Source organism: Periplaneta americana, chromosome 2, assembly GCF_040183065.1.
Source record: "Periplaneta americana isolate PAMFEO1 chromosome 2, P.americana_PAMFEO1_priV1, whole genome shotgun sequence".
NCBI lineage: Eukaryota > Metazoa > Arthropoda > Insecta > Blattodea > Blattidae > Periplaneta > Periplaneta americana.
In genome coordinates, this window is record NC_091118.1 from 23,845,607 (window position 1) to 23,910,196 (window position 64,590).

Genomic DNA, 64,590 nt, shown 5'->3' on the forward strand with positions numbered 1-64,590 from the left:
TCAATATTTGATTTACCACATATATAACATGATAGCGTGGGCAGGTTCTATATCAGTTTCATAAGCAATACCAGTGGTGGCATATTGGCATTGTCAACACAGTGTGTACGCATTAGAAAACGATTATTTCATGAGAAATGGGAGGAAGAGTTTTTTTTGCTGTTTAGAAGGGGAGAAAAAACGATGTATGTTATGCTCGAAAATCCTATTAGGTATTAATAAATTTAATATACAACGACATTACGCCATATGTCATAAAGAACATGCTTAATTAGAAGGTAAGACAAATTAAATGTTATTTTTTCGTACTATTCCGAAGGAAATTTATGATCTTAACATTTGCATAGTATACTAAATACGACATTATACCTTAAACACGCTGCATTAAAAGGTATGAGGAATTAAATGTTGTTTGTACGTATTATTTCCAAAATAAATTTATAAAAACATATCAAATGTGCGTAGAAAACGAAATATGATTTTCTGAAATTATTTTAGGTCCAAAACGTGTCTAATAAGTAATCTTGAGAAACTCCAGAATATTCAAGAAAATAAACGTAGATAATGTGATGGAATATTATTGGCTAGTTACGCAATTTCTCGCCTGTGATTTAAATCAATTCAATGATGGAGAAACAGTAAAGAGGTTTATGATTAAAGCTGCCAAATTAATTTGCCAAATTCAATAAAAGTTTTCGAGTCTCTCACGTTGACCAAGCGCTTTCCTAATAATTCGCCACTGACCGCCTTAGCGATTACGATAAGGTGACGCAGGTCACAGCAATTTATATTTCCCATCCTACTCTGCAGTCTCCTCTCCTAGTAAACAAACTATTTCAAATCGAGTGCCTCACGTAACTCAAAATTGTGCCCATATATGCCCTAAAGTATGCCATTTTGTTTTCCCTCCTAGATGATATCAGTACGTCTGGTGCTGCTCCTTGCCATCACAGGCAGGTTCTTGTATTGTGACGCGGTGTCTGAGGATGATCACTGGGTACGCTGCATCAGCAATATCAGCGTGCGCCACTTCACGCCTGCGAAGCCACTAGTAATGCTGACAGTGTCGCCTACAACTGCACACAGCAAACACGACTTGGAAACAAATCTTGCAGCATCAATCCATCAGTTGAACATGTGGCCCGTCATTTCATATCCTGGTGGGAAAGTAACGAAGAAAATTATTACTGAAAGATTCCTGAGTTATATTATATTGCTGATGGGAGACTGTGAAGAGTCTCTAACACATCTTTACAAACGATTGGTGCAATTTCCTTCTTGGACGGCGGAATCCCGTTTTATAGTAGCTATCTCAACTCAGTGCGACAGACCCAAATCAATAAAGAGAGTATTAATTGGTATCTTTTGGACGTTCAGATTGCTCAATGTAGTATTTCTAATGCAGGAATTCCATCTTTCGGAAACAGCAGTGGATTACATACAACATGAAAACCCTAGAAGTGTTAAAATTGCAGCCTGTACTTTTTTCCCGTATTCCTCTCCGGTAACATGTTTTCGAACAATGTTAGTGCATGAGATGGACAGTTGGGTTATGGAAGACAACGGGTATTTCATCAGAAATAGTAATATGTTTCCAAGAAAAATTGGTAATGATCTACATGGTTGTCCTCTATTAGTTTATTCAAATGTCTTTCCACGAGGACTTTTGGAAACGAACCTTGTAAATCTCATACTGAAGAAAATGAATATGACTGTGATAGAACTTAATCACAAGGAGGAAATCCCCTTAGTAATTAAATTACTCGACTTAATTCGTGGCCAAGCCGATGTGCTTATGAGTGGGGTGAACATAGATTCTGGTCTCTACTACGGCCTGCAACCTTCGAATGTTTTGTCCTCACAAGAGCATTTTATTTACGTTCCTTGCTCGTTCAAATATCCGAAATGGCAGGGTATCTTCAGGATATTCACCTATGACATGTGGTTGTGTCTGTTCTCTGCATTGGTTATTGCGACCATTTTGTTGAATATGATTGCTCGATTCCTCCGCCACGACTCGGAGTGGAAAGTCTACCAGAGTCTGAAAAGCTGTGCAACAGATGTTTGGTCCGTAATCCTGGGTGTTTCTGTATCTATCATGCCTCGCTCATCTGCACTCCGATTGTTCTTCTTGATATGGGTGTGTTTCAGCCTGGCTGTGAACACTGTGTTTCAGTGTTTCCTCACTACCTTTCTTGTTGAACCATTATATGAGCGTCCGGTTGAGAGTTTAGAAGAGATGCTTGACAAGGGGTTTAAGATGTGCATGGCGCCTGAGACAAAAATAGAGGTGAATAGCACTGACAAGGAATTATGGTCTAAAATTGAAAACTCAATAGTAGACATGATCTCTGATGAAGATTGTTTGAATTTTGGTCTGAAATATCGAAATGTATCTTTCGTTACTCTTGATACAGTGATTAAGCTTGGGTTAGAAACGGGGTTCTTGAGGGATGACAATAAGTATCCTTTGTTTTGTAAACTGAAGGGTTGTATTGCATTTGTGATTCAAGAGGTGCTTTTAATGTCACAGGGCAATCCACTGCTCACTAAGATAAATGCTCTTATCCGCAGAATTATTGAAGCTGGATTTGTTACTCATTGGGAAAATGTACATTTAAAGGAAGGGCTTCCCTCTCAAGAAGAAGAGTTTTACGAGTACGGCATGAGGCATATGTATCCCGCTTTCTATATTTTCTTATACGGAATGCTATTCGCTTCAATCATATTCCTCTGTCAATTAGTTCTCAGTCACAATTGTTCTCGTAAAAGACATTCATGAATGTTTTGATATGGATATTCTCTCATATTTCAGGATTGCAGATTGCAGTGATTTTCCTTGACTTGATGTTGGCACTGATTGTAATATTATTTCTACAGAGTGTTCCAAACCAACTGTGGTAACTTTCGAGGAATATCACTTTTGTTGACGTCGTACAAAATTTTGTCCAATATTCTTTTGAGAAGATTAACTCCGTACGTAGATGAAATTACTGGGGATCATCAGTGCAGTTTTCGGCGTAATAGATCGACTATTGATCAGATTTTTGTATTCGACAGATATTGGAGAAAAAATGGGAGTATAAGGGTACAGTACATCAGTTATTCATAGATTTCAAAAAGGTATATGATTCGATTAAGAGGGAAGTATTATATGATATTCTTAGTGAATTTGGTATTCCCAAGAAACTAGTTCGATTAAATAAAATGTGTCTCAGTGAAATGTACAGGAGAGTTCGTATAGGTCAGTTTCTATCTGATGCTTTTCCAATTCACTGCGGGCTAAAGCAGGGAGATGCACTGTCACCTTTACTTTTTAACTTCGCTCTAGAATATGCCATTAGGAAAGTTCAGGATAACAGGCAGGGTTTGGAATTGAACGGGTTACATCAGCTTCTTGTCTATGCAGATGACGTGAATATGTTAGGAGAAAATCCACAAACGATTAGGGAAAACACGGAAATTTTACTGGAAGCAAGTAAAGCGATAGGTTTGGAAGTAAATCCCGAAAAGATAAAGTATATGATTATGTCTCGTGACCAGAATATTGTACGAAATGGAACTATAAAAATTGGAGATTTATCCTTCGAAGAGGTGGAAAAATTCAAATATCTTGGAGCAACAGTAACAAATATAAATGACACTCGGGAGGAAATTAAACGCAGAATAAATATGGGAAATGCGTGTTATTATTCGGTTGAGAAGCTCTTATCATCCAGTCTGCTGTCCAAAAATCTGAAAGTTAGAATTTATAAAACAGTTATATTACCGGTTCTTCTGTATGGTTGTGAAACTTGGACTCTCACTCTGAGAGAGGAACATAGGTTAAGGGTGTGTGAGAATAAGGTGCTTAGGAAAATATTTGGGGCTAAGCGGGATGAAGTTACAGGATAATGGAGAAAGTTACACAACACAGAACTGCACGCATTATATTCTTCACCTGACATAATAAGGAACATTAAATCCAGACGTTTGAGATGGGCAGGGCATGTAGCACGTATGGGCGAATCCAGAAATGCACATAGAGTGTTAGTTGGGAGACCGGAGGGAAAAAGACCTTTAGGGAGACCGAGACGTAGATGGGAGGATAATATTAAAATGGATTTGAGGGAGGTGGGATATGATGATAGAGACTGGATTAATCTTGCACAGGATAGGGACCGATGGCGGGCTTATGTGAGGGCGGCAATGAACCTTCGGGTTCCTTAAAAGCCATTTGTAAGTAAGTAAGTAAGTAAGTAAACAGAGTGTTCCAAAATTCGCTCACGCCAGCTACTTTGTGTGAATTATTTATGAAATTGGAGCCGGATATTTTAATAAATTTTTTTCCTAAATTTTTTGAATTGCACTACGTGCCAAAACTGTCTTACAATAGTATACAAGGTTGGGATTTTTTTTTTACAAAATCGAGAAAAGGTTTGATAAATGAGCAGAGTGAATTTTTCAATTTCGTAATTTTGTAATGCACTTCACAAACGTCTATTCTACAGTATTTTTCGACGTTGTATACTTTTAGAATAACATGTTTAAAAATATTAATATCCAGTATGTACATTACACTACGAGCAGCTGACTCAAATTAGCAGTCTGACCAACGTACAAATTTTACCACCATCTTCAATGTGAAAGAGTAAAAATAATTCAGGTACTTATAATATTTCTTGTTAAATTGAAATAGTATTTGGTATTTCTTTTTGTTAAGTGAAGTTTGAACGATTGCAGATTGCAGTGATTTTTCTTGAGTTGATGTTAGCACTGATTGTAATATTATTTCTACAGAGTGTTCCAAAATTCGCTCACGCCAGCTACTTTGTGTGAAACATTTATGAAAATGGAGTCGGATATTTTAATAAATGTTTTTTTCCTAAATATTTTGAATTGCTCTACGTGCCAAGACTGTCTTAAAATAGTATACAAGATTGGGAAATTATTTTTACAAAATCGAGAAAAAGTTTGATAAATGAGCAAGTGAATTTTTCAATTTCGTGATTTTGTAATGCACTTCACAAACGTCTATTCTACAGTATTTTTCGACGTTGTATATTTTTAAAAATAACATGTTTAAAAATATTAATATACAGCATGTACAGTCCACACCTGTGGAGTAACGGTCAGCGCGTCTGGCTGTGAAACCAGGTGGCCCGGGTTCGAATCTCGGTCGGGGATAGTTACCTGGTTGAGAATTTTTCCGGGGTTTTCCCTCAACCCTTTACGAGCAAATGCTGGGTAACTTTCGGTGCTGGACCCCGGACTCATTTCACCGGCATTATCACCATCATATCATTCAGACGCTAAATAACCTAGATGTTGATACAGCGTCGTAAAATAACCCAATAAAATAAAAATAAAACAGCATGTACATTACACTATGAACAGCTGACTCAAATTAGCAGTCTGACCAACGTACAAATTTTACCACCATCTTCAATGTGAAAGAGTAAAATTAATTCAGGTACTTATAATATTTCTTGTTAAATTGAAATAGTAATTGGTATTTCTTTTTGTTAAGTGAAGTTTGAACGATTGCAGTGATTTTTCTTGACTTGATCTTAGCACTGATTGTAATATTATTTCTACAGAGTGTTCCAAAATTCGCTCACGCCAGCTACTTTCAGTGAATTATGGATGAAAATGGAGCCAGACATTTTAATAACAATTTTTTTTTTCGAAGTATTTTTAATTGCACAGCGTGCCAACACTGTCTTGCAATAGTAGCGTATGTAATAATAATAATAATAATAATAATAATAATAATAATAATAATAATAATAATAATAATAATAATTTATTTAATCTGACAGGATTAAGGCCATAAGGCCTTCTCTTCCATCCTTCTAGATAGCACATATAAATACAGAAAATAAATACAAACACTGATGAAAATGATACAAATTAAGTTAAAGCCCTATAGAGGGTCAACAGAGTCAAAAGTACATTATAGAGCTCTCATCGAGCTAATACAACAAAAAGAAAGAAAACAGAGATAGCAATGATGATATTGATAACTGACAATAATAATAATAATAATAATAATAATAATAATAATAATAGTAGTAGTAGTAGTAGTAGTAGTAGTAGTAGTAGTAGTAATAGTAGTAGTAATTATAATAATAAAAATACATTACATATTAATTTTCAATTTTACAACAGCATAGTTACAATATTTACTATATGTCATAGGTTAAGGTGAAGTTGCGCAACCTGACATGTGTTCAACAAGCAATTCCACGAACTAGAATGTGATTTTTTAAATTTAAATTTGAATTTTGATATTGTCCGACAGTCTCTGACATGGTCAGGGAGAGAATTCCAGAGGCGTGGAATAGATATGCTGAAAGATGATGAGTAGAAGGATGTTCTGTGCAGAGGAATACAGAGAAGGTACATGTTCCGGGTTCGAGGTAGTGAAAGGTAAACAAAACGAGGTGCTAGGTAAGAGGGTGTGGAGGTGTGGATGATTTTAAATAGTAATAAGAGAGAGTTGAAGAATCTTCTTTCTTTAAGTGGACTCCAAGACAACAATTCTAGTGACGGTGTTACATGATCGAATTTTCTAATGTTACAAACGAACGCAGATATTGTGAACACGCTGTAGTCTACGGGCAAGATATTAAGATACAAGGTTGTTAAGTGATTTTTACAAAATCGAGGAAAAGTTTGAAAAATGAGCAGTGTGAGTTTTTCAATTTCGTGACTTTGTAATGCATTTTCACAAGCGTGTACCTATTCTACAGTATTTTTTCTACTTTGTATATTTTTAAAATAATATGTTTAATAATATTAATCTGCAGTACGTACATTACACTACGAACAGCTGACTGAAATGAGCAGTCTGACCAACATGCAAATTTTAAATCACCAATGGAAGGGGGCAGCACCACTTTCTAACAATAAGGATGTATTAATAATCATTGACGTTAAATAATTATTAGAACATGTGTGTAATTCTTCAATTATTGATTTGCTAGTAATTAGGAATAGTAGAGTCGATGATGCAGAGCTTGTACTATAGAGTTTTACCACCAACTTCAATGTGAAAGAGAAAAAATGATTCAGGTAGTTGTAATATTTCTTGTTAAATTGGAATAATTGGTATTTCTTTTTGTTAAGTGAAGTTTGACTTGTTTAAATAAAGATCAGTACACTTCAAATGCAGTGAATTATTTCGTATAATGTATATTAATTAACATTGCCCTTTGCGTATAAATTTCACATTCATCGTAGGATTGTAACATAGCTACACAGAGGGCAGTGTTTTTCATTACAACTGTAGAGCAGTTATTTGTAATATTTCAATATACTTACCTAGGTTGGCAACTCTGAATTCAGTAAAATAAAGTTTCAATCGTTGCGCCGTTTGCTTAACGACGAGAAAACGCACTATTCGTCCAAAAATAAATATTACAGCCGTGATAGTAGCTTAACAGGAGATAGTTATGGTGTGTGGAAAATTTGAAAAAAAAAAATGCCTGAAATCAGATTGCCGTAAATTTATTATGACTATTACACTTTTACTAAGTCATACTACTTTCGACCATTAAAACGGTACGAAAGGACGTATTTCAACCAATCATGGCTGCTTATCGCAGAATTTTATCGCGTCCCTAGCATTTTTTAATTTTATCGCGTCCCTAGCATTTTTTAATTTTATCGCGTCCCTAGCATTTGTTTCTTTGTTTGCCAACATTTCAAACTGCGCTGGTCTGGACGTCAAAAAAAAAATTACAAACCACTCCAGTCGATGCACAGCAGTTTCAAATATGACTTGCATTGGCATTCAAGAACAAGAATTAATAAAGATCACTGGTCATACTTATGCATCTTCCCTGAAATCCTATTTTCAAATAAATGAAGACCACCATTCGGAAATCCTGAATAAGTTGAGGAATAAACCATGTACATCAACGAGTTCCACTTCTTTTAAGCACACGTCTACTATAAAACACTAACACCAACCACTAAAACATTCAAATTTAAAAATTGTATTTTCAATAATTGTTTCTTTTAAAATTATTCATGTTTATTTTTTACGTCATCATCGTTAATTAAATTTTTCTTGTTTATTTCATCATCCCTAATTAAAACTTATCTAACACTTGTTTATAGGCCTATTATTTAGGTTATGTTATAGCTTCTGCTATATGATATTATGAGTAGTCACGTATCATAGATTGTTTAATACTAAGATTTATTGAAAATGATCTGTTAAGTGACGTTGATTACTGGGATCCGGATAATTGAAGTGGAATGCAACTGTTTTAATAAAAATTAAATTGAATCAACAAAGCCTTCTTGACTAGTAACCGTCTACAGAGTTCAATGAAGATTCCATAATTGGCACACCTGATAATCATAACACATCACTGCCATCTAGCATGCATCCAGCGTAATATTTGTAATGTTGGGATGGTACAATAATACATTTGAAGACAGTTGTATTTTCGTAAGTCAATTAATATTTTATTGTATTGGAGTACTTCGTTATTTCTAATCTTTATATACTTTCTTCTAATCGTATAATAGTCAATTAAATCCCACTCGAATTTTGATTTTATCTAGATAAATCAAAACCTCTAGTGAGATTACTGTTGATAAAATAGCCGTATATGGATTCAATGGAAAAACATGCTCGTATAGACATCTGCTATCACTAGCCAAACTATGTAAGAAACTCAACAAAATACTGGGCTCCTAGAAAAGACCTTTCCGGTTTCGATCATATGTACTGTAATTTATGTTCAATGAATCTGAGGTGCATGAAAATAGTACCAATGAAAAGGAAACTCAAAACGTTTAGTTCCTTACCTTAAAGATATTCAATGTAACACGGCACATATCAAGCCTATAGACAAGTTCGGCGTAGGTACGCGGATTTTCCGACTCCCAGAGTCTGAGGTTATGTCTGTTCACCTTACCAAAAAGATGAAAAGTGGCTTCGTCAGAAAATACCGCGCAACGAATAAATTCATTGTCGTTTTCAATTGAAGTGTGCATACTCATGCAGAAATTTCTTCGTAGCACTTTCTCCTCTGGTTTTAGGGCTTGCAGCAACTGTAGTCGGTACGGATGAAATCACAACCGCTTGCGAAGTACCGTTTACGGATTGTAGGCCCACTTGGTGGATCTGCACCAAACTTTGTTCTGTAAAGTTCAATCCATAGAACCGGGTGGAATAACAGTTGTTACCATAACAGATCAATTCTGTAGGACCAAAAATTAATCTTTACGTAAATTATTCGCCCAATAGTGCATATACTGTGGAATCCCGGCCACCAAGTCACTCAGCTGAGTGCGCTTCTTGTATAATATAAAATTTACATATACAGGGTTAGTTAAAAGTCCTGCATCACCTAAATAACTTTTGAAGCATGTGGTTCAGTGACATGAAACTTGGTATGTTGGGATAACCAACGACGACAGTGAAATTGTTATCATCGTAATTAAGGGATCCTCACACATATTAAAAAAATATTTGTACAACAATTTATAGAGGAAAATTGAATTTTATTTGAATTGAAATTTATTATTAGGCCTACTTTTGGTGCAGCTTATTTTCTGAAATATCAATTTATATTCATTTTTAAATTGTTAGTCATTTATTACCATTCATAATTTATACTGTCATATCTTGTCTTTTTGGGAACCTGTAAATTCAGGAGATTGCTTTGCAATAAACTATTATTAACGCTAGTTAGGTACAAGATAACGAAATAATTCGCAATGCACATAATACAAATGACATTAATTATTTTAAATACAATAATATAAGTTATATCATCACAATTAGACATTTGGGTATTCAACCAAGTTTCAGAACACTGTGGAATACTCAAAAAAACTAATTCTGATCAAAGTCATCGTCAAAACCTAAAAACTGAAATAAGTTACATCATCTTAGAACGTCATAAACACAATACATTAGTGGTATGTGGATAAGCTTCAGGGCTTCTACCGCGTTGTCTTGGTGTTACTGGCTGACGTTTCGACCGCTGTGTTGTGGCCATCTTCAGAGCAGTACGGACCATACGAAAAATCAGCAATAGCCTTACACTCAGTAGATTCAGGCCACGCCATCGAATTCGACAATATCAAGATAATAGATAAAGAAGAAAACTTATACAGAAGACTGGTTAAAGAATCCTTCCACATCAAACAACATCCCAACCAACAAGGACGAGGGGTTACAACTCAGCAACTCATGGGGAAGTCTATTCCAAGATCATACTTAGGAACGAGAAGCCAGGTCTCCACATGTACTCGGCGACCCCCCTTCATCCGGACATCGGGCAAGGTATCAAGGTCACTCTTTCGGACCTTATGAGGGCCAGTATTTAATATGAATACTCCGCTTCATACAGACCTCAACCGGATTGGACAACGTAGGACCAATCAGATGCCAGAAGGAGAGCCTACGACCCATCACAGCAAGTACTCCCCCCCATCGAGACTACTATATATATATATATATATATATATATATATATATATATATATATATATATAATAGCTGGCAGACTATTTCCTTCTCCAACAACTGCTCTGAAGATGGCACAACACAGCTGTCGAAACGTCAGCCAATAACCAAGACAACGCGGTAGAAGCCCTGAAGCTTATCCACACACCGTGTTCACCAGCCGCGGAAGCCTACGCGAACACAATACATTAGTACCAGATGCATATGAAGATAGCCACGAAATGATTAGCAGTGCATGGATACAAATTAAATGGTAATACAAATATAATTAATTACAGATATATGGTAACATCTCTGATATTGCCTGTTATTTGTGCTGAAACAAGATTGATGATAATGAAATAGGCCTAGATATTAATACATAAACAATTATTACAACGATGAAAGAGTAGTGGAACGGAGAAAAATTCTCTCCGGCACAAGGATTTGAACCCGGGTTTTAAGCTCTACTTGCTGATGCTTTATCCACTAAGCCACACCGGATTCCCATCCCGGTGTCGGATCGAATCGTCTCAGTTTAAGTCCCACTTCTTCATGGAAACATATGTATTTAGATACATTACATTATATATATATATATATATATATATATATATATATATATATATATATATAATTATTACAACATTTATAACACACAATAAAACCGCAGATTATACAAAATAATTATACAATCCAAATACATTTACTTATAGATACCGTATACTGTAACCTATCAGATATTATCTGTTATTTGTGCTGAAACAAGTTTGATGATAATAAAACAGGCCTAGATAGGACTAGATATTAATAGATAAACAATTACTACAACATTTATAACACAATAAAACCGCAAGTTATACAAAATAATGATACAATCCAAATACATTTACTTATAGATACCGCATATTGTAACCTCTCTGATACTATCTGTTATTTGTGCTGAAACAAGATTGATGGTAATGAAATAGGCCTAGATATGCCTAGATATTAATATATGAACAATTATTACAACATTTATAACACAATAAAACCGCAAGTTATACAAAATAATGATACTATCCAAATACATTTACCTACAGATACCGCATATTGTAACCTCTCTGATGCTGTCTGTTATTTGTGATGAAACAAGATTGATGATGATGAAATAGGCCTAGATATTGATAGATAAACAATTATTACAACATTTATAACACAATAAAACCGCAAGTTATACAAAATAATGATACAATCCAAATACATTTACTTATAGATACTGTATATTGTAACCTCTCAGATACCATCTGTTATTTGTGCTGAAACAAGATTGATGATAATGAAATAGACCTAGATAGGCCTAGATATTATTACAACATTTATAACACATTAAAACCGCAAGTTGTACAAAATAATGATACAATCCAAATACATTTACTTATAGATACCGCATATTGTAACCTCTCAGATATTGTCTGTTATTTGTGCTGAAACAAGATTGATGATAATAAAATAGGCCTAGATAGGACTAGATATTAATACATAAACAATTATTACAACATTTATAACACAATAAAACCGCAAGTTATACAAAATAATGATACAATCCAAATACATTTACTTATAAATACCGTATATTGTAACCTCTCAGATACTATCTGTTATTTTTGCTGAAACAAGATTGATGATAATGAAATAGGCCTAGATTGGCCTAGATATTAAAAGATATACAATTATTACAACATTTATAACACAATAAAACCGCAAGTTATACAAAATAATGATACAATCCAAATATATTTACTTATAGATACCGCATATTGTAACCTCTCTGATACTATCTGTTATTTGTGCTGAAACAAGATCGATGATAATGAAATAGGCCTAGATAGGACTAAATATTAATAGATAAACAATTATTACAACATTTATAACACAATAAAACCGCAAGTTATACAAAATAATGATACAATCCATATACAAGCTCTTGTATTTTAATTAGCATTCCGAGCGATGTTGTACATGAATTATTAACTTTGGTCGTAGTTCTATCCATAGTTTTTTGCGAGGTTTATGTGCTAGTCGCTTGCTGGTATTAGAACTGCAGTGTTATTGAATAATTTTAATAGTAAGATTGTAAGGTAGGCCTACCTTTGGGGAATAACGCCATGTTAACGTTTGGGAATTTTTTAAGGAGAGGACATGCTGTTTTGTTCAGGTATAAACTGTCAGTTCTAAAGTCAAATATGTTTATCAAACGTATAAAATGGTGATTTGTCAGAAATTCAAAGATAAAAGGAATTAAGGAATATATTGTCTTAAACTGCAACTTGGCATTATTGTCCATGCTTGTGGGTATTAACGCCAGCACTGTATGGATAATAACGCCATATACATAAATACAGAGTGATCCGTTTGGGAATGGATAAAATAAAAACACCGTAAAACATTTACTACTGATATTTTCATTTTGATAGGTGATGTTGACCGATAAGCAGAAGTACAATGAGTATAGGATAAGTGGGACCGTCTATTTGCTTATCATATACAGTCTTACTAATAAAAACTCTATATACAGACGTTTAACTGTCTTATACTTATACAATGAGTAGCTCGTTTATACGTTTATTAGTAAATTCCTTACTAATAATCACTACATATGTCGTGTATATCAGTACAACTGTTACACAGCTACGTCATAGTTTCGTCATAACTTCGTTACGAAAGATAATAGAATATCTGAGGTTCCTTATTGCACCCGGTAGAGCGCTCTAATGTGGCGTGTTAAGTATCGATAGTACAACTGGCTCTTATCGATTACCGTACTATATTTTGGTAAAAGAGCAAAGAGCTACAGCAATATTATTCTAATTATTCTGTGCTCTTTGGTTTGTTCTTCTTTGGTTACTAGGCAACCATCATCATAAAATGACAGTTGATACGAACAGCTGTTAGAGGGGCGGCCATTTTTTCTCTATATACAACGCTTAAACAAGGAGTTTCGTGTATATAACTACTGCAAAGCAATTCCCATTGTATAGTTACAGGCTGTTTATACGTCCATCGCTTCTGCATGGTTTATTAGTAAAGTTTTCTGTCTCAACTCTGCATAAGTCTAGTATAAAAACTATACACGGTTTATTAGTAAGACTGATAATATACAGGGCATATCAAAAGTCCGGTAACACTTTCAATATTTTATTACACAAAAACTACTAATGATAGCACATTAATCAATAAAATGTAATATAGTTAATAACACTATATACAGGGCATATCAAAAGTCCGGTAACACTTTCAATATTTTATTACACAAAAACTACTAATGATAGCACTTTCAAACACACGTCAGTTTAAAGTCAAACTCTCAAAGTTATTCAGCCGCTTAATTTTCAGCGACGAAGCGACATTCCATACGAGTGGGAAAATTAACAAGCACAACTGTCGTGTTTGGGGTACACAGAAACCTCACAGAATCATTGAACATGAGCGTGATCCACCAGAGGTGAATGTTTTCTGCGCGTTGTCACAACGAAAACTGTACGGACCTTTCTCCTTCATTGAGGCTACTGTGACTGGACATGTTGGAGCAATGGTTGGTGCCTCAACTTAGACAAGATCTCGATGACGATTTCATCTTTCAGCAAAATAGGGCTCCGCCACATTTCCACAATGCAGTTCGTGCTTACATGAATACGGAGATGTCTGATCGTTGGATAGGACGTGCTGGAGTAAGGGAGAGATGTTTCATGACATGGCCACCAAGGTCACCCGATATGACTGCATTGTAACTAAGTGTCAATGTTTTTATAGTTTCATTTAATTACTAGCCGTACCCGTGCGCTCCGCTGCACCCTTTAGAAATAAATGTAAAATAATTACATAATTAAAATAGGGCATTTGATCCAGGGAACATTCGTCTTTGATAGAAGGATAAACCGTTTAATATGTTACTTAATTTAAATTGCATCCAAATAATTAAAATGCGATCATTTTGGTCCAGAGACCACTCATTGGTGCAATGACAATTCCTTTAACATGTTTCTTAATTTTTATTACATGCAACCATAGTTTAATGAACATTGACATCATTTAGATTTAATGTGTATACTTTATTTTAATCGTTATAGGTTTCCATTAAATTATGGTAATAACTTAATTTTAACCCTTGTTTTCTACGTATTCAGTAAATGGCGTTTGGCCCACTATGGTTGTGAACCCTTCAAATAACTTAAATTAGGCTATATTATGTAATATTACATTACATATATTATATTATATTATATTATATTATATTATATTATATTATATTATATTATATCAGAAGTTACTGTAATAACATTATAGCATTATGTCCAGCTAGAGAAAATACACTTTCCAATGGTGAAATAATAATTAATTATACAAATTGGTTAATTTTGCTTCCGATATTACTTCATACAAATACAGAAACATTCTCTGTAGGCTATCTTTCATAGCTTTCGATTGTTGCTGTCCAAGGCCCCTTATAGACGAAGTTATTTGTTTTTTATTTCATTATACGGCCTTGGACTGCAGTTATTTTAATTTTAAAACTCATTTATCTCATTAAATATCAGTCCTATCAAAATCTTTCAAGGAATAAAACTTATCGCAAATTATTTTTAAAGAAACTTGTGTCATGTAACATGTTTCACAAAAATCAATAATAAGCGAGATATTTCGATTTATTTAATTCAGGCCCCCTTATAACCCCCCTTTTAAATAATCTATTTTGAATGCCATATAGCCTAAAATCTAAGTTACAACGAACATAATTTATATTCCAATTTTCATCGAAATCCGTTCAGCCATTATCGCGTGAAAAGGTAACAAACATACATACAGACAGACAGACATACAAACAAAAATTTCAAAAAAGCGATTTTCGGTTTCAGGGTGGTTAATTATATATGTTAGGACCAATTATTTTTGGAAAATCGAAAATTACCAGAAAAATTTCGCCTCCAGATTTATTATTAGTATAGATTATTCTTGTACTCAATTTTAACATAATATGGTATATTGTTTCAATCTAACAGCTGAACTAGGACATATCTAACCAAAGAGTATTGCCCATATAGCTAGTATAACCATGATTATTGTATCTTGAATATATTGCATTGAACCTATGTTATACCAATATTAAGCATGTATAAAGTAATAGCTTCTTATGATGTGATGATGGCATATCATGCCGAAAACATTAACATCAATAAAAATGTAATATATTGTATGATAAGCACATAGTCGATCCCACTTACCCTATACTCATTTACTACTGAACTTTATTTGTTGAAACTTTGTGCATACATCACTGAAAGATGGGAGATGTATAAAAGTATAAATAAAGCTCATGAAGATCCAACACCCTGTATAATACATTGCTCATTTGTTATTTGCTCAATTTGATCAAGGTTCAGATTACATATTTATTATATCTGATGATGCCCAATAAGGCGAAAACGTTAATATATTCCATATCCATATAGCAAATAAACATTTGCAAAACAGATGTGTCTTATGATTGAAATTTATATATACTTATTTTATTATACAACTCATAATGGTGATGCAATTCAGCCCATGTCCGTTGTAACATAAGAGGAGTGATTTGTTGAAAAGCCAGAGTAATTTTTACACTCAAATCATCAATGTTCTGTGAATGGACAATGTCTTTAACAAAATCCTACGCGAAGAAGTCAGGAGGGGTTAGATCTAGGGAGTTTGAGGACCAAGCCAAGAGATAGCTGCTTCTCGTACTGGGTTTCCCCTGCAACCTCCTGCATGTTTCTTTTTGACACAGAACCACAAAACCTGTTTCTACAAATGTTCGATATCACAACATTATGGAATCGTATCCTACTATAATAATATCTTTATAATAATAAATTAATATTATCCATACCCAAACGGATCAGACTGTATAACAAAATATAAAATAAATCAGCTTTACATAATACGTTTCATGAATTTATAGTGACTTTTTGAAAGCTTGAAACGAATTGTTAATGGAAATTGAAATAGTACCGGTTAAAAATTAGGAACACTTCAGAACTGAAAGAAATATAACATTTTGTTTTAAATGACTGACTTTTAAATTAAAATTTCTGTTTGTTTAGTAACACTTTGTATACAGAAATTTTCCCTTTTACTGTAGCTGCAAACACCTCTTCGGGCCACCCTGTACGTAGAGTCTTCTTCTCATAAACTCTTTGCATTTATAGTGAAAATATATAAGGCCTACTTTTTTCAGCACTCAGTAACATACTGTAAAGGAGCAGAAAATTAGGCTACATAAATAGTACCAGATACATTTTCAGGATAGCCACAAAATCAATAGCAAAGGATATAAATGGAATCGGTTGTTTAAAATGTAATAAAATAATTTATATACAATTCTTGGAACGTTATAATAGTGCATTATGCAACGAGCCTATAATGATAGTAATTAAGAAGTGAGTATGGAAGTTTATGAAACGAGCGCAAGCGAGTTTCATAATTTTCATACGAGCTTCTTAATTACCATTATAGGCGAGTTTCATACGACTTTTTATGCTCGACCATATTTCTAACTTGAAATTATTCAGATGTATACATTTTATTTGTATCTGACAAGATCGGAAGTGACCTTGTTTTAGGTCGTGAATTGTGAGATGTGCGCAGACGCGAAAGTATTGATTTTTTCCGAGGAACAGTAATGTCATTGACCTTGATGTAATCCCGTTAAACTTGATATAACCTTGATTATTGAATTCGACATTGAAAAACGAGATGACAAATTGAATTTATTCGAATATTATTTACAATTAATGCTAATTATTATAGTAACAGAACATAACCTTCTGCGACAATATTGGATTTCCAGCCTCCGTGACTTTTCGCTAATTCTCTTTCGATTGCATATCCGAGAATAATCGATACTTGCGGTTTTATAACGGTACAAAGCTGACTTGTCATTGGCTGAACACCTGTAAGCTGAATTGTCATTGGCTGAACACCTGTACTTTAATGAGTAGGTGCACTTTAATGACATGCATTAAAGGACTGCTACCAGGTGCATAATTACTACATTTCGGCATGGTCGAGCATAAACATAATATATTAATACTACATAGACATACATGAAGATAACGAAATAATTAGCAATACACACATATACAAAGAGATTAATTGTTTTAAATTCAATAATATAGTTCCATCATCAGATTCAGGCTTTTGGGTATTGAACAAAGTTCCAGAACACCGTAGAATACCCAAAAGCCTAATTCTGATCAAAGTCACCGTGAAAAGCGTAAAAATCATGTAAGTTACGTCATCTTAGAACGTATAGACACAATACATTAGTACCAGATACATATGGAGATAACCATGAAATGGTTAACAATTCAAGGATACAAATTAAATGGTGATCCAAACATATTTAATTTAGGATATATCTCAGATATTGAATAATTTCAAAGGAAAAATTGTTCCGGGGCCGGTTATCGAATCCGGAACCTTTGGCTAAACGCGCCAAGGCTCTACCAACTGAGTTACCCAGGAACTATACCAGATCCCGACTCAATTTCTCCCTTTATGTCCACAGACCTCAAAGTGGGCTGACAATCGTCAAGCAGCCAACACTGAGTACACACTAAATCAGCTTGACGGGGAGTTAGACCTGAAAGCTAGATTTGCGTCTTAGATTTATTATCTATTATTTGTGCTGAAAAAAATTGAAAACTACACACTGAAATAGATATTAATAAATAAACAATTATTACAATATTTACAATGCACAACTTCTTGGTTATACAATATAATTATAAAATCGAAATATATGTAGTTATATTTATGTTGTGAAATTATATTGATTATTACACTTTTACTACGTCATACTATTTTTGACCAATAAAACGGTACGAAAGAACGTCTTTCAACAAATCATGGCTGCTTATCGCACAATTTTATCGCATCCCTACCATTTGTTTAATTTTATCGCTTCCCTAGCTTTTGTTTGTTTTTATCACTACCCTAGTATTTGTTTCTTTGTTTGCCAACATTTCAAACTGCACTGGTCTGGAGTCAAAAAAACAGAAAAATTACAAATCACTCCAGTCGATGCACAGCAGTTTCAAATATGACTCGCAGTGGCATTCAAGAACAAGAATTAATAAAGAACACTGGTCATAGCTATGCATCTTCCCTGAAACCCTATTTACAAATAAATTAAGAGCACCATTCGATAATCCAGAATAAGTTGAGGAATACACCATGTACATGAACGAGTTCCACTTCTTTTACGCACACGCCCAATATAACATCAACTGAACCACCAACCACTAAAACATTCAAATTTGAAAATTGTACTTTCAATAATTGTTCCTTTTAAAATTATTCTTGTTTATTTCATCATCCCTAATTAAAACTTTTCTAACACTCGTTTATATTATTTAGGTTATGTTATAGCTTCTGTTATATGATATTATGGATAATCACGTATCAGAGATTGTTTAATACTAAGATTTATTGAAAATCATCTGTCAAGTGACGTTGATTACTGGGATCCGGATAATTGAAGTGGAATGCAACTGTTTTAATAATAATTAAACTGAATCAACAAAGCCTTCTTGACCAGTAGCCGCCCACAGAGTTCAATGAAGATTCCATAGTTAGCACAACTGATAACAAGAAAAGAGCTAATCATAACACACTACTGCCATCTAGCGTAATATTTGTAATGTTGAAATGGTACAATAATACATTTGAAGATAGTTGTATTTTCATAAGTCAATTAATATTTTATCGTATTGGAGTATTTCGTTACTTCTAATCTTCATATACTTTCTTCTAATTGTGTAATAGTCAGTTAAATCCCACTCGAGATTTGATTTTCTGTAGATAAATCAAAACCTCTAGTGAGATTACTGTTCCTAATTCTTTCATTTTCTCTGGTAGTTATGGAAAGCAAGCTCTCCCAAAAATACAATAAAACTTATAATATACCCTGATATTATGAGATAAAATGCAAAGCTCAAGTGAGATACTGAAAATTGCACGTAATCACTCCCGACACCCTCATAATCATCGCCGTCTCCAGGAGCGATGGTCTGATTACTGGAAACGTCGAACCATTTATTCAAACTTTTTTCCAATTTGTGAGAAAACTTAGTATCAGCCCACATTTTTGTTAGGATTCCTCCTTCTATAATTTGTGTGACGACTCTGTTGAAGTAGTCTGTGAGAACATTGCCTTTCCTGACGAAAATAGATACAGCGAGTGCTATTTGTCCATCGTGAAGAGGACACATTCTGGCATCAGGATGTTTTACTAAGTACGACTGAAATATTGTCTCAGATTCAAAAATGGCAAGATCTCCAGAAGTATCAACGCGCGCGAAGCAGTAATTTCTGTCAATACAGTCTATACGGTGTTTGGACGCCTCCTTGAATCTCCAGTCAGAAGATTCTTTCAGATGCATATCGAATACAAAATCGTATCCATATTCTATTCCCGATTGAAGGATTTCTTCAAAAGTGGAGATATGAGTTTCAAAGCCTGTGTCGATGAGAAAGCTGGTGAAGTATGTCTGGAAAACTGTACTGATTGCAAAACAGTACCATACAAATAACAAGAAGATAAGCCTCAAGCTAGCTGTTCTTGGCATCTCAGGAACACATACTCCCATGAGTATAGCCCAGAGTGTTGAAGAAATGCTAGAGGAAGATGAATAAATCTGAGACTCTGGTACACTAACGCGGCGAAGAAGAAATGTAATCAATCTCATGGTTAAGACAACGGCGAAGAATGAAGCAGTCAAACATAACCAGATGCCGAAGTCAAATAACCTGGACATAGTCTTCATTCGAGAGATGTGTCGTCTACACGGAACATACCATTTGAGTACGTAAAAGTGGTGAGGGTTCGTGTAGTCTGCCACACGACTGGAAAGCTGTATTAACGTCAAGGCCCCGATAGCTACATCCGCTTCACCACGCAGAAGTCGAGCCATCGTCTCGAACACTGCTGTTGTTGTATCTCCTTTGTGAATTGGGTCCAAATATTCTCTACTTAAGTTCAACTTCTTCAGAATTATATCAAGCATATCTGTTTCTGGTTCTCTAAAATAAAGAACACTCTCGTTCTTTTCATTTACTTCCCAGTAATAACTTTTGGCAGCAGCAGCCACTTTCAAACGACAGCGTTGGAAACCTGTTGAAAATTTTGCATCCGATATTAGTGGTTTTCCATCAAATACGCATCTATCTGCAAAATCGCACCGATCAATAAGATAGACTTCTGTTGGTGTGAAACAAGAATTTTGCGACAACTCTGGAATCCAGCCGTACGTCTCCATTGGGAATGTATGATTTTTATTTTCTGCAGTATATGATTCATTTAATTGTATGATGAAGAGAGAGTTGAAAATTCCTTGAGCTTCGAATAATTCCATGACCATATGCATTACTTCAGAATGAGGATTGATTGTTTGTTTACTTACATCTACGATGAGGAATTTCGCTTTTGGATTCCATGCATCAAGTCCGTTTACACTTTGGATATATTCGACAGAATTTTCAAGTAACTCGTCAAATTCCAAGTGTTGAGACGTGAATATGATGCAGTTGTTATGCTTCTGTATATTCTTCGATAGCATAAAAGAATCAATAGCTCTATTCTTAACGACAGTGAAGGAATATCTTCCATCTTCGCTGAGCATATTGATTACAGAGTCAGCTATGTCATGATTGTTGATTTGATATTGACTTCGAAGGCGTTTTTGATGTCGTGTAATGTCTGGACGTTCTGGAATCGAAAACACAATTTTCCCGGGCGTGAAATAACGTCTGGCAATGTTGCTGACGTAAGCAGCGATATTGTTGCGCTGTACTTCCAGCATCTGATCGTCATCGATTTCGTGGAACGCTGTGGAGATGTGCATTAGTGCCAAAAGATAGGCGGATAACTTCATTATCTGTGAAAGAAAATTGTGAGTTGCTGAAAGTTATTTTGTAACTTATCTAAATAAATGTCTATATTCTGGGTTAAATACTCTGTTTTTCCAACCATTATAGTGTGATGGATTTGTGTGTTATCTTTTCCCATGAGTCAACAAATAGTCACATGAACCACAAATAGGAATTTGGAGTATTTGTTATTAATATTTATAACTATCGAATTGGCACTGTATCTTCTTGTAAGGAAATGAATGCCGAGTAATGTTCGAAATTGCCCTATAATATGGTGAAGTATGGACGACTATGAAATATCATTTCTTACTCATCTAATCAGAAGTATATATGTTTATTAAATTTGTTTTTATTCAGCAGTTTTTAACTGATTATAGGAGTTAAATATACAGCGTGTTTCGGAAGAAATGTTAAATATTTTAGTAGGTAGTTTATTTATTTATTTATTTATTTATTTATTTATGATAGATAGATAGATAGATAGACAGACAGACAGACAGACAGACAGACAGACAGACAGACAGACAGACAGACAGACAGACAGATAGATAGATAGATAGATAGACAGACAGACAGACAGACAGACAGACAGACAGACAGACAGACAGACAGACAGACAGACAGATAGATAGATAGATAGATAGATAGATAGATAGATAGATAGATAGATAGATAGATAGATAGATAGATAGATAGATAGATAGATAGGTAGGTAGGTAGTTAGGTAATAGATAGATAGATAGATAGATAGATAGATAGATAGATAGATAGATAGATAGATAGATAGATAGATAGATAGGTAGGTAGGTAGGTAGGTAGGTAGGTAGGTAGGTAGGTAGGTAGGTAGGTAGGTAGGTAGGTAGGTAGGTAGGTAGGTAGATAGATAGATAGATAGATAGATAGATAGATAGATAGATAGATAGATAGATAGATAGATAGATAGATAGATAGATAGATAGATAGATAGATAGATAGATAGATAGAACTTTTATTGTCGAAGGCATAATATATGCATAGACATGGTCAAATATATACATTACATAAATAAAATAAATAAAATAAATTTATTTATTTATTCATTTTATTTATTTTGCTAATAATTGTAACATAAAATGTAATATAAACAGAAAAACTTTAGCTCGCCCCTGAAAGAGTAGAACTCGTGCTCAGGGGCGGATTCCTGAATTGAAATTAAGAAGTATATAATACAATTTGTCTTATGTTACTACGCAATAAGAATATATAAATTTAAATATACAATTTTTCAATTTTTATAAAATCGATTCATAACTTTTTTAATTTAATACTAGAACTATTAGAATTGACAAGATTAGGATATTTAAATATAAATTTGTTATATATTCTTGGGCCTAAATTACTACTATGACTAAATTCTGTAGCAGTGTTGTATTTTGGTTCAAACAATCTTAAAGTATTCATACCTTTTGTTTCATAACTATGAGAATACAATTCAAAATTATGAATGAATTTTATTAATACAATATAATAAATTTGTCTTATTTTAAGAACATTAAAGTCTAAAAACAATTTTTGAGATGGAAAATCAATAGGTTTATGAAGACATATTTTAATTATTTTCTTCTGTATTAAATAAAGTGGATTAAAATCGGATTTAAATAAGCTACCCCATCCTAGGTATAATTCGATACATAATTGCCGATTGAATTAAAGTTAAGCATATTGTGTGTAATAAACTTATTGATAAGCAATTCCTCAATAAAACAAAATAATATATTATTTTACTTAATTTATTACAAAGGTAATTAATGTGTTGGTTCCATTTTAAATGATTGTCAAAAATTATACTTAAATACTTAACTTCAGAGGACTCCTTAATAATCGGACTTTTACACTATATAAGACAACAATTAGAGTTATGTAATTTAATACTTCATATAGATGTAGGAGGTTTGTTACATTTTTCAGATAATGAGAATGGAATAATTATGGTTTTATTTTTGTTGATAGAAAGATAATTTATGTCAATGTCAAACTAAACGAACTATTCCGAGTAAAGATATTGATAAAAACTTGTGCCTAATTTTGATTGGGTGTGGAGATGCGGCCGTTTGAATTTTGCATATATAATGTCTTACAAAATTATAAAAGCGAGACAAATGATTTGTCTATTACATTTGTTGTGTTAACAAAAGCCTTACAAAGTTAAGTAGGAAAGACAAATGACTAATTGCGCTTATTGATTATTTAAAAATCAATAATTTACCACAGTTCAAAATAATTGTGCAGAAATTCTGCTTCTGACTTCAATTACACATTTCAACTCTCTTTGCAATATACAAATGATTCTTCTGACGTCCTCTTGGCGTTCTTCCATGAGAAAGCAGAATTCATAATGCGAACGACCGATTCGTCTGTTTAATTTTTCTTGGTAGACTTCCTTTTTATCCATCCCCAGAGACTAATGTTAATGATTAAAGTCTGGGGACCTTGGTGGCCAATAAACTTGAACTCTACAGCCGATTTATCTTTCGGTGAATGTTAGATTTAGGTGTGTAACTTCATATACAGGATGTCCTCACGAAACGTTTACAACTGCAGATGTAAATAACAAATTACTGAGACACGACATTTGGATGCAGTTTTCTGTATTAATCAGAAACTGTCAAAGTTTTTATGGGAATTTTGTTGGATTTCTGAAATGCGTTCTTTTGGTTGCAGTGTGAAATTAAGTGAAATCTGAAATCTGACAGTGAAGGAAATATGGACACCTCAGGGGATGGTACAGTGTGTAACCTAGCTTCCGTCAGTGAATAAATGCAGTCATTAAGTCATGTGTCTATCCTGAGCTTGAAGCATACGTATCTCCACATCCATTGAAAATTGGACTCATGTTTATATGAACTTCGTACTCGGGATAGTCCATACTATTGACCCTTAAAATATTTGCTTTTTCTCCTGAAGTACCCGGTATACTTCTTCTTTTTTTACTTCTTATAAAGTATCATATGATTTCTTTGCTGATGAACTATTTTATTTAGTTTTATTTGTATGTTTTTTTAGAAACAACTGACTTTCGTGGATGTTCATACTTCTACAGGGTGTAACAGAATAACTGTTCTTAATTTTGTGATATGATAGACGACATGAAAATAAATATTTTTTTCTTAATAAAGTTAAGTCCGGAAATGCTTCGTATAAAAGACAGAGCTCATCATTCACATTATGGCTGCATTTATGTTTCAGCTGTTCTTGTTACCATGGAAATAATAATTGAAGTTAGTTTGTTGTATGTCACAAAATATTGTCTGTGAGATCTGTTTATTTAATTTCATGGTATTAGAATGAATAATATTAAAATGGATTTGAGGGAGGTGGGATATAATGATAGAGACTTGATTAATCTTGCTCAGGATAGGGACCAATGGCGGGCTTATGTGAGGGCGGAAATGAACCTCCGGGTTCCTTAAAAGCCAGTAAGTAAGTAAGGTATTAGAATGCATCGGTAGGCCTATACAAATATTGAACTTGGAGACATGCATACAAGCTATTTGAAGCAGCTTATGACAATGTTAATTGGGCAAAGCGAATCTATGAGGAGCAACACTTTTAGCGCCATATTTCTTGCCATACAACGTTTTCAAGACTGGATCAACGTCTTCGAGACAGTGGCCAGTCGTACATTTTCCGAATCATTGGATAGGGATAGCAGGTCCAGTTGCTAGGCCGACACGTTCCCCAGATATGACTCCAGTTGATTTTTGTGTTTGGGCTCATAATAAATCAATTGTTTACGAAACACTCATCCTAACAGCAGAAGAAGTAGTTACTAGAATTATTTTATGACGATCTTCGTAACCGACTACAGATATTTCGAAGGATTCGCTGATCAATCATACGGCGTTATATTTTGTGTGCCAACAATGGCGATCGCAATTTTGAACAGTTCCTATAGTTTGTCAATACCATTTTCTTAATGTCTGGCATTAGATAGAAAGAAGTTACTTTGTAACCATAGAAAGTAAATAAGGTAACTTTCCAGTTGAGATTCTTTATTTTTTTTTCTTTCATACCACTATAATTTGAAAACAAAGCATTTCTGGACATTACTTTATTAAGAAAAAATGTTTAATTTCATGGCTTCTACTACATCTGAAAATTAGGAATAGTTATTCTGTTACACCTTGTATACAATACAAGAAGGGTTCAGAACCATAGTTGGCCAAACGCCATTTACTAAAACCGTAGAAAACAAGGGTTAAAATGAAGTTATCACCATAATTCAATGTTAACATATAGCGAGTAATATAAAGTATAAACACTAAAACTAAATATGATGTCAATCTTCATGAAACTATGGTATTCACTTAACTTTAACCCTTGCTTTCTCCGTTTTTAATAAATGGCGCTTGGCCCATTATGGCTCCGAACCCTTCAATTTCAATGGGCCTATATATTTTTTTCGGTTTCTTGATAATTTCTTTTTATTTTTTTAAGAAAAGAATTATACAATATTTAAAAAATTCTAGAGACTAATCTAATCAATCTACGTAAAAACCCAGGGCAATTTAAATAAGTACTATATGTGTGGTGAGTCTATTCACAATTATTACTTCATTTTTATTTATTTATTTATTTATTTATTTATTTAATCTGGCGAACAAGATGAAAACGAAAAAAAAAAATAAAATTGTTACGCAAGGAATTTGAGTTCCTCGCCCCCTCCCTCCATCCCAAAATTTACACTTTCCCATAACTTGTGAATAATGGGAGCTACAAGGACAAATTTTGTGAGTTCTTTAGTTATGTTAGTATACACCTAAGGTATAAATTTGAAAAATCTAGCTTTTATAGATAAGAATTTCGTAATTTCACTCATGGATAACCGTAGGCTAATGTGTGAATCCTATTTACATAGCGATCCTATCTCAGAAACGAATTTAGATGCAGAGGATGCCAGTCAATAACGGCATTAATACTGATATATCTATACAGCGCTGCTTTGGTTTGATTTTATAATATTTTACTTACAGTATTCGAAAGAGTTGTGGTGGTCTATGTGTGCCTTCTTGCGTCCTACTTGTTCTACAATGCACTAGAACTTTCTATCGAATTTGCCAACCTGCTGTGGCAATACTTATCGACTTTCCATTTATATTCTTTTCTTCGTTGTCTTGTCAGGTTAATTAGTATTCTGAACTGTCTCGTACATGATTTATGAACTCTGGTGGTAGTTTCCTCCAAAGTTTTTTGCGGGATATATACGCTAGCCAGATGCAGATAGTGAATTATAGCTAAGCGATAGTGCTAAGAAAAAAAAATATTTAAAATTATTAATGTTAGATTATTAACGTTGTGAATATGAACTTGCTACTTTGTCCTATATCAGCTTAATACATGAAATTCGCAAAATTATATTTTTGTTGTTGTTTAGTTAACTGTCCGAAGACAGGTCTGAACCTCACAAGTGATACCAACATGCCAACACTTACGAGACAACTAGGCCAGGATATAATGGCGTAGGGTAGCCAATTCTTTTCCCCCTTCATTGCATACATTGTCGATTAGCTACATATTACACTACACTTTTTCCAGTTGTATTTCAGAAAATGTCAATTGTATTTCAGATTTGTCATTTTTATTTCAGATTAGTCAATTCAATTTCAGATGGTATCAATTGAAGAGTTCGCGGGAAAAACGATGAATGTCACATTTCTGTTAAGGATTAGATAATGATCTAATTGAGTCTATAACTGCAAGATGTAGTGCTGTTTCTATAGAAAATAAAGGAAAGGATTACTGTATTCGTGGTGATAATTCTCCTTTTTATCATTTTTTTATAAGAACAACATTAAATTTCGTAGTGATCCATTGAATTAGATAATGATATCAACCTTAACAAAACTGTGACATTCATCGTTTTTCCCGAGAACTCTTCAAATGTATTTCAGAAAACATAAATTGTATTTCAGATTAGTCAATTCAATTTCAGATAGTATCAATTGTATTTCAGAAAACATAAATTGTATTTCAGATTAGTCAATTCAATTTCAGATAGTATCACTCGTATTTCAGAAAACATAAATTGTATTTCAGATTAGTCAATTCAATTTCAGATAGTATCAATTGTATTTCAGAAAACATAAATTGTATTTCAGATTAGTCAATTCAATTTCAGATAGTATCACTCGTATTTCAGAAAACATAAATTGTATTTCAGATTAGTCAATTCAATTTCAGATAGTATCAATTGTATTTCAGAAAACATAAATTGTATTTCAGATTAGTCAATTCAATTTCAGATAATATCAAGTGTATTTCAGAAAACATAAAGTGTATTTCAGATTAGTCAATTCAATTTCAGATAGTATCAATTGTATTTCAGAAAATATAAATTGTATTTCAGATTTGTCAATTTAATTTCACGTAGTATCATTTGTATTTCAGAAAATATAAATTGCATTTCAGATTAGTCAATTCAATTTCAGATAGTATCAATTATATTTCAGAAAACATCATTTGTATTTCAGATTTGTCAATTTAATTTCAGATAGTATCAATTTTATTTCAGGAAACATCATTTGTATTTCAGATTTGTTAATTCATTTTCAGATAGTATCAATTGTATTTCAAAAAACATCATTTGTACTTCAGATTAGTCAATTCAATTTCAGATAGTATCAATTGTATTTCAGAAAACATAAATTGTATTTCAGATTAGTCAATTCAATTTCAGATAGTATCAATTGTATTTCAGAAAACATAAATTGTATTTCAGATTAGTCAATTCAAATTCGGATAGTATCAATTGTATTTCAGAAAACATCAATTGTATTTCAGATTTGTCAATTTAATTTCAGATAGTATCAATTATATTTCAGAAAACATCATTTGTATTTCAGATTAGTCAATTCAATTTCGGATAGTATCAATTGTATTTCAGAAAACATCACTTGTACTTCAGATTAGTCAATTCAATTTCAGATAGTCTCAATTGTATTTCAGAAAACATAAATTGTATTTCAGATTAGTCAATTCAATTTCAGATAGTCTCAATTGTATTTCAGAAAATATAAATTGTATTTCAGATTAGGCAATTCAATTTCGGATAGTGTCAATTGTATTTCAGAAAACATTTGTATTTCAGATTTTTCAATTTAATTTCACATAGTATCATTTGTATTTCAGATTAGTCAATTCAATTTCAGATAGTATCAATTGTATTTCAGAAAACATAAATTGTTTTTCAGATTAGTGAATTCAATTTCGGATAGTATCAATTGTATTTCAGAAAGGATCATTTGTATTTCAGATTTGTAAATTTAATTTCAGATATTATCATTTGTATTTCAGATTAGTCAATTCAATTTCGGATAGTATCAATTGTATTTCAGAAAAGATCAATTGTATTTCAGATTTGTCAATTTAATTTCACATAGTATGATTTGCATTTCAGGTTAGTCAATTCAATTTCAGATTTATCAATTGTATTTCAGAAAACATCAATTGTATTTCAGATTTGTCAATTGTATTTCAGAGACTATAGTGTGGCTTATAGTGTTGAAACAGTAAGCATTTGAAATTCTGTCATTTTTTTGTTTCAGCACGGAACCCGGAACGAGTGTTTGTACTCTGTGAGGGGAAATACATATTCAACACCTTGAGAAACGTCTTAAAATCTACGAATGTTAAAGGTAAATCACTCTTTTTTACCCTTAACCTTATGTTTGGCTGCTCTCTTTTGTCTCAAAATATCTGATATAATTTTAAACATTATTTTGAAACCACAATAGAATGCAACTCCAAATAAAATGGCGCACAACAGAAGTACTGCGATGACGTCTAGGAGCAGGTACTGGTACAACGGCATTTCCACCGCAGCGGTTTGTAAATGAGGGGCACCGCGGTATCTGATGACGTATTCAGTCCAGTAGACGGCCGTGTCCAGCGCCGACTGTGGACGATCTCTGAAGAGTTCCGAGAGCTGCTTCGCGTTTGTTCGATAACTGCGGAATGAGAGATTCCATGGTATTCATACATTGCTTTACAGCTAGAATATGGAACAAGTCAAAAAACTTAATAATAAATCTGTAGCCGAAATTTTTCTGGTAATTTTAGATTTTCCAAAAATAATTGGTCCTAACATATATAATTAACCACCCTGAAACCGAAAATCGCTTTTTTGACAATTTTGTTTGTATGTCTGTCTGTCTGTATGTTTGTTACCTTTTCCCGCGATAATGGCTGAACAGATTTCGATGAAAATTGGAATATAAATTAAGTTCGTTGTAACTTACATTTTAGGCTATATGGCATTCAAAATACATTATTTAAAAGGGGGGTTATAAGGGGGCCTGAATTAAATAAATCGAAATATCTCGCTTATTATTGATTTTTGAGAAAAATGTTACATAACAAACGTTTGCGATAAGTTTTATTCCTTGAAAAATTTTGATAGGACTGATATTTAATGAGATAAATGAGTTTTAAAATTAAAATAACTGCCATCTAAGGCCGTATAATGAATTAAAAAACAAATAACTTCGTCTATAAGGGGCCTTGGACAGCAACAATCGAAAGCTATGAAAGATAGCCTACAGAGAATGTTTCTGTGTTTCTATGAAGTAATATCGGAAGCTAAATTAACCGATTTGTATAATTAATTATTAATTCACCATTGGAAAGTGTAGTTTCTCTAGATGGACATAATGCTATAATATTATCACAGTAACTTCTGAGTGAATCGAGAACAGGTAAGATTAAAATAGCTTCTTATGCACAGAAAACTTGATAGGCTATTCTGTATATTAGTTTCCTAAACTAATTTTTATGACCAAATGATTGGTCTCTGGATCAAAATGATCGCATTTTAAATATGCAAATACAATTTAAATTAAGTAACATATTAAACGATTTATCCTTCTATCAAAGACAAATGTTCCCTAGATCAAATGTCCTATTTTAATTATATAATTACTTTATATTTATTTCTAACGGGTGCAGCGGAGCGCAGGGGTACGGCTAGTACTATTATAAAGTCTTAATTTATAGCCATAGTCTAGATGAAATACATATACAGACGAGATTTACAATATAGTCTACTAGTACAACACATAGTTTTAGTATCAATTTCATGAAGTGTTATTGAATGTCATGAATTCACTTACAGAATAGAAAGCGTGAGAAATTAGGTACGTCTTTAATTTGGCCCTAAATAATCTTATGTTTTGAGTTTCATTTTTTATATCGATAGGGAGGCTATTAAAAATTTTTATTGCCATATAACGCACTCCTTTTTGATAGCACGATAGACTTGCCGATGGAGTATGAAAGTCATTTCTTTGACGTGTATTTATGCTATGAAATGTTGAATTAGTTACAAAGTTTTCACGATTACATACGAGGAAGACTATTAATGAAAATATATACTGACAAGCGATGGGCATTATTTATAGTTTTTTGAAAATAGTCCTACAAGATTCCCTAGATTTGGCACCTACTGTTATTCTAATTACTCTTTTTTTGTAATAGAAATATACTGTTACTGTGGAATTTCCCCAGAATATTATTCCAAAACTCATTACCGAGTGGAAGTATGCAAAGTATATTGTTTTTAAGGTATTGATATTTACTTTATTTTGCATAGTTCTAATAGCAAAACAAGCTGAATTTAGTTTGGGGGTAATTTCTTTAATATGATTTTTCCAATTTAACACATCGATTTTTAAGCCAAGAAATTTGGTTGTCGTTGTTTCTAATAGGGATCTGTTGTTAATTATTGCGCTAGAAGTTTGCGAGGTTGAATTTGCACAGGATTTAAATTGAATTATGTGAGTTTTGTTACAATTTAATACCAATTTATTGACTGAGAACCAGTCACATATTTTGAAGAGAATTTCCTCTCTTGAAGATTGGAATGTGTTGGAGTTATTGGCTGTAATTACTATACTTGTGTCATCTGCAAGTTAATAGGGTTCATTTGATAGGTGGATTAAGACAGTGAGTTCAAAATAAAAGTATAATTATTGTCGTATTTCGTGAACGAGTTTTGAGAAAATTAGCAATATAGCGAACGTAGAATCTCCGCCCACGACCCCTTCCACTTTTCCCTACTAGCTCATCAGACACTCTACGTCATGGATGGGCATCGTGCCTCACTGACCTTCACAGAACTTATCGCTCTGAATGACATCTTCACAGTCCCCGTTCCTCCCTCACGCAGCTCCTAGGCGTGGGCATGTTCTATATCAGTTTCATAAGCAATATCAGTGGTGGCATAATGGCATTATCAAAGCAGTGTGTACGCGTTAGAAAACGATTATTTCATGAGAAATGGGAGGAAGAGTTTTTTTTTTTTTTTTTTTTTGCTGTTTAGAAGGGGACAACATACGATGTATGTTATGGTCGAAAATCCTATTAGGCATTAATAAATTTAATATACAACGACATTACTCCTTATGTCATAAAGAACATGCTGAATTAGAAGGTAAGACAAATTAAATGTTATTTTTTCGTACTATTCCGAAGGAAATTTATGATCTTAACATTTGCATAGTATACTAAATACGACATTATACCTTAAACACGCTGCATTAAAAGGTACGAGGAATTAAATGTTGTTTGTACATATTATTTCCAAAAGAAATTTATAAAAAAATATATCAAATGTGCGTAGAAAACGAAATATGATTTTCTGAAATTATTTTAGGTCGAGAACGTGCAAATCTATTAAGTAATCTTGAGAAACGCCAGAATATTCAGAAAATAAACGTAGACAACGTGATGGGATATTATTGGCTAGTTACGCAATTTCTCGCCTGTAATTTAAATCAATTCATTGATGGATAAATAGTAAAGAGGTTTATGATTAAAGCTGCCGAATTAATTTGCCAAATTGAATAAAAGTTTTCGAGTCTCTCACGTTAACCAAGCGCTTTCCTAATAATTCGCCACTGACCGCCTTAGCGATTACGATAAGGTGACGCAGGTCACAGCAGTTTATATTTCCCATCCTACTCTGCAGTCTCCTCTCCTAGTAAACAAACTATTTCAAATCGAGTGCCTCACGTAACCGAAAATTGTGCCTATGTAGGCTCTACGTGATAAGCGAGTGTTGTGTCGAATGCACATTTCATGTGGGTGGGGATAACTTCCCTTACTGGCGTTCGCTATATTGCGATTCATCCTATTTTTGAAATGCATATTCAAGGAAAACGGGAGAAGTAATTGTGGAGGATTTTGGAGAGCAAATACCAACAATTTTGTCTTTTATTGGAAGTTTTTAATAGAAAAAGGAGCACCTTCTGCGGACCTCTGGAAAAATTACTAATAAAGAGACTAGTCAATTGCTTTGTGTGGAGTGTGGAATTGTATGTGGGTAGAAACTTGGACATTACGACAAAGTGAAGAGAAACGACTAGAAATGTGGATATGCAGAAGAATGGAGTATGTGAAATGGACAGACAGAAAAAGAAATGAAGCTGTGTTGGAAAGAGTGGGTGAAGAAAGAATGATGCTAAAACTGATGAGGAAAAGAGAAAGGAATTGATTGGGTCACTGGCTGAGAGCTATTAAATCGAGACATTTGAGATGGGCAGGACATGTAGCACGTATAGGCGAATCCATAAATGCATATAGAGTGTTAGTTAGGAGGCCGGAAGGAATAAGACCTTTGGGGAGGCCGAGACGTAGATGGGAGGATAATATTAAAATGGATTTGAGGGAGGGACTGGATTAATCTTGCACAGGATAGGGACCAATGGCAGGCTTATGTGAGGGCGGCAATGAACCTCCGGGATCCTTAAAAGTCATAAGTAAGTATGAGACAGAAACGCAGGTTGCTAGTCATGAGATATGCACTCACCTGGGGTCGTAGAGCACTTTGCTGAGAGCGTTGGACACCGTCTCCTCAGAGATGGATTCGTAGTCCAGCTCAACCGCCACTCCCTTCGTGACGTAGTTCATGATGTTCAATACCTGGTCAAAGCCCAGTGGAATTCCTATCATGGGAACTCCGGCGTGCACGCCTTCTTGAGTTCCAAACTGCCCTCCGTGGGTTATAAACGCCCGTACGTTAGGATGGCCTAGCGCAAAGAAAATAACTTCAGTCATGAATAGGCCTATGCACTTCTAAAGAAGACAGGTAAGTTATATCTCAAAGTGGTCCCTACTCTTCATACTTAGAAAATTCAGAGTGTTTAAATGAAGAAATGGCATATTTGCACACCAAGTGGTAGCCTATTGGTCAAAACTTACTTACTTACTGGCTTTTAAGGAACCCGGAGGTTCATTGCCGCCCTCACGTAAGCCCGCCATTGGTCCCTATCCTGAGCAAGATTAATCCAGTCTCTACCATCATATCCCACCTCCCTCAAATCCATTTTAATATTATCTTCCCATCTACGTCTCGGCCTCCCTAAAGGTCTTTTTCCCTCCGGCCTCCCAATTAACACTCTATATGCATTTCTGGATTAGCCCATACGTGCTACATGTCCTGCCCATCTCAAACGTCTGGATTTTATATTCCTAATTATGTCAGGTGAAGTATACAATGCGTGCAGCTCTGCGTTGTGTAACTTTTTCCATTCTCCTGTAACTTCATCCCTCTTAGCCCCAAATATTTTTCTAAGAACCTTATTCTCAAACACCCTTAATATCTGTTCCTCTCTCAAAGTGAGAGTCCAAGTTTCACAACCATACAGAACAACCGGTAATACAGGGTGTTTAAAAAATACGGGGCATAATTTCAGGTATGTATTTCTCACATGTAGACAATCAAAATAGTTCATTACAACATGTGTCCGGAAATGCTTCATTTCTGAGTTATGGCCTTCACAACATTGAAATTCACCGGAACGTTTTTCTTTCCGCAGGTCGTTGTCATTACAGAAGATGTTCAAAATGTCCACATCCTGCTTGAATACAGACCTCACATCGATGTCTCATTGACCTGCGAACACGATCCCAAACTCCAGGAGTATTGCGTAGGCCTATGTCCTCAGATATGATAAGGATACAATTGATACTCTTTCAACAGTCTCCAGACAGTCGTATGAGGAACATTGACTTGCAACGCTACCCTTCGTGTGCCCCTAGAAGGAGTCATGTTCACAGCCTCTAGAATCTCCTCCTGTACTTCTGGAGTTGTAGGTCTTGGTCGTCCCCTTCCCAAACCAGGACAGTTAAATTTTCCATACTCGCACAGACGGTAATGGAGACATACAAATGTCTTCCGATCTGGACATTGTCGCTGTGGGTACCTCTCCTGGTACAAACGACGAGCCAGCGCAGCATTGCCGTCCGCCTTACCGTACATGAAGTGTATCTCTGCCAGCTCTTGATTTGAATACATGTCGCACAGTCTAACGCCTACACAACACTGAATGTAACCTTCGCCTCGGAATGAACTGTCAGAGTGCCCTCTTAATGTCTCCTTTGACGGCAACGATCTGCGGAAAGAAAAACGTTCCGGCGAATTTCAATGTTGTGAAGGCCATAACTCGGAAATAAAGCATTTCCGGACACATGTTGTAATGAACTATTTTGATTGTCTACTTGTGGGAAATACATACCTGAAATTATGCCCCGTATTTTTGAAACACCCTGTATAACTGTTATTGGTCAAAACTAGAAGAAAAAGTTCCCGAGAACATACTGTACAGGGTGTGTCTGGAAACGTGTTGAGATATGTCCCATGTTGTATTGTGGATCTGTCTGTTGATTTGCCAGTAGAGGAGCCGCGTCTGTGAATACAGTGCTAGAGTATTGGCTTTTCATCCAGGCGCTCCGGTTTCGACCTTCAGCTCCGGTCAGATATGGTTGGAATTAGAAGTGGGATGTGGCACTTAATCAATTTAATTTATATATCACACAGTAATACAATATGCGCCCTTGGTTTCAGCCGATGTTGAACGCACTTTTTCCGCATACAAGGTTATACCACAGTCTAGTATGTACGGTCACGAAGCTTGAGTTTTGAGGGTGCTAGAAGCAATAGACTGTGCAGATACTATTTCGCATTGTCTGTAATGAGGCGATAGTAGCGATCCTAGTGGTTAGCAACTATCTATGGATGCATATTTACTCCGAATTGAGCTTCGTGACTGTATATATTAGACTGTGGTTATACTGTCCGACACTTGGTGGTCATTTTCATTTGAAACTTTGAAAATGAATGTTGTTTATTGCAGCAGGAACTGAAATCAGGCAAAAAAAAATCATGCAAGAAAAGTAAGATACGGAATATATGTGATAAATAAATTAATGTAATAGTTAAATATAGAGAAAGGAAAATTGTACGCCATATACGTTTTCGGCATTCTAAAACTGTAATGCAGAACTCTAAATATAAAAAAAAAAATCTGTTCAGACATGTTTTACCACATTTGTGACAATTTAAGTATGATTCCCAACATTTATTCTGAAGCTCACCAACATTTTAGACATTTCGGATATTAACCCTTATATATTAATAGTATTGTATTACTATTATTATTATTATTTTTTTATCATTATTATTATTATTATCAATAATTGTCTTATTTTTTATACTTTGTATGTCTCATTTATTTTGACCTGCTATTCACATTTTATTAACCTTTTTTCTTTCTTTCTGTATGTTATATATTATGTCTGATTTCTACTTAGTTGTTGTTTAGGCCTACATTTTATTATTATCTTATTCAGTTTTGTGTGTAAAATTGGAGTGTACTTTATAAATTTGTAGTGTTTTTTATAACGCAGTTTTACTCCTGGTTGAGTGATAGAGAAGGCCATATGGCCTTAACTCTGCCAGGTTAAATAAATCATTATTATTATTATTATTATTATTATTTTATCATTATTATTATTTTATTATTATTATTATTATTATTATTATTATTATTATTATCAATAATTGTCTTATTTTTTATACTTTGTCTCATTTATTTTGACCTGCTGTTCACATTTTATTATGCTTTTTTCTTTCTTTCTGTATGTTATATATTATGTCTGATTTCTACTTACTTGTTGTTTAGGTCTACATTTTATTATTATCTTATTCAGTTTTGTGTGTAAAATTGTAGTGTACTTTATAAATTTGTAGTGTTTTTTATAACGCAGTTTTACTCCTGGTTGAGTGTTAGAGAAGGCCGTATGGCCTTAATTCTGCCAGGTTAAATAAATTATTATTATTATTATTATTATTATTATTATTATTTTATCATTATTATTATTATCAATAATTGCCTTATTTTTTATACTTTGTATGTCTCATTTATTTTGACCTGCTGTTCACATTTTATTATGCTTTTTTCTTTCTTTATATATTATGTCTGATTTCTACTTACTTGTTGTTTAGGCCTACATTTTATTATTATCTTATTCAGTTTTGTGTTTAAAATTGTAGTGTACTTTATAAATTTGTAGTGTTTTTTATAACGCAGTTTTACTCCTGGTTGAGTGTTAGAGAAGGCCGTATGGCCTTAATTTTGCCAGGTTAAATAAATTATTATTATTATTATTATTATTATTATTATTATTATTATATACAATAATTGTGTTCAAAATTTAAAATTTAGCGATAAATATAGACTAATAATACACAGTGAAAATTGTTTAGATCCCAAAAGTTGTAAATGTCCACCTTTGAAAGAAGCCACGTATGTAAAATATCTGGGTATCATTATTGATCAGAATTTAAAATGGCCTCATCACATTACTTATCTTTGTAAGAGGCTTCGTAAAACAATTTATAAATTCGTTAATCTTCGATGCTACTTACCTATTAGAGTTCTACGAAATGTTTATTTGGCCATTATTCAGTCTATCATTCAATATGGTATAATTATTTGGGGTGGAAGTACAAAAATTAATCTTAGTCCGTTAAATTTACTACAAAAACGAATAATTAAAATTTGCTTGAAGAAACGTTTCGATTATCCAACTAAATTAATTTATTCTGAATTTAATGTATTTAATATTGAACAAATTTTAAGTATACGCTGTTAAAATTTTATCATAAAAATCGTAATAAGTTTGTATTACAGACACATAATTATGACACAAGACGAAATATTAATTCAACATTAATAGAAACTAAATGTCTCACATCTGCTGGTCTAAAGCATAGCATTAATTTTGGCCCTCGGTTGTACAATGCTTTAACTAAATTACACCCAGAACTTCTAACATGTAACCCACTAACATATAACAAGAAAATTAGAAACGTGTTAATATCTTCAATTTGATTAAATAAATGTATAGCCTATGTGTATGAATTAATCAACCTCTATTATATTTGTATTCTATAATTTTGAAATATATATATAGTCCTACTTTTCACGTGCGATATTATTCTTTTCTAGTGTTAATATTATATTATATAATTCCATTGCCGCTGTAATTTAAATTTTAGTTCCTATTTTATTTTACTTATTTATTATTATTTTTTTCTATATTTCTCTTATATTAATATTGTATTATATAATTTCTGTAACTGTAATTTTAATTCTATTTCCTATTTCATTTTATTTTATATTCTCTTATAGGCCTATTAATATTATATCTGAACTGCGACCGAACACGAGCGCTGCTCATTCGGTCTCAAATTTTGCTAATACTACTGTATCTCCTGTTTTATATTGTTTGTATTATTTTATTTCTATTTCTCTTGTTTGTTTGTAATTATATTATTCTTTATTCTGTATTCTGTATATTTAAATTTAAATAAATAAATATTTTTTGTTCTATTTGACCTCAGGAAGGTCCTCCCTAAGTGGGGTTAAAACTTTGTGAATCACCCTGTATAGAGGAATAGTACAATGATGGCAGACATTGCGCGCACAAAACATTCTGGGTTACAATACACAACAGCAACGCACAGAAGCCAATCTATGGAATCATTGATTTACGTTTATGTTAATAAAATTATACTTACAGAGTACTTCGTATTGAGGGAGCCACTTGGAGGTCCTCACGTTGTGTGGCAAGCCAGTGATATTGTCGATCTTCCACAAAACTTTCTGTGGCAGCTTTGCGAAAGTGTCGATGAAGGCCTGAACTTTCTCCCGAGGAAGTGTTTCGCTTCGAATCATTGACCCAAGACTGAAGTAGATGACGCCATCCTTTGCTTCATCTAGATAGGCTTTCAGATCCTATAAAAAGATTACAGTTTCGTCTATTGTAGCAGATGTAAGCTATAAAGAGGAATTGTTTTATACAGAGTGTTTCAGAAATACTTTGACAAACTTTGGGGGTCATGTTCCTCACAACAAAACAAGAAAAGAAGTTCATATAAACATATGTCCGAAATGCTTAATTTTTTTAATTATTAATGAAAGAACATAATGAAATATCTGTTAGGTATTGTAAGCTCGGTAGCAACTTTAATTAATTCAAAATCTCATAACAATGAAAGTTTACGTTCAACGCTTTTCGAGGTACAATCTAAGAACTTAACTTAAGTTTGTAACCGATAATAATATTCATTTTGTTAGATAATCGAATGACGTTATCGATACAAGTCTACTGATGCACCCATTGTATCCTAGATGGCTATGTATAATAATAATAATAATAATAATAATAATAATAATAATAATAATAATAATAGTAATAATAATAATAGTTTTATTTTCCCTGGCAGAGTTAAGGCCATCAGGCCTTCTCTTCCACTCAACCAGGATCAAATCACATACAGAAAAATACAAACCGGTATACTAATATTAACTTAAAAATACTTATTTACTACAGTCATTTGTTATGAGTTTCTGAATTGATTAAAGTTGCAACACTTGCTACCAAGCTGACAATATGTAACAGATGTTTCGTTATGTTCTTTCATTAATAACTAAAAAACTAAGGACTTTCGGACATATGTTTGTATGAACTTATTTTCTTCTTTTGGTGTGAGGAACATGCACCCAAGGATTGCCAAAATATTTCTGAAACACCCTGTATAGAATGCGTCTTTCCCCACACAGAGTACGAACACCAGTTCCGGGTTCCGCTCTGGAACAAAAAGTGGCAGAATTTCATATTCTTACTATAACAACACTATAGTCCACATCTGAAATTAACAGCTAGTGCGTCTGGCCGCGAAACGAGGTGGCTTGGATTCGAATCCTGGTCAGGCAAGTTACCTGGTTGAGGTTTTCTCCGGGGTTTTCCCTCAACCCAATATGAGCAAATGCTGGGTAACCAACGGTGCTGGACCCAGACTCATTTCACCGGCATTATCACATTCACTTCATTCAGACGCTACTTTTTTTTTATTTAGTAGGTTAATTTACGACGCTTTATCAACATCTTAGGTTATTTAGCGTCTGAATGATATGAAGGTGGTAATGCCGGTGAAATGAGACCGGGGTCCAGCACCGAAAGTTACCTAGCATTTGCTCATATTGGGTTGAGGGAAAATCCCGGAAAAAACCTCAACCAGGTAACTTGCCCCGACCGGGAATCGAACCCGAGCCACCTAGTTTCGCGGTCAGACGCGCTAGCCGTTACTCCACTTCAGATGCTAAATAACCTGAGATGTTGATACAGCGTCATAAAATAATCAACAAAAAAAAAAGAACAACATTATAAGCCACAGTGAAACGCTCATGTTTTCATACTGTGAACCATGTAAATTGTGTGACCACGCACAATGATGTCACATTCCCTCGCTACGAGCACAACAAAGGCGTCGAACTTACATATAAAATTAGCTGTGAAGCGCGGACTGTCTTAGTAATCTAATATCTTGGCATCGAGAGCAGCTGCAGACCTTCGCTTTCATTCGTCTGACCTGTAATCGCGAGTTCTGCAATATTAAAATAACAAACACGTACAATACAGGGTGGAAGTCAGTGGCGTATACTGGTTAAAGGGTTTGGGCTACCGCTGACCCTATTATTACACAAAATATATCTAACAATTACTTTAATTTTAATTACTATGGTAAAACTAATAATACAAAATTATTACATTATGTTATATTATAAACTTTTTCTTTTGTAATTTCCTTGGGCTACCGCCGGTAGCCCCGGTAGCCAGCAAAATACGCCCCTGGTGGAAGTGAAATAACATTGCAGATTGAAAGGGACGATAGGGTACACTTAAATGAATAGGAACCTATATTACGTTTTGTGATTAAATGCACGGTTAATTAGAAAATTAAGCTGGAAGTTTCAGAAGTCCGGCAACATCGCCGCTAATACACTCATAGTGATACAGATGTAAGAGGTCAACGAACTCTGTGTGTCTCGGTAAGTGAGCTGCTCTCTGCCAAGATGTTGTTGCAATCTGCTTGCATGTGCAATGGCTTGAAATTAAAGGTTTTTAAATTAGATTTACACGAAAACCGTCCACACCATTGAAATAAATTATTCTTTATTAGTTTTCCTATCGATATGGACAAAAATCACGATCCTACTCGCAATAGTTACCGAATAAGAGGCTGTTAAACATTCGGGGGGGGGGAAACATTTTTTTTTTCTGAAAAAAAACTATGAACTTTCCACAATACGATGTAGTTTTTTGTTACATACAACATCAGCTATTCTGCAAGACTATTTCACTTCTACCCTGTATATGAGGCATTCAGAAGTCAACATGATTAACTCCTTTTCCAAAGATTTTGAGATATTGAAGGTTAAAGTTGAATACACATAATTGATTCTGTGTTGTAGTCAAGAAGAACATTGCATTCTGTGGGCTTTTTACTGAACTATGGAGTTAATCACATTGACCACTAAAATTATGGTCAATTTAATACATTGCCAACTTAGAAACTGTAAAATAACCAAATGTGGAGTTAATCATGTTGACTTCTGAACGCCTCATATGTAAGCCTACTTTGAATGAACTATAGCCAATGTTTTTTTGAACTGAGAGATTAATTGAAGGGTTCAGAGCCATAGTGGGCCAAGCGCCATTTATTAAAAACGGAGAAAGCAAGGGTTAAAGTTAAGTGAATACCATAGTTTAATGAAGATTGACATATCATTTAGTTTTAATGTGTATATTTTATATTACTTGCTATATGTTTGCATTGAATTATGGTGATAACTTCATTTTAACCGTTGTTTTTCTACGGTTTTAGTAAATGGCGCTTGGCCCACTATAGTTCTGAACCCTTCAATTTCGGAATATCGCATCGTATGTTTTGTATGTATGTCCTTTCTGCTCCTGTTATAGACACATAGGCCTATTGTATATTTGTGAAGCGAAAGAAAAATAAAACACTCAAACCAACGCAACAATAGTAGTTTGAATTTTGTGGAATGCCACCAGAGTACGAGTGTATACTCTTTCCGGGTGCGCTAGAGAGAATTTTTATATAAAAATATGCATCTTTGTTCTACCAATAAATTTGTTATTAACTTTATTATTATTATTATTATTATTATTATTAGTATTATTATTATTATTATTATTATTATTATTATTATTATTATTATTATTGTTCCCGAAATTTGAAATTTCACCTGACAAATCAATCAATCAATCAATCAATTTAGGACATTTCAAAACCTAAGTGGTTTTTAGCCTCATTCACGATATATCGCCATTCGTGTCTGTCCTCTGCATCTTCTTGTCGTCCTCCCACTGTACAAACATTATCATATGCTTGGTCCTGCCAACGGAGACGAGGTCTACCAAGAGGTCTTGTACATCTTGGAGAATAGTCGAAAGCTTTTCGTAGAAGAGAGTCTTCATCATACCGTAGAACGTGTCCAAGCCAACGTAGTCTTCGACTTTTTATTAAGGTTATTATGTCCGGATCTTTATAAATATCCCTTAGTTCGCTGTTGTTCAAAATTCTCCATGTGTTATTTTCTTGAATGGCACCAAAAATCTTCCTCAAGATTTTGTTCTCAAAAGTAAAAAGGGATTATATATATATATATATATATATATATATATATATCCAAGTTTCACAGCAATATAGGAGAGTTGGTAGGATTATTGTTTTATACAGACGTGGACAAATTATTAACAAAATTGACGATTTTTATGATAATTCTGTTCACAAAATTTGACTTTTTAATTTAGATTACAGGTTTATTCCCATATATTTTCACTAGAACAGCTAGTACAACAAAGAAAGAACAATAAACCCAACTCAAAAGAAATAAAACCAGTAAAATATGGAATTATAAATCATACCAATAAAGATAGAAATAATCTAAAAACAGGAGCAAAATAATAACATAAATAATTAGGTTGATAATTTTGCATATTTCTATCATTACAATAGACAGAAATATGCAAAAATGTCAACTTTAGTTTAAATTAAGAGTTAAATTTTGTAAAAATATATAATAAAAATCTTCAATTTTGCTAATAATTTATAAATTAGCAAAAATGTCAACTACAGTCCAAATTGAAGAGTCAAATTTTGTAAAACTATAAAATAAAAATCTTCAGTTTTGCTAATAATTTGAAAATATCCAAAATGTCAACTGTATTCCAAATTGAAGAATCGAATTTTGTAAAAATATATAATAAAAACCTTCAGTTTTGCTAATAATTTGTAAATATGCAAAAATATCCAATGTAGTCCAAATTGAAGAGTTAAAGTTTCTACAAATATACAATACAAATCTTCAATTTTGCTAATAATTTGGAAATACGCTAAAGATGTCAACTGTAGTCTAAATTGAATAATCACATTTTGTAAAAATATATTGTAAAAATCTTCAATTTTGCTAATAATTTGTCCACGTCTGTAGCATCTTAATTTTGAAAATCTAGAAAGGAGTTTGGAACTAAGCAATTTATGAAGGGAGTAGTAAGACTTATTTGCCGTAACGACATAATTGGGAACATTAAATTCAGACGTTTGATACGGGTAGAGCATGTAGCACGAATCCAGAAATGTAGGCCTATATAGGCCGGAGGGAAGAAGAGTTTAGGGTAGGCCGAGACGTAGATGGAGGTAGGCCGAGGTTTTCCCCAGCCGTGGGACTGAAGCCGGATGGTCTATGGCGAGTCCTCGGCATCACTTCATTTCACCTCTTTGATTTGATTACCTGGTTGGGTTTTCCGAGGTTTTCCGCAACCAAAAGGCAAATGCCGGGTAATCTTTTGGCGAATCCTCGGACCTCACCTCATCATTGTAGAAAATTACTAAATTGTAAAACTGTAAAAATTGTAAAATATTGTAAAAATTTGTAAAAATTGTAATTGTAATATTGTAAAATTTTGACTTGTTCCACATCTTAAAGCTTCATTGCTCATGTAAGATCTATGGAATATAATAAATGAATCTATACTAATAATAAATCTGTAGCCGAAATTTTTCTGGTAATTTTCGATTTTCCAAAAATAATTGGTCCTAACATATATAATTAACCACCCTGAAACCGAAAATCGCTTTTTTGAAATTTTTGTTTGTATGTCTGTCTGTCTGTATGTATGTTTGTTACCTTTTCACGCGATAATGGCTGAACGGATTTCGATGAAAATTGGAATATAAATTAAGTTCATTGCAACTTAGATTTTAGGCTATATGGCATTCAAAATACATTATTTAAAAGGGGGGTTATGAGGGGGCCTGAATTAAATAAATCGAAATATCTCGCTTATTATTGATTTTTGTAAAAAATGTTACATAACAAACGTTTCTTTAAAAATAATTTGCGATAAGTTTTATTCCTTGAAAATATTTGATAAAACTGATATTTAATGAGATAAATGAGTTTTAAAATTAAAATAACTGCAATCTAAGGCCGTGTAATGAATTAAAAAACAAATGACTTCGTCTATAAGGGGCCTTGGACAGTAACAATCGAAAGCTATGAAAGATAGCCTACAGAGAATGTTTCTGTGTTTGTATGAAGTAATATCGGAAGCTATATTAACCGATTTGTATAATTAATTATTATTTCACCATTGGAAAGTGTAGTTTCTCTAGATGGACATAATGCTATAATGTTATTACAGTAACTTCTGATATAATATAATATAATATAATATAATATAATATAATATAATATAAGTTATTTGAAGGGTTCAGAACCATAGTGGGCCAAGCGCCATTTATTGAATACGTAGAAAACAAGGGTTAAAATTAAGTTATTACCGTAATTCAATGGAAACCTATAGCAAGTAAAATAAAATATACACATTAAATCTAAATGATGTCAGTCTTCATTAAACTGTGGTTGCATGTAATAAAAATTAAGAAACATATTAAAGGAATTGTCATTGCACCAAATGAGTGTCTCTGGACTAAAATGATCGCATTTTAATTATTTGGATGCAATTTAAATTAAGTAACATATTAAACGATTTATCCTTCTATCAAACACGAATGTTCCCTGGATCAAATGTCCTATTTTAATTATGTAATTACTTTATATTTATTTCTAACGGGTGCAGCGGAGCGCACGGGTACAGCTAGTGAATGAATAGGGATTAAAATGGATTTGAGAGAGGTGGGATCTGATGATAGAGACTGGATTAATCTTACCTAGGATAGGGACCGATGGCGGGCTTATGTGAGGGCGGCAATGAACCTCTTGGTTCTCTAAAACCCATAAGTAAATCTGAGTGTACATTTATATTCGATACTGAAGAAAATAGGAAGGGAATTCTGTACTCACGTCTGGTAACTTCCCACCGCTCTTTATATGCATTCCTCCAACTTCTACAAATGCTGGAACTGCAGGTCGTGGTATGTTGATAGTGAAGTGACTGTTCACTAGGATCAGGCTTGTGTTCTTCTTGAGTTCTGATAAGGGAGGCACGTCTGGTCCAAGATGTTTCCTCGTCAACTCATCAATAGTTAGATCAGAATAGTAATACTGTGCCAGCTTCAAGACTTGGGTAAGAACAGTGTTGACAAGTCTTTGACTGAAACTCATGTACTGGGTATAAGGAAGGATGCAATTCGGGATGTAAGCGGGGTGGTCAGGATTGCCTATGCGATCATTGCCCCAAGGAACAGCCACGCTTGTTGTGAGGCTTATAACAGGGGCATTGAAACGATGTGAAAATCCAAGGAAACAATCTGGACTGAAGATCTGAGTTATAATGAGATCAAATTTCTCATCACTTCTGATCAGTTTTTGAACATTCGGATGATCCATGACTATGCTGCACATTTCAACGTGGAGTTTATATAAAATCATAACAGCATTGAAGGGACCAAGCCCGCGGAAGAAGTCGACAGTCATATTGTTCACTACTTCGGGCAAAGAGCCTTCAACACTGATATCTGTGTAATTTGGAATGGGATCTTTGAGCGGAAAGAACCCCACGACTGTAACTTGGTGTCCACGCTTAGCGAGGGCTTTCAGCAAGACTTCAAACATGGAGAAGTGACTTTTTCCGTTGAAACTGATCAGCGTCAAGATCTTGGCTGCCTTCGTATCCTGAACTAGTACCATAGCAACCATTACTCCAAACAAAAAGACAAGATGGCACTTCATCTGAAACATAAGAAGACATTGTTACTGTGTGAAGAACAATAAAATGGGAGAACAGTGGTAACACATTTGGAGGACATGCCAATATTGAGTCCACACCTGTGGAGTAACGGTCAGCGCGTTTGGCCGCGAAATCAGGTGGCCCGGGTTCGAATCCCGGTCGGGGCAAGTTACCTGGCTGAGGTTTTTTCCGGGGTTTTCCCTCAACCCAATACGAGCAAATGCTGGGTAACTTTCGGTGCTGGACCCCGGACTCATTTCACCGGCATTATCACCTTCATTTCATTCAGACGCTAAATAACCTAGATGTTGATACAGCGTCGTAAAATAACCCAATAAAATAAAAAATAAAATAAATGCCAATATTGAAGTGGCCTGGCGTTTGGCGAGTGAGATTTGTGCTCCGAGGCCGCGCAAGGTCGTGTGTTCGGACCTAAGTTGGGTTTTTATCAGTTTTTCCCTAACTTTAAAGTTCATATGAGATTATCGCACAGAGAATCATCTCACTATAATAAATTCCACCGACGATATTTAATTGAAAACTTGTTTTACTTTGTTAAATAACCGACAATAATCGATAAAATAACTATAACTGTTAAATAAATGTATTCTTTCTGAGCTAAATTAATTAAAGCAGAGAAATATTATCATCAAAGATCTTAGTAGTAATAGTGCTGGTGTAGCGGAGGAGTAGAAGAAGTAACAGCGACAGTAGCTAAAGGATTTAAGGACGCTTTGAATAACTTACTCATTTATCCACTTACTTTTGATTAGGTTACTCAGTTATTCACACAGAAGTTACACAATAACTATAAGTAATTCATATTCAATCACGTAGTCACTCATATTCACTCACGTATCTCTCACTTCCACTTTCATAGTGACTCATATTCACTTACTCGCTAACTCATATAGGCCTACACTTACTTATTCACTCACTCATATTCATTTACTTATTCGCTCACACGTATTCGCTTACTTATTCACTCACTCATATTCACTTACTTATTCACTCATTCATATGCACTTATTCGCTCACTCATATTCACTTACTTATTCGTTCACACGTATTCGCTTACTTATTCGCTCACTCATATTCACTTACTTATTCGCTCACACGTATTCGCTTACTTATTCGCTCACTCATATTCACTTACTTATTCGCTCACACGTATTCGCTTACTTATTCGCTCACTCATATTCACTTACTTATTCACTCATTCATATTCATTTATTCGCTCACTCATATTCACTTACTTATTCGCTCACACGTATTCGCTTACTTATTCGCTCACTCATATTCACTTACTTATTCACTCATTCATATTCACTTATTCGCTCACTCATATTCACTTACTTATTCGCTCACACTTATTCGCTTACTTATTCGCTCACTCATATGCACTTACTTATTCACTCATTCATATTCACTTATTCGCTCACTCATATTCACTTACTTATTCGCTCACACGTATTCGCTTACTTATTCGCTCACTCATATGCACTTACTTATTCACTCATTCATATTCACTTATTCGCTCACTCATATTCACTTACTTATTCGCTCACACGTATTCGCTTACTTATTTGCTCACTCATATTCACTTACTCATTCACTCATTCATATTCACTTATTCGCTCACTCATATTCACTTACTTATTCGCTCACACGTATTCGCTTACTTATTCGCTCACTCACATTCACTTACTTATTCACTCATTCATATTCATTTATTCGCTCACTCATATTCACTTATTTATTCGCTCACACGTATTCGCTTATTTATTGACTCACTCATATTCACTTACTTATTCACTCATTCATATTCACTTATTCGCTCACTCATATTCACTTACTTATTCGCTCACACGTATTCGCTTACTTATTCGCTCACTCATATTCACTTACTTATTCACTCATTCATATTCACTTATTCGCTCACTCATATTCACTTACTTATTCGCTCACACGTATTCGCTTACTTATTCGCTCACTCATATTCATTTACTTATTCGCTCACTCATATTCACTTACTTATTCACTCATTCATATTCATTTATTCGCTCATATTCGCTCACTCATATTCATTTACTTATTCGCTCACACGTATTCGCTTACTTATTCACTCACTCATATTCTCTTTATATGTCACTAAATTTGGAAACACAGCCTTTCACAAACTCTAAGGAATCCAGTTTTCGCTATCTAACATGATTAATGAGTGAGATGATTTAATTTGAATCGCTTAAAAGTATAGAATGCTTTACTTACTATAAAAATGTAGCAGCTTCTTCTGTGATTGAATAAAAGAAGACTTTCTGGAGCGTGGAATTCTTGCTTGGAGTGTATTCGCTCTTGTCTTCCTTGAAACTGGCCTCTTCGGACGTCCTGAACTCACAATTCCTCAACCTTACGCACTTAAATTAATGTAGGTTGAGTGGGGGGCCTTGAAAAGTACAAATAGAGACTCTAAATATGTCAGGGTAATGGGCTTCCACGTGTCTTTGTTATTAATGCGTCGTTGCGTTTTTGTTATGTATCTGGGTTTCATGAAAAGGAAAACAGTGCTACAAAATTTCCACTCTAGGTAAACACATCGACCTCTGCTAATTGCCATACCAGCTGTGTCATAGATTTACGGCACTTGAAAGCAACCAGCGCCAGGATGCTTTCAACTGCTAAGGCCCGATTGTATAAACCATTTAATCTTAGATCAGAGGTTAAATTGATCCTTGTTCTAGCTGAACTTGGAATTTTGTGTTGTATAAAGTCTAATCTGAGATTAATTTCTCTCAAACTAAAGTCAACTTTGACTGAAGAAATTTCTCCGATTAACTTAGATGATCCAAGTTCAGTTATTTCTTTTCTGTTTGAAATATACGAGTGACAGATTGTGCAAATAAAATATCCACTATTATTAATATTAATAGATATGTTAGATACATTTACATATATTTCTTTCAATTTCTTGCCTTAATACACAAACATTCTTATATTTTATAAGGCTGTATCTGTTCAGCAGTATCAAATAACATAACCTATAGGCCTAATTATATTATGTTTATAACAACCATTAATCATTAATGGATATGATAGGTAAATTCATAAATGTTCAATTAACTGTAATACTAAATGAAAATTGTCGTTTTATAAAGCTTTATTATGTTTAGCAGTATCAAACACCATAACATGATAACAACTTGGAGAACAGTCAACCTTCTTCTTATTGTCCGCCATTATTTACATTGCAAAAAAGAAACTAGTGTCTCCAACAGAGTGTAATACGGAAAGTCGCCAAAAAGTAGTTGTAAAGTCGCTAGATTTCTCATTATCAACAAAGAAAGATTAAATTTTGTCACTATGGGTTGCTAAAAAGGTCACTAAATCCCTATTTAAGCAATATAAAAGTTAAAAGAAATTGTTGTTGAAAAAGAGTTAAAATCGCTAGATTGGCAACACTGAACAAACCTGTATAACATGGTCCGCGCATCACGTATTTCACCTGTTTATGGGATGTTGCCAAATCCTTTTCACGTGAACTTAGATTGCATTTGAACCAAGGTAATTTGATCGCAGAAAAGTTTTATACAATAGAAGAAGTGTCTGAACTCGGTTTACTTTTCGATCTTCGATCAAAGTTGATCTTTAGTCAGGGAGTTTTATACAATTGGGCCTAAGGGTTGCAGGTAAACATTTGTGGACCATTTCCGCTTACGTTGAATATTGAGCTCAACAGCATGCGTAACTGAACACATGGTTAAATGACACTGTTGCAGTAACGTTACGTATGTATACCTGCTCTCAAATAACAGCACCTTCAATTTCCAATAAAGGACTGAAGACACGTACCATGAAGGTCATCCATAAAGTTTTCGAGATATAAGTATCATATTCACCTAGTCTACTTGTTTTTAAAACGCTAATGTATGAGTTCAAAATAAAATAGGAGTGTTGTGCTTCAAGGAATAACCACCCTTTAGCGCTTTATGAAATATTTTAGGAAATATTATAACTCATTATAATGGAATCGGTCGGAGCTGAAAGGCATTGGGTCGATTTCTAAAACACGGACGAAATCGTGGTTCCAAACCTCGGCTTTTAAACCGCGATCAAGGCCTGAATCCTTGTGCGATTTCTAAAACGAAGTCGAGACGCGGCTTGAGAAGAAACCGAGGTTCGTGGGTTTTATATATGGCAACGCAGCTTAGAATCGATTTCTATTCTTGTAAACAGTCGATATTAGAAAGAAATGAACATCGGGATTAATATTTTTATTGAATTCCAGTAAGTCACATTCTTTTGTTCTCAGCTAAGGTATTGTTATGTTTGCTAATTTACAAAATATATGTGCGTTTAAAATACTAGCATTAATTATAGGGAATTGAGTTTTAGGTACCAGAATTATATTTCCCAAATAATTAGCACAAGTCGAACGTTTATGTTGTAGTTTATCATTTGTTCATAGCTACTGCCAACATTAACTACCTGAAAACCCGGGTCTAATGAATCAGTAACCTAAATATTAACTGGATTAAAGTTGCAATTGAAACTCAAATATGATATGGTTCTATTTTCACATATAATAGGCCTACTACGTGGAAAGCCCCAGTAGCATAAAACTTAAAATAAGAATACAAAATCACGCTTGCTTCATACATATTCTTGTAGGCCCACATTATATTCGAATATTAAATAAAATGTCCTGAACTACTGTAAAGACTAAGAATTTGGTTTTATCGTCTTATAGACATAAAGGTGTAATTAGTATAAAATATTAGGCCTATATCTTACTTCCCTCAAAGCAACAAGAAGGTGTAAAAAAATTGTCAACCTGGCGCCTCTTGCATTTCGTTGCAGATTATTATCTAGCATTCTCGCTAAATTTTGCGTTGATTCCTTCGAAAATCTAAAATATTCGCATGAAATTGTCGTCGTTATATAGTTACAAAGGATTATTCCTGTCTCTCATCACTCTAATCCGAGATTTAATATTTGTAATCACAAATTTTCCTTCTATAATCACCCAGCTGATCATCTACCTCCATCTTGTACACATGAAGCCGAGGTTTTAAACCTACCGTGGTCTCCGCTTTAGACCATGGTTTCGACCCATGGCTCAGAAAAATGAAAAAGACCTCGTTTTATAAATACAAACGCGGTTTAAAGCCATGGCCATGGTCTAGACCTCGTTTTAGAAATTGACCCATTAAGTGAGTTTTTGCAACTTTTCAGTAGAAGGAAAAAAAAAAACATTATATCGTGAAGAAAACGAAGTAAATTTATTTATTGTTTATCTTAATCTGTACAATAATTGAAGAATCGGTAGAACGGAGAAAAATTCTCTCCGGGTTTCCAGCTTTACGTGATGGCGTTTAATTCACTGTCACACCGATGCCTGATTAAATCCCTCTCATTTTTAAGTTCTACTTACTATGTTCTCCCTTTGTTGGCCTCGTGTAACGTGTCACAATATTATATGGCAGTAGACACAATGTCCAACCACAAGTACAAAAGTGCACTCATTACGAGTGACTAGGTGGCCGGGATCCGACGGAACATGGCACCGTCTTGAATCACAAAGTAGATAGATAGATTGATTTATTGAGTAATATTATACATACAGATGTTATATTATCATAATTTTCTCTTAAATCCAATGCACGGGTCTTCTGACCGTACGTGCTTTGAACCTTAAAAAAAAAGTCCTACTTTGTAGGTTTCACCCCTCTCACCTATAGCTAGATCCGACTACTATCCAAAAGAACACACACATTAAAATAAAAATGGCACAAACAAAAAACATTATATAATATATTCTAACCTTAACAGGCATAAAAGTGTATAATTGAGTATCCCTTCGTCAGTTCGCATCACAAACTTCAACAGCTGAAGTTCTAATCTGTCTCGTCTTCAAGAGGAACAATCCAGTCTTTTGTTCGCATTCTCTATTCCTCATGAGGTCAAGACATGCAAGCGAACTCCTATTCTGACTTAGCATGGAGGGTGGTAGATATTTTTTCCGGATATGTTCCAATTCGACACACTGTAATAAAATATGTGTCCAGAAGTCCTTTTCTCCGCACAGTGGACAAATTCGCTCACCTTCTTCGTTGACAATTTTATTATCCTTCCATGCCCCCAATCTTAGCCACGCTGAACCTGCTCTGCTGTCTTTGTTACAAGAATTTATATAGTCACACCTCCCCCAGTTAAGCATGAGATCTGATTGTAAATGTAGTGAGGACTTTTCCGAACATTGGAGCTCAATCTCTTGCCTCTAGATATCAATTAATCGCATCTTCATATTACGCCATATATTTCTCCTGTTATTCTCTCCTTTTTCCCACAACCATCGCATTCCTATATGATGCAGCGAGTCAGAAAGTAATTATCTACGCTTTATCATATTACTATGATGTACCGAAGTACATATGGAGTTTCAGTGCAGCAATTCTGCGTTTCCATATGGTGAAGAATCGGTAGAACGGAGAAAAATTCTCTCCGGCACCGGGACTCCGCTCCGGAAATGAAGTCTGGAGATGGAGTCCCAACTCTGATTGTAATAAATACTGTTACGCTTTCGGCCTCATGAATCATAAACTTTTAGTCAAATATATTTTAATCTTAAATCAGTCAATCATAAATAAATAAATAAGTATATATAAATAAATAAACAAGTGGTATTATTGTTTTAGTACACAGCATTGTGATTTTTTCTATTTTGGTGGTATCTGTTAACAGTTACCAACAGTGAAAATAAGGCCATATTAGTTTCTTAGGAAATAATCTATATAAAAAGACGATGTCTCGGATGGCTGGGTGGTTTCTTTCAGGAAATGCTGCAATTCACATAACCTTTTAAAAATATAAAAACAAATGAGGATGGATTCGCCAACATAATAATAGTACCAGTTCAAAAGTGCGACAACTCAAAAATTGCCATTTTTTAGTTATTTATACTACTGAAAGCCCCTTTCGGAGCTCTTTCCGATTCAGCATTGAGATAAGTCATATTTATAATCAAAAAGAAAAAAAAAACTAAATAAACTGCTTTAGAAATAATTATAACTATGGACTTTACTAATTCATCATTAGTACATTTCGAAATGTATTAATAATGAACTGGAAGATTGTGATATACTCGTACTGAATACTGACTCATTTCTAATTGTCATGGTTATGAACCAGAACTCTGTTCCTTTCTAAGTGATTTATTTGAAACTTTCAACTGAAGATATCTCAAAACTTGTTTTTTGAGTTGTCGCACTTTTGAACTAGACGATCGGTATACGAGTAGATGAGGCTACGCATTCCATTTGATAAATGTTGTAGTAGAAACATAACCTGGGACATGAACAAAAAGAATGAAGTCTCTTAACTAACAAGTGCATTACGGGTGGCATTGTGGGTGCTGCACATTAAAAAACAGCCGTATATTTGTTATAAAAACTGACCGCCGTTTGCTGGTACACAGTGATCTAGAGGATGCCGTGTTCAAACCCTGCCGAGAGAAGTGCGTACGTTATTCACAGAATCACATTAATTGACCGTTAGTTTCGTTAATTCATTCATAGTTTTCTGCCCAACGCCAGGTCTTTCACTGCAAACCCAGCATTCTCCAATCTTTCCTGTTTTCTACCTCCTTCTTAGTCTCTGCCTATGATGCATATACAGGGTCTTTAAAACAAGTGTCGCATATTTTTACAGGAGGTAGCATTGATCCAAACTCGAAAAAAAAGTTGCTATAAACATGTATCCGGAAACAAATATCTATTGAGATATGAGCCATGCTGTATTGTGGCCATGCTGTATTGTTACACATGTTTCAGCCCTTTTTCTCAGTGAATCCCGAACTCTTGCTACCACACCTGGCTGTTGTCGGATTTGCTCACATGCATTCAATACACACTTCTATAATGTTTGTACGTTTTCGATGGGTGTGGCATTCACCAATGTCTTTAAAAGTCCCTATAGCCAGAAATCCAATAGATTTAGGTCAGGTGATCGGGGAGGCCATGCTACTGGACCTCCTCGACCAATCCATCGCCCACTAAACCTCCAGATTAGGTATTGTCGCACGAGGCGTAGAAAATGAGATGGTGCTCCGTCGTACATGAACAGAAAGACAGTCTACAACACCGAATACTGTACGTACGAGTACTTACTAACACATGTAAAATAACAGACTCCGGAGTATCTTGGACCTTTGTTTACTACTAGATTCTCTGTTCACTTGTGTTAGAAAAGCCATCCACTCTCAAAACATGCACCATTGTTTTGCGTTTTTAAAAGAATGTCGATCATAGGCCACAAAGCTAGATTTTATAATTGGCTTTTAATTAATCCTTTTTACTCTGTAGATACGAAATTGTTTTTTAATAAATAAAGTTATTTACATTTAGTTACAATTATTACATTAAGAATGAAGTGTTTTCATTAATTTTAGAGTTTCAAAATGTTTTGTGTTTTCATTCTAATTAAACTTTACTGTTTCCAAATGTATGTTTTTTTTCCTCCCTTCTGTATTTTGACGAAGCCTATCACTGTATGTTTAATGACTTAATAAATTGATATATATTATTTTAATGTACCGAAGTACATATGATATTTCCATGCAGATATTCTGCGTCATCATACGATGAAAGAGTAATGGAACGGAGAAAAATTCTCTCCGGCGCCGGGATTTCAACCCGGGTTTTCAGCCCTACGTGCTGACGCTTTATCCACTAAGCCACACCGAATTCCACCCCGGCGTAGGAAGAATCGTCTCAGTTTTAAGTTCCAAATTGAATTGAATTGAATTGAGTACAGCATGGCCCATACCTCAACATATATTTGTATCCGGATATATCGTCGTGTGAATGCAAGAACTAGGTAACTTGATTTTTCATATTTTGTGACATTGCCTATTTACTTATTTATTGCACTAAGCAATATGTCTTGTTTTCATTCAACTATTTGTTATATTGGAAAATAGATGTCGCTGGTATCGTTCGATCAGTTACCAAGTTCTTGCATTACATTTTGTGCGATTTTTCCTATGCTATAAAAGAGGTAACTAAAAAAAGCAAATTTCGAGTTACCTAGTTCTTGCATTCCCACGACGATATGTTTACAGGAACTTTTTTCTAGTTTCGACCTGTGCTACCTCCTTTTTTAAACACTCTGTATTTTAGTATCGTCTTGTCATCTGATATCGTTTGCTGACCCATAAGTTGTTGCTTAATAAATTAGTCGCTCGTTCACTTACTAATTATTAATTCGTTCAGTTGTTTCTTTACGTCTCCACTAATTAATTCATTATCTATTTGATGAATCGTTTCATAGACTGGATTACGGATTCACTCACTCTTTCGAATAGATTTAGTGAAACAATTATCATTTCAGTGTGTGGAAACACGTACAAAGTAATGAAATATGATTGCTAAAATTCACATTGCGTTGGACGTCAAAAAGTAACAGTCAACAAATAATTGTTCTCGTAATTGGGTCCGATTATATCGCGGTCATAAATTCAGACACGTAAATTAGGTTGCCTAGCACTGGAAGATAATGTTTATTGCCATGATACCGACGTAGAGACGGAAGCAATAAATATTTCCTTATTTCTGTTATGTTCTGACTTATTTTCCTTCTAGGAAAGTTCTTACGTAATACATGGTAAGGGGAAAAGCTGCAATAAATCTAGTGGAATACAAGTCACTGTCAGAAATAGTGTCAAACCCATTTAACTTCGCACTACATTATCTACTTACATTAGTGACAAGTTTATGATCTTTAAGTCGTTACATGTACACATGAGTAGAGCAATTAATAATCAATCTATACTAATAATAAATCTGTAGCCAAAATTTTTCTGGTAACTTTCGATTTTCCAAAAATAATTGGTGTTAACATGTATAATTAACCATCCTGAAACCGAAAATAGCTTTTTTGAAATTTTTGTTTGTATGTTTGTATGTCTGTCTGGATTTTTGTTACTTTTTCACGCGATAATGGCTGAACCGATTTACAGTATATGAAAATTGGAATATAAATTAAGTTCGTTGTAACTTAGATTTTAGGCTATATGGCATTCAAAATACTTTATTTAAAAGGTGGGTTATAAGGGGGCTTGAATTAAATAAATCGAAATATCTCCCTTATTATCAATTTTCATGAACAATGTTACACAACAAAAGTTTCTTGAAAAATAATTTCCGGTAAGTTTTATTCTATACAAAATTTTGATAGGACTGATATTTAATGAGATAAATTAGTTTCAAAATTACAATAACAACGCCATCTAAGGCGCTGTACTGAAATAAAAACAAATGACTTCGTCTATAAGGGGCCTTGGACAACAACAATCGAAAGCTATTAAACTTATCCTACAGAGAATTTTTCTGTGTTTGTATGAAGTAATATCGGAAGCTAATTAATTGTTTAATTATTATTTCAGCATTGGAAAGTGTAGTTTCTCTAGATGGACATAATTCTACAATGTTATTACAGTAACTTCTGAAACATATAGCAGGTAATATAAAATATACACATTAAAACTAAATGTTATGTTAATCTTCATTACACTATGGTTGCATGTAATAACAATTAAGAAACATGTTAAAGGAATTGTCATTGCACCAAATGATTGCTCTCTGGACCAAAGCGACCGCATTTTAATTATTTAAATACAATTTAAATTAAGTAACGTATTAAACGATTTATCCTTCTATCAAACACGAATGTTCCCTGGATCAAACGTCCTATTTTAATTATGTAATTACTTTATATTTATTTCTAACAGGTGCAGCGGAGCGCACGGGTACGGCTAGTGTCTAAATAAATGTTGAATGATTTTTATTCTCTCACTGACAAAGTATCATGAAATTGCAAAATTTCTAGTTTGACATTTTCACTGATATAACTACACGTTTTCAGGATGTGATTTTGAATATGCAGTCTGTCTGCATGCTCATACTTATATGTGAAGCGATTTCTACTAAACTATTGGACGGATTTTGTTCATATTCAGTATCTACGAGTCAATTTATCAGGGAATGTTGTACATGAAATACAATAATTTTAGTACTAGTCTGTGTGTACAGCGATTTCTACTAAACTATTGGACGGATTTTGTTCATATTCAGTATCTACGAGTCACTTTATCAGGGAATGACGTACATGAAATATAATAATTTTAGTACTAGTCTGTGTGTACAGCGATTTCTACTAAACTATTGGACGGATTTTGTTCATATTCAGTATCTACGAGTCACTTTATCAGGGAATGATGTACATGAAATATAATAATTTTAGTACTAGTCTGTGTGTACAGCGATTTTTACTAAACTATTGGACGGATTTTGTTCATATTTAGTATCTACGAGTCAATTTATCAGGGAATGATGTATATAAAATATAATAATTTGAGTACAAGTCTGTCTGTGTACAGCGATTTCTACTAAACTATTGGACGGATTTTGTTCATATTCAGTATCTACGAGTCACTTTATCAGGGAATGATGTACATGAAATATAATAATTTCAGTACTAGTCTGTGTGTACAGCGATTTTTACTAAACTATTGGACGGATTTTGTTCATATTTAGTATCTACGAGTCAATTTATCAGGGAATGATGTATATGAAATATAATAATTTTAGTACTAGTCTGTGTGTACAGCGATTTTTACTAAACTATTGGACGGATTTTGTTCATATTCAGTATCTACGAGTCAATTTATCAGGGAATGATGTATATGAAATATAATAATTTTAGTACTAGTCTGTCTGTGTACAGCGATTTCTACTAAACTATTGGACGGATTTTGTTCATATTCAATTTCTGCGAGTCAATTTATCAGGGAATGATGTACATGATATATAATAATTTTAATACTAGTCTGTCTGTGTACAGCGATTTCTACTAAACTATTGGACGGATTTTGTTCATATTCAATTTCTGCGAGTCAATTTATCAGGGAATGATGTACATGAAATATAATAATTTTAGTACTAGTCTGTCTGTGCACAGCGATTTCTACTAAACTATTGGACGGATTTTGTTCATATTCATTATCTACGAGTCAATTTATCAGGGAATGATGTACATGAAATATAATAATTTTAGAACTAGTCTGTCTGTGCACAGCGATTTCTACTAAACTATTGGACGGATTTTGTTCATATTCAGTATCTACGAGTCAATTTATCAGGGAATGATGTACATGAAATATAATAATTTTAGTACTAGTCTGTCTGTGCACAGCGATTTCTACTAAACTATTGGACGGATTTTGTTCATATTCATTATCTACGAGTCAATTTATCAGGGAATGATGTACATGAAATATAATAATTTTAGTACTAGTCTGTCTGTGTACAGCGATTTCTGCTAAACTATTGGACGGATTTTGTTCATATTTAGTATCTACGAGTCAATTTATCAGGGAATGAAGTACATGAAATATAATAATTTTAGAATTAGTCTGTCTGTGCACAGCGATTTCTACTAAACTATTGGACGGATTTTGTTCATATTCAGTATCTACGAGTCAATTTATCAGGGAATGATGTACATGAAATATAATAATTTTAATACTAGTCTGTCTGTGTACAGCGATTTCTACTAAACTATTGGACGGATTTTGTTCATATTCAGTATCTACGAGTCAATTTATCGCGGAATGATGTACATGAAATATAATAATTTTAGTACTAGTCTGTGTGTGTACAGCGATTTTTACTAAACTATTGGACGGATTTTGTTCATATTTAGTATCTACGAGTCAATTTATCAGGAAATGATGTATATGAAATATAATAATTTTAGTACTAGTCTGTGTGTACAGCGATTTTTACTAAACTATTGGACGGATTTTGTTCATATTTAGTATCTACGAGTCAATTTATCGCGGAATGATGTACATGAAATATAATAATTTTGGTACTAGTCTGTCTGTGTACAGCGATTTTTACTAAACTATTGGACGGATTTTGTTCATATTTAGTATCTACGAGTCAATTTATCAGGGAATGATGTATATGAAATATAATAATTTTAGTACTAGTCTGTGTGTACAGCGATTTCTACTAAACTATTGGACGGATTTTGTTCATATTCAGTATCTACAAGTCAATTTATCGCGGAATGATGTACATGAAATATAATAATTTTAGTACTAGTCTTTGTGTACAGCGATTTATACTAAACTATTGGACGGATTTTGTTCATGTTCAGTATCTACGAGTCAATTTATCAGGGAATGATGTACATGAAATATAATAATTTTAGTACTAGTCTGTCTGTATGCAGCGATTTCTACTAAACTATTGGACGGATTTTGTTCATATTCAGTATCTACGAGTCACTTTATCAGGGAATGATGTACATGAAATATAATAATTTTAGTACTAGTCTGTGTGTACAGCGATTTTTACTAAACTATTGGACGGATTTTGTTCATATTTAGTATCTACGAGTCAATTTATCAGGAAATGATGTATATGAAATATAATAATTTTAGTACTAGTCTGTGTGTACAGCGATTTTTACTAAACTATTGGACGGATTTTGTTCATATTTAGTATCTACGAGTCAATTTATCAGGGAATGAAGTACATGAAATATAATAATTTTAGAACTAGTCTGTCTGTGCACAGCGATTTCTACTAAACTATTGGACGGATTTTGTTCATATTCAGTATCTACGAGTCAATTTATCAGGGAATGATGTACATGAAATATAATAATTTTAATACTAGTCTGTCTGTGTACAGCGATTTCTACTAAACTATTGGACGGATTTTGTTCATATTTAGTATCTACGAGTCAATTTATCGCGGAATGATGTACATGAAATATAATAATTTTAGTACTAGTCTGTGTGTGTACAGCGATTTTTACTAAACTATTGGACGGATTTTGTTCATATTTAGTATCTACGAGTCAATTTATCGCGGAATGATGTACATGAAATATAATAATTTTAGTACTAGTCTGTGTGTGTACAGCGATTTTTACTAAACTATTGGACGGATTTTGTTCATATTTAGTATCTACGAGTCAATTTATCAGGGAATGATGTATATGAAATATAATAATTTTAGTACTAGTCTGTGTGTACAGCGATTTTTACTAAACTATTGGACGGATTTTGTTCATATTTAGTATCTACGAGTCAATTTATCGCGGAATGATGTACATGAAATATAATAATTTTGGTACTAGTCTGTCTGTGTACAGCGATTTCTACTAAACTATTGGACGGATTTTGTTCATATTTAGTATCTACGAGTCAATTTATCAGGGAATGATGTATATGAAATATAATAATTTTAGTACTAGTCTGTGTGTACAGCGATTTCTACTAAACTATTGGACGGATTTTGTTCATATTCAGTATCTACAAGTCAATTTATCGCGGAATGATGTACATGAAATATAATAATTTTAGTACTAGTCTTTGTGTACAGCGATTTATACTAAACTATTGGACGGATTTTGTTCATGTTCAGTATCTACGAGTCAATTTATCAGGGAATGATGTACATGAAATATAATAATTTTAGTACTAGTCTGTCTGTATGCAGCGATTTCTACTAAACTATTGGACGGATTTTGTTCATATTCAGTATCTACGAGTCACTTTATCAGGGAATGATGTACATGAAATATAATAATTTTAGTACTAGTCTGTGTGTACAGCGATTTTTACTAAACTATTGGACGGATTTTGTTCATATTTAGTATCTACGAGTCAATTTATCAGGAAATGATGTATATGAAATATAATAATTTTAGTACTAGTCTGTGTGTACAGCGATTTTTACTAAACTATTGGACGGATTTTGTTCATATTCAGTATCTACGAGTCAATTTATCAGGGAATGATGTATATGAAATATAATAATTTTAGTACTAGTCTGTCTGTGTACAGCGATTTCTACTAAACTATTGGACGGATTTTGTTCATATTCAATTTCTGCGAGTCAATTTATCAGGGAATGATGTACATGAAATATAATAATTTTAATACTAGTCTGTCTGTGTACAGCGATTTCTACTAAACTATTGGAGGGATTTTGTTCATATTCAATTTCTGCGAGTCAATTTATCAGGGAATGATGTACATGAAATATAATAATTTTAGTACTAGTCTTTGTGTACAGCGATTTATACTAAACTATTGGACGGATTTTGTTCATGTTCAGTATCTACGAGTCAATTTATCAGGGAATGATGTACATGAAATATAATTATTTTAGTACTAGTCTGTCTGTATGCAGCGATTTCTACTAAACTATTGGACGGATTTTTTTCATATTCAGTATCTACGAGTCAATTTATCAGGGAATGATGTGCATGAAATATAATAATTTTAGTACTAGTCTGTCTGTGTACAGGTATTTCTACTAAACTATTGGACGGATTTTGTTCGTATTCAGCATCTACGAGTCAATTTATCAGAGAATGTTGTACATGAAATATAATAATTTTAGTACTAGTCTGCCTGTGTACAGAGATCTCTACTAAACTAAAGGACGAATTTCTACTTCTGTTTTGTATTATTTATGTTTGCGCAAGGGGAAATTCAAATACCAATTCAACAAACCATAGTAAACTTCTGATTGTATGTAATAAATGACAATTCGCATTTTATCCTAGTGTGCAATGTTATACAGAGTGATTTATATAGAACTGACACATTTCTTTCTTTAATTATTCCGTTGGAAATTCATTCAGTGACCCAATTTTAGGAACAAATTAAGCAGAATGTTCTGGAGTTTCGATTCCTTGTCACTAGATGCGCAGATGATTATGTTTTATTCCTTTGTTGGCAGCACTGACCCAATTTTAGCACCAAATTAAGCAGAATGTTCTGGAGTTTGGATTCCTTGTCACTAGATGCGCAGATGTTTGTTTTATTCCTATTGTTGGCAGCACTAGATGCGCAGATGTTTATGTTTTATTCCTATTGTTGGCAGCTGTTTTCGACATTTTGTGTCAATGTGAAAATACAGTACACATTAAATCAACGACTCTTCCTTGTGAAGCAATACTGGATTACGAACTCAATTACAGCTATTCAAAGGGCATACCAGAGAGAATTTGGTGTTCGCAATCCTCCCAAAAGAAACACAATACTGGGACTGGTAAACAAATTGGAAACAACTGGATCTCTGGTGAGTGAAAAGGGCAAGCATCGTTCATCTAGGCTTGCCACGGTTGTTGTTGACGTAAGAGCACGACTGGAGCAGTCACCCAATAAATCATTAAGACGTTTGTCGCAGGAGACAGGGTACATCTACTTAATTTGTCAGAGAGCCTAAAGCCATATAGGGTTACGGTTGTTCATCAGCTACAGGAACCAGATAAGGATAAAAGATTGAATTATTGTCGTTGGTTTCAGACGTTCATTGTGCAAAATCCTGCCATATTGTCCATCACATGGTTCACAGATGAAGCATGGTTCCATTTATCCGGTTATGTGACGACCGAATAATTTCCAGGAACCTGTGGCCACCGAGACCTCCGGATTTGACAACGCCGGACTTCTTTCTATGGGGTTACTTAAAAGACAGGGTTTACGCCACACGTCCCCAGACATTGGACGATCTGAAGCAAAACATCACACAGGAGATTGAAGCTATTGACAACAGAGTCCTTCAAAGAGTGGCCAGTAACATGGAACGACGTGTTGAGTTGTGCCTTATGCAGGATGGAGGACATTTTCAACATTTGCTATAGAGGTAAATAATCTCCCAAAGTTCCTCTAAATTTTAGGTATAATAAGTTGTCGCTAGCACAATTCGTTTTGAAACAATTAATGAAAGAAATGTGTCAGTTCTATATAAATCACTCTGTATTACCTATATTGATTTACACCGAATGAATTTATCTGTTTGTGTTGTTGCTTTAATTTTGCTCACCAGTGTAATAGAGCGGGAAATTAGCGTTCTACTCTCGCGGACGTTCATTATAATACTAATCCGTCACTGAACACGAGAAACAGTGAAGACTTCACCTCCTCTTTCAGTTTTGCGGTTAATGAACTGAATGTTATCCGGGTTGCGTTCACTATGGATTCGGCACAACCTGTTTCCTGTCCATCCCCGCTTTAGACAAAAGAGTTAATTTTGTTAAAATACGTATATGATAACTAGGGAAAGGGATTTGGAGTATTATAAAGAATGGTGAAACGTAGTATAGATATTCGTAGATCAGTGACTGTCAAGCGAGCTGCGTCACAGAGCATGGACGAGTACAGTTCACTTCATACAAACTTACACGCAACGTGCTGTAAACGTATTTCAGAATAAACATATGGAATACTTTAATGACATATATTGGCCTACATACATAATCTGCATTTCACTTTGAACTACATGCGTTTTTCTTGGCAACGCACAAGACATCAATAAACAACATTACAAATATACATAATTAAATATCAATCTCTGCGTCCTCGCGTGTCAGGGGAAATATTGATGGCTGATAGTTGGCTTCTGTATGGAACTAGACTCTGAATATGTGTGTTTTTTCTGTCAGGAGCGTGCTAAATTAAAAACTTTATTTACAGTATCATGAAATATGATAATATGTGCACAAAGTACACTACAGTATTTATAATATTTACAACATAGCCTAATAGAGTATCATTAAATGTTGATTCCTGCTGCTTTGTTACAATAAATTGTAAATATCATTTTCAAATTTTCTAAACATAACTTTGCTCTTTTGCAAGGAAAGAAATTTTTTAACATGGAAAAACTCCGCTCTACATCTGCAGAGACAATTGGGGAGTACTTGAAACAAAATACGTCAATTAAATTCAAATGTTGAATGACGTCATTGGGACACGTGTTTGTTAGTGCGTCTGAAATCCGACTGAGAATACTGTACCTATCATTTTTAATCAAAACTATGTTCATTTTTTCACCAACACGTTTTCCTACTTCACCTTCTACTGCACTCAGTTTATTTACAATAGTACTCATAATATTTATTTGCTCAACTAGTTCTACTCCTGACTGTACTAATCGAATAATGGCATCCGGTAAATATAAAAAATTTGACTTAATATCCATGATTTCTTTTTTGATTATTCTATCATTTAGCAGTTCCTGGTATATTTGAATCGCAGCCGCGTCATCAAGATCGAATGACTGGACCACTTTCTTCACAGATTGGAGGTGATGTGCGTAATAATAATTATTGCAAGCTTCTAACCATGACCCCCATCTCTTAAGAACTGTACATGGGGGAAGCGATAATTTAGGGAATTGTTTCCTGAATTTTGATGCTCGATCTTAGCTTTTACAAATATAGTCTTTCAATTTTGTATTGTTAGTTGGTTTCACTTTCGGCATTGTACCTGCACTTCACTACTCTGAACTGCAAACCTGCACGTTGAAGTTCTTATGCGACAACTGTCCCGTTCACCTGTTGTTGACGTGTAGAGATCTGCGAGTATGTCATGGAGGGGAGGACTTGGTATAAAGGGTTGTAAACAAATGACTGTGTAGATGCCAATAGTAGCTTTTACTACTCCAAATTCCGTTCCCTAATGATAACAGTAACTTTTATTTCTGTACATTAATATAATAATTGAACCATTCACCCGAACAACGTTGTAACCAACAAAAAGTAAATTTTATATGAGAATAAAGAATTGTAAAAATTATAACGTTGTTCTAAAAAAACAGTAATTTAAAATATCTGTAATGGTGACAACTATAGATTTAAGCAAAAACAAAGTTTCCCATCCCATGGAGAACAAACATGATGTAGTTCCCTGTTTAAATCATATTAAACAAAAGTGT

General features: G+C 33.9%; 1 protein-coding gene across 1 annotated transcript; it reads right to left on the reverse strand.

Annotated features, from left to right (window-relative positions):
- Positions 1 to 28,951: 28,951 nt before the first annotated feature.
- LOC138716276 (UDP-glucosyltransferase 2-like) lies at positions 28,952 to 48,187 on the reverse strand. The gene is made up of 5 exons (XM_069849178.1): positions 48,056 to 48,187; positions 44,959 to 45,786; positions 38,301 to 38,517; positions 33,246 to 33,465; positions 28,952 to 29,388 (listed from the first exon to the last, which is right to left on the reverse strand). The coding sequence occupies exons 2-5, from the start codon at positions 45,784 to 45,786 to the stop codon at positions 29,082 to 29,084; spliced, it is 1,572 nt and encodes a 523-aa protein (XP_069705279.1). The 5' UTR covers positions 48,056 to 48,187; the 3' UTR covers positions 28,952 to 29,081.
- Between the last annotated feature and the right edge of the window lie 16,403 nt (positions 48,188 to 64,590).

What these genes read in the sequence shown, in the direction of transcription:
- LOC138716276 (XM_069849178.1), bottom strand. Translation starts at nt 45,786, where the DNA reads ATGAAGTGCCATCTTGTCTTTTTGTTTGGAGTAATGGTTGCTATGGTA. An exon ending in CCCTCAATACGAAGTACTCT is followed by an intron (nt 33,466 to 38,300) that starts GTAAGTATAATT and finishes TCTTTGCGCTAG; the next exon opens with GCCATCCTAACGTACGGGCG. An exon ending in AAAGTGCTCTACGACCCCAG is followed by an intron (nt 29,389 to 33,245) that starts GTGAGTGCATAT and finishes CTCATTCCGCAG; the next exon opens with TTATCGAACAAACGCGAAGC.